Source organism: Dermacentor variabilis, chromosome 1 (assembly GCF_050947875.1).
Source record: "Dermacentor variabilis isolate Ectoservices chromosome 1, ASM5094787v1, whole genome shotgun sequence".
Classification (NCBI taxonomy): Eukaryota; Metazoa; Arthropoda; class Arachnida; order Ixodida; family Ixodidae; genus Dermacentor; species Dermacentor variabilis.
Window position 1 is genome coordinate 35,705,013 of NC_134568.1, and position 60,948 is coordinate 35,765,960.

The window sequence follows — 60,948 nt, forward strand, 5'->3', positions numbered from 1 at the left end:
TGGGAAATATGTCGCCAAATTCAACACTTACTGTCGAAGTAGGTAAATTTTAAAAAGCCACATCACGGATTGATATTTGTAATGGCTCTAATAGCTTCTGCACAAAAACTACCTGGGGACAATGCAGTCTGGACCATTGATTATCAAAGAATGCAGTTGGTTCTCTAGTAAAAATATAGTAGGAGAGTCTCTGGAGAGAAGCATAGATGTTTAGAAATGTTTGGACTGTCAGTATACGAAATCGAGTTTGAAGAGAAGGCAGGTGAGTTTGATGATATAAAATATTATTTGCTACAAATTTTGGAAGGCCGAGACACAGAAGTAGTGATTCGCGTTCTAAAACAACCAGAGGACGTAACTTATACGTAGGGCCTCCTGAAAATAACACGCATCCAAACTCTAGAATGGGGCGGACATACATACAATAAATCATCAGCAAGGTCTCCCTGCGCATTCCAAAACGACTGCTGCAGACTCTTCGTAATAAACCAACAGCGCGTGCTCCCTTTGATGCGATGTATTCTATGGGAGTCTGCCAATTAAGGTTTTCGGTGTAAATCATTCCCAGATATTTTAAAGAATGTACCTGCGGAATAATCTCCTGGCCATATGACAGTGTTATTCGGATAGGAAAAGTTAGGAGACAGACAATGATCGCACTTTTGCTGACATTTAGCGACATTTGTATTCCTTTTAGCCAAATTTCAATCTGATTCAGATACGACTGCAAAGTTTTATATAGGCTATGTATATCACTCGATACCGTGAAAAATGCGATATCATCAGCGTATACGTATACCTCTACGTCATGATGTGTCGGGATGTGATTTAGTAGAATATTGAATAATACTCGGGAAAGTACTGCACCTTGAGGGACGCCCCTTGTCTGTTTGTAACTTTTGGAAGAAACACCGTTTTGATAGCAATAAAATGTTCGTCCGCTTAGAAAATTTTGAATCCATGCAATTATATACTGTGGAAGATTCACACTATTGAGTCTGTTGATTGAAGTACTGTGGTCGACACTGTCATACGCGTTCGCAATGTCTAATGTCACTAGGGCCGCGTACTGGTTGTGGCGGCGAGCGAGTTGGATTCTACTCTCCAAGTCAACATGAGCACACCAAATTGAGCAGCCGGGCCTGAATCCTATTTGAGAATCACTTAATATTTGGTTCTCGCCTATCCACCTATCGACGTGACCATAAAGAACTCTCTCGATTAACTTTACAAGATTTGAGTTTAGAGAAATAGGTCTAATGTTGTCTATTGAATATCCATCGCCTGGCTTTTTGAGTAGCGGAATTATTTTGGCAACCTTCCAATCTGGATGAATCCATGCATTCTTAATCGAGTAATTTATAAAATTAAGCAAATCCTGGGGAGACAATTCGAATAATAATTTTGTCATTGCTGTAGTTATGCCATCAGGGCCTGGGGCTGAAGCTTGCAGCATCTTTACCTCTCTCATTAATTCTTCTAATGTGACCGTTGTGTACTCATTAGCTGGTTCAGGTGCCGGTATATGATAGGGGCGAAGTGATGTGAATCGACGCTCTAAGCCTTTTGCAATATCCTCCAGTGACTGCACTAATTCAGTGGAAGTTAAGCTAACTGACTCTACATTAACTGGGGCTGAAACAATCTTTTTAGACCGTAGAAATCGAAAAACGGCTTTCTTATTACTAGACGGCGATAGGGAACGATAGGTTTGGTGTTATAATTTTCTTTCGCTTTGTCAACTGTTTGCCTGAATGTAGCTGCAGCAAACTTATAGTCATTCTAATTTTGTATTGGGCATCTTCTTCTTCCTCGCCGCCCTCACGCCCGTGATGCTTCTCCACGCGCAATGTCCTTTGCTGTCAGTGAATGATATAACTTTCTTAGAGGACCGGCGAGGACGCGAACTTGTCGCGCACCCACCTAGTTCCACGTCTGAACCGGCAGGTCTAGCCCACCGACCCGGTCGCGGGAACGCCGGACAGCCGGGATTTGCTTGTCTAGAGTCTCACTCCACGTTGCTTTACTTGGGGTAATAATAATAATATTTGGGGTTTTACGTGCCAAAACCACTTTCTGATTATGAGGCACGCCGTAGTGGAGGACTCCGGAAATTTTGACCACCTGGGGTTCTTTAACGTGCACCTAAATCTAAGCACACGGGTGTTTTCGCATTTCGCCCCCATCGAAATGCGGCCGCCATGGCCGGGATTCGATCCCGCGACCTCGTGCTCAGCAGCCCAACACCATAGCCACTGAGCAACCACGGCGGGTTTACTTGGGGTATCTCGACCCGCACTCCCAGAGCATGTGAGCTAAATTGGAAGCCTGCCCGCAGGACGGGCAGGCGTCGTCGTGATATAGGTCGGGGTAAACTTCGCGCAGAACGGCCAGACATGTGCCAGACTGTAAGAGTCTAAGAGAAAAGACTTGCGCCCTATTACACTTGCGGTGAGGGGGCCGAAAGGCCCTTCCTGACATGTAGAAAGAATTTCGTAGCCTGGTTGTGAGTAGCGTGAGTGTGCCTGTGGTCTTAGGGACGCTATTCAGGTTGTCCCACATAACTTGCGGTCTGCAGCCAATACCTAAAAAGTTGATTATTTAAACATAACTAATCCTTTGGTCAAGAGAAAAATAAGAAATACCCTGATTAACTCTAGGCCAGCGCCAGCATTAAGCAATCCGTTAGACTCGCGTCCGGAGTTTCCATTGATTTTTAAAACATTGGCTCAAGTTATTTGGGACAATCTGTATCAGCAACCTGTATTGATTTATTTGTTATCCATACGACTGTGATCTCTTAGCACTGTGATCAATGAAACGTCGTGGACAGTTCCATTTTCTTTAAAAAAATCAACCACCTCGATGGCCCGAATACATATTTTGTCTCTCTCTCTATTTAAAAAAAAATTTTAAAGTGCGTGTACCTTGCGGGAACCACGGACACTTCTTCATTGAAGTCATATATATATATATATATATATATATATATATATATATATATATATATATATATATATATATATATATAGCCACATCATAACAAACTAACTAGGACGCCAAGGTTCAGCTTAGGAGAAATTTGTTGTACTTAATAGGTTCGAGAAATTCGAAATTATTAACAATTAAAGTTGATGTCGAAACGACGGGAAGGAGGTCGGATGCTTCCTTCTTTCTTCCTTTCCTTTCTTCCTTTCTTCTCGGTCGTACATATGTATAGGAGGAAGGCGTCTATGCCAAGTGAGCTCGTGAAATATACTTTGCAATCTAGCGAACGCAGTTTAATCATAGATGCGAGACGTCAAAGATGTGCGACGTACTGTAACGCATTTCACTCTCATTTAACTCTCAATCGTCACCGATTTTTTTATTTCCGCCGTCCGCACATGGAGTGTTGCCAACCCTCGATCACTCGGCCGACGGAGCTCCGACGAGGAGCTGCTTTAACGCTTACTCCATTTGACCTGCCTTACAGTGAGCACCATATTTAACTGGAATCCCCTATTAACCTTACCCAATAAGAGGTTAACATACACCACGGGAAACAAATCTGGAATAAATATTTGAACAACAGTTTAATTTTTTTGTTTACCCTGCGTGCTGCCTTAGCGCCTGTGGAGTTGAGCTGCCAAGCACGAGGTGACGGCATCAAATCACGGCCACGGAGGCTGCGTTTAGATGGAAGCGAAATGGAAAACCGTCCGTGTCTTGATTATTTACGGCACATGACGTTGCACTGGGCTCAAATAGCAAACATTTTCCGCCATTATTATTAGTGTGACGAACCGTGCAAAGTATGGTAGACTGCGGCGGTTTGTAATGGCGGCGAGAGACAGCTGCATCGCCACACTTTTCCCTTCGTTTCGACCCGCTTAAATCTTTTGTTAATGAATTATGCTTTCCTGCTCATAGAGTTTCCTGCTCACAAGTTTTCATATTGTGGGGATATTTGTGGTTGAAGGCGTTGTTTTTTTAAACGATCTGTATATTCTAAATGGTATTCGTTAAACAATACGCAGCATCTCTTGCAGCTTTTCCCTTATTCATTCAAATTGCAGTCAAAATTATTACTTTTCTCAACAAGAATTATTATGCCTGCGGCGGCTTCTTTTTTTTACTTGTTATGAAGAAAAATTTACGCAAGGTAGCACCGTCAATTTTCAACAGGCAATCGCGTAATGTGACTAAACAACGAATTCAACAAGAGATGGCAGTGCCGGAGGTTCCATCGGGCAAACGGTTGTCTGTGGGGGCGCGCATCGCTATCGGTTATATTTGGCAGCCTATTGGTCAGCTGAGGTGGCCTGCGTCCCTTGTGTTTCACGAGATAGCGGTAACGGGGCGTTGAACGCGCGCTCTTTAATGCAGGATGGTTGCTTATGTTGTCATAAGGTTGAAAACCAGCGCGTTGATGCCAACCTACGACAAGTGTACGTTTCTTTTCTTCTTTTTTTTTTTTTTTTGAGAGCCAGGCATCTACCCTAATGTATCACATGTCGGTGACAGGCATTTACGAAGGAATGACCTCGTGCTTTGAGATGCCTGCTTTATTTTCACTCAGGAAGAAAGCTGCTTTGTTTTATGAACGACTTTAGGTTGACTGCTTTTATTCACTTTCGTATGCAACACGTAAAGATTGCGTCGCGTTAGAAAGCAAATTGTGAGGTGAACTTTGCCATCTGCTCCATTATGCTCGCGTCACGCTTACATCACGCCTTGAAAGAAAAGCGATATGGATAGAACAGTACCACTGATCGTAGGGTTATAGGTTATCGAACTCTTTACGAAAACATTCCATGATGTCTGACAGCGCTAGTCGCGTATCGCTTTCGTCCCGTGTTGCCTTCGTGTTGTTCACGTTCAGCACTGCAGAGGAAAAAAGAATCCATAGCAGCCATTCAAGGATTCGGCAGTGCCACGCGTGCAGCCAACATACATGAATTTGACGATTTCTAGTTGCTCCGACACCTGCGCAACGTAAGCTTAAAGTGAGAACAATAAAGTTAGCCACATTAACGTATACAGAAGTGTAAGAAGGAACACTCATGGAATTTAACGAAGATATTCTTGTAGCGTCTACTACGAGTAAAGTAAGGTTATCAGTAGGAGTAACCGGTATAAGCGCAGGTGTCGATGTGCGATGGAGAGGAAATGCGCGATCCTGAGCCTCGTGCGATTCGGTGGCGCCATCCAGTAACGGCACCTGCAAAGATTCACACTCGTGTAGACCAAATTTCAAATAATCGTTGTTCCATCGTGAAAACCATACAGAAGCAATTGTCATACATGTGATATGTCGACAGAAGTGTCGTATGTCGACATGTCAGACATGTCATATGTCGAGTCCAACCATGCCGAGTTCTATGAAGGACCAGACAAAGCTTTATTTACGTTACCACTCATGGCCTACAATTGGCGATGTTGCACCCGCTGCACTAGAGCCTTGTTTTACACTGTGTTTTGCGCATTTGTAGGATACAATTAAGTTACCACTAGTAATTAAGAGAATAACTGTGCAGACCACTATGAGGCTTTTGAATCATGGCAGTGCCATTGCGACTGTCAGCCTTTCGGTCAATTTTTCGCGTTGCGGTATAGTTATATTAACGCATTGCACTAGAGAGACGAGTTCTGCGACACGCACTTCTGCTCTGGATCGACCAAACGCTTCTTGTGGAAGTAAACTGCTTTGTCACACATCCCTCTACAGATGCATGGACGTCTGCTGATCGTCGGTGATCAAATTTCGCACAGAGTGCGGTACATTGCGCGACAGTAAAATAAAGAAGCAACTTTTAGATTACATATTATTCGATGAATTACCTTTACAATTTAACAAGAATAGCGACAAACGAACTCGCTACGATTGCGATTTTGGTTAAAAAGGTATCACAGAATAATGCCCGCCTTTAAAACTCGGTGTGCATTTATCGCCGCACAGTGTGCACAACACCGCACTCATTCCTTCTCACCCAGTAGTCGGAGTGTGCGGCATGTCTTTCCGGAACGACATGTTGTCCCGGAGACGGTGATAATATTTTATCGCGATCCAAAAAACGCACAATCTATGCACACTTAACATGCGTACAAGTACACAGATTAAACGCCGGAAGACCCGGAACAATTCTCACGCTTTTCTGCGGCGATCGGCAGAGGCCAGCAAAGGGACGTGACACAGGAGGACTTTCAACCTCGGCGGCTGCTTTTGACTTCTAGCGAAATGCAAAAACGCGCGTGTACCGTGCGTAGGCGGCACTATAAAGAATCCCACGTGGTCAATATTAATTTGGAGTCCCCATCTGCGGCGTCTCACATACCAGAGACACGCCTCGAGCATGTAACGTACCACGGTTACGGTTCACTCTGTGTGGCAATGAATGCAACGGATGCCAAGCGGTTAGACTCGGCGTGCCTAATGGTCAGGATCGTCAAAATGAAAAGACTTGACCGTCGTGTGTGTGCGACGGGATAATGCATACTCTCCTTTGTCCTACGTCCACCCACTCAACGCCAGGGAGTGGTTTGTCTCCGAATTCCTCTGTGTGTGTTGACCAGTGCGTTGACGCGACGTGACCTATGCCGACCTCTCTACGCCAAGGAGTGGTTTCTCTCCGCATTCCATTTTGTGGTTTGACCAGTGAGCTGACTAGGCCCTCTACCAAGAAGCTAGAGATAATGAGGTTGCCCGGATGGTGTAAGGTGTAAAAAGGCCAGCCGGACGCCACGAACGCATCTTTTCTGCCCTTGCGTCCAGGAGCACACATGCCAGACTTTCCTTTACTTTTTGCCTTGGAGCGCACTGCTCACCCGTAAGGATGTACTTCTGGTATTTCTTTTCACATCACCTCGTCTTCCCTGCCGGGCACCCTCCGATGGTCAATCTGCTTCGAGCTCCAAGCAGACGCTCTTTATGGTTGCCGAAACCCGGTCCCCGTATCAACTAGTGGCAGCTGTGAAGCGTACTAGCGGTTGGAGCGACAACATGCCTAAGGCATACTGTTCTTTAGGAAATATCTTTGCCAAAACTGCTGCTTTCCTGGTCTCGTGCTTGATGCCCCGGCTGCTCTTCCCGGTATCAACAATTCCACGCGCGCCACGCGAGCGCAACAATCCCAGAATCACATTCGCATTCAACGACTCACCATATTTTAGCCGTGGACGGCGCTGTCACCCATGCGCGTCACAGCCTCGGCTCGTGCAGCAGCATACCTGTCGACGTACTGGCCGCTTCTCGCCTTTATTAAGTCAGCTGGGATGGTCCATTCATGGGTGTTCTCGTGCCTGTGACGTCATTGAATGAATTGTCAAAAGGCCTTCCATGGCAGCCATCTTCAGTGGCGAGGCAATGGCTCGATCGACAAATTGCCTGATCGTATGCTGTTGTTTACGCAGGTATGTTATTGTAATTATTGTTATTATTTCCGATCTGATGATCGCTCTCAGCGGTCGCTGCCTTGCCCACGCGGTATAATTTCCCGCCTTTCGAGTGCTCTGTATTGCACGTGACAGCTGCTGTTAAGCCGAGATGATGAGATTAATACTGGCCCACCGAAGCCTCAAAAGCGTGGCAGTTTGGGCGAGTTGGTATGTCATAACTTTTTAAGGCTAGTAGCGCCGCTCAGGACGAGCAAAAAAGGAAAGAGGTAGGGGTAATCAAAGGGAGCGGAAAACAGGGTGAGCGCTAACTTCCAACTGAGGTTTATTTCGTGACACAAGACTACTTATACATTCGCAAACCATGTGACATCGACAAAGAAAACCAAGCAAGAAAACCGATAGCAACCAGGTGGCAACACAATCATACAGCCTGTGGCTGCAGTCGGAGATACGCCAATTCATTTCTTGATAATGACAATGAGGGTGAGCTAACACATGCATGGCGCAGACCAATGATAGCCTTTGCTTCGATGATTTCTCTTGTGAGCTGATTACGACTGCGACCAAGAATGACGCATTCCTCTAAGACAGGTTCGCAACCACACGTTTTGCAGTGCTTTGCAGTGCTTGCGTTATTTCCGAAGGTGTAGGGGCCATATCCCACTCTAGACAGGCACTTCCGAAGGTTTCGTTGAGACGTGTAGCTAACTATCTGCGTGACAATTCGATTTGTGTGTTACCGGCAGATAAAGAAGGCGGGTTCTGTGTACTCTCAGAAGGGAATTTTCACGCAAAAGCTGGTCTGGCAATTTCCGCGGTTTTTAACCGTCAGGATACAGTGTCCTTAAGCAAGGTAAAAGCTAAGGCTAAGAAACTTTGCAGGGAATGCAACTTGGACAAAGTGTTGAGAAACATTGTCAGCAGCAAACGAGATCACCTGGAGGTGTTCTTTAGCGCAAAAACGCACAAACCTGACGTCCCGTTGAGGGTCATTGTTTCAGAAAAGGACACGTGGCAGAAGTCTGTCGCACTGTTTCTGCACGCCAAGCTAGCCATTTTACCCGTGAATGACCCGTTGTTAATACGCAACTCCGATGAAGTAATTGAATTTTTAAAGGACAACTCTGATCGAGGCTTTCATGTCTTCTCCGTCGATGTCAAGGACCTCTACTATTCTATTCCTCACAATGACCTGATGTCAGCTATTTCGCAGACAATTGATGAATTTGTCGTCACCCGTTTTCAAAATAGTGCTGGGCTGTCTAGTGATCACTTTTTAGAACTTTTGAGCTTTTATTTGTCATCTACGTTCATTACCTGTAATGACACCATCTATTTGCAGAAAAACGGAGTATGCATTGGTTCCTGCATTGCCCCGCTCCTCAGTGATTTATTTTTAGCACGCCTAGACGTCGCCATGTCAGTCAACCTTTATCAGACTAACATTTTTAAAATATTTCGTTACGTGGACGATTTTTTGTTTTGTGTTCAGTGTTCACCGGCTGACCTTGAGACTGAGGTTGCCTCGGTTATGCCAATAATCCAAGAATGCCTTGCGCCCCTCGACGTTACCTATGAACTCCCACAGGATCATAAGATCCGGTTTTTGGATTTGCGCTTATCTTGTTCTGATAGTCATACGTGTTGGTACTATGAACCTCGTGCCAACAAACCACTTCTTCCGTTCCATTCCGCCCATTCTAAGTTGGTGAAGAGAGGCATTGCTAACCTTTGCCTTAATAATGCTCTGAAAAAGTCGTGCCACCATAGTGTTTCGTCTAGCTTTGCCTCTCAGTGCGAACGGCTTTCGCAGGCTAGTTATCCCGTGTCCCTACAAGTGTCAATAGCAGAACGAATTCTTAGACAGTGTAGAAAAGACAACCAGCACGCAGATAATCCTGTAACTACTCGGGGTAGGACTAGCGTCATCCCTTATATTCACACCGTCTCACAAAATCTTAAGAAAATCGCCCAGCGAGCGAATGTTCGTGTAGTATTTTCTGCCCCCAATAAGCTCATGAGGATTTGCAAACTCACTAATCCGAATAAGGTAGCTCCTCTTTCCTGCGACAAGAACCACAAAAATAAGTTTGTTAATTGCGCACATTGTGTTGTTTATTCTTTTCCACTCAAGTGCGGAAAACGTTACGTTGGACAAACTGGCCGATGCCTGAATGACAGGCTGCGCGAGCATGGTTACAATGCCAAGAATTGTATTACAGCTGGGGGGTTTCTCGCGCAGCACTGCAAAACGTGTGGTTGCGAACCTGTCTTAGAGGAATGCGTCATTCTTGGTCGCAGTCGTAATCAGCTCACAAGAGAAATCATCGAAGCAAAGGCTATCATTGGTCAGGGCCATGCATGTGTTAGCTCACCCTCATTATCATTATCAAGAAATGAATTGGCGTATCTCCGACTGCAGCCACAGGCTGTATGATTGTGTTGCCACCTGGTTGCTATCGGTTTTCCTGCTTGGTTTTCTTTGTTGATGTCACATGGTTTGCGAATGTATAAGTAGTCTTGTGTCACGAAATAAACCTCAGTTGGGAGTTAGCGCTCACCCTGTTTTCCGCTCCCTTTGATTACCCCTACCTCTTTCCTTTTTTGCTCGTCCTGAGCGGCGCTACTAGCCTTAAACCACCAAAGCCTGCACAGTCATCTAATCCCTAGCTATCTGACCAGTCCGACAGCACGCTTAACACGTTCGAAAAGTACGTCTGGCTCTAAGAAGGAAGCATCCTCTGCTTCAAGTGGTAATGCAGGCAAAGGTTCGGCCAGCGATAGCCCCAACATATATATGCGGCCTTGCTTGATCTACGGAAAGAAATGAGTCGCGGTCTAGACAAGTTGCAGAGTTCTGCTAATGATCGATGGGATGCCACAGGTTTCCACGTGTCAGAATTGGAGCCATCGTATTCATCAACTGACTGAGCTCCAACAGGATCTGATTCTTTAAAATCTCGCATTACCGCACTTAAATCATTTACACCAGTGCTTGAATGGCGATGATCGAGTTGCCGTACGTTGGAATAACGCCTAAGTGTGTCGGAATCCTCCCGCCGTCCCGTTGACGATACCTCTCCTGGCAGTCATTTACGCTCCTATTAAAATACGCCTTTGCCGCCCCTTTAAAAAATATATTGAAAAGAAAGGATATTACAGATAATCACTCTAGGCGAAACATCATGTTGCACAGACTCACAGAAGACAAGGAAGAAAACAACATCCTATTTAAAGACACGATCACGGAGTTCTCCCAAAAGCTGAACATTGTGTCCTTCAATAGAGTGGTTAAACAGCATAGGAAGAAAGGGAAGGCAACGCTTGCGTGCTTTCAGTATGAGGTTATTAGGCTTTCGAAGCAAAATAGACGTAACAAAAACGTGTCAATACGAAAGGTCCCAGCTCTTCATTTTTCAGAGGATTTACGTACTTTCCAAGCAACGGTGCCATTGTGCAGCTCCAGTACGACCATGTTTTCATTGACGGCGTTCGTTACCATTCGGATTAATCTTCTAACCGTCTTATGAATTATACTACCGAACCTACTTCATAATCCACATCTCCCCGTTGTCTACGACCCTTCCGTAGTTGAACGACTTTCTTTACTGTATATAATATATTCCCCAGTCTTAATTTATATGAACGATTTACCGCGTATTATTTCTTCTAACATGAGACTCTTCGTAGATGACTGCGTCCTTTCATCCAATTTACATATCTGACATTCACTCACTTGAGTCTGGACTTCATTGAATCGAAATGTGGTGTAACAAGTGACCATTGTCATTAAACACGAGCAAAACATCACTGCTTTCTTTTCCTCGCCGGCAATATGTTACTGACTGATGAATTATATGATTTACAACCCGAACATTCAAGCGTAAGTATGCCCAAGTACATAGGTCTTGATTTCTTGTAAAAATTAACATGGTCTCTTCACATAACACACGTTACTAACGAAGCTAACTGCGCTCTTGTTTGTCTACGTCGTAACCTTTACCTAGCACCTCCTTCGGTTCGACTTCTCCCGTGTCAAACATTATCCAGACCGAAACTTGAATACGCATGCGCTGTTTCGGACCCTGACTAATGTAACCTTAAAGAAACGCTAGAATTTCTACAGAAATGTCGAGCCTGATTCATTTTTACAGATTACTCATATTAGACAAGTGCCAATGAATTAAAATCTCTCGTTTAATAAATAATAAATAAATAAATAAATAAATAAATAAATAAATAAATAAATAAATAAATAAATAAATAAATAAATGCTAGAAGCATCTCGAGCAAGCTCACTGATATTCTGTCTCTAACAACTTGGTATTCTCCGGATATAGTCTGCAGAACTAAAACATGGCTACATGGCGGAATTCTACACTCCGAACTTGCACCTTCTGGCTACGTCGCTGTCTGCATCGTAACAAATGCCGAGGTGGTGGTGTCGCTCTGTTATTTAGGTCAGGCCTGAGCTTCTCTGGCATTCCTGGGCATTTATTCTTGAACTTTGTGATGCAATCTTCACTCGGCGAAGCACACTCTAATACTGTCGATCTTCTACCGTCTTCCTGCTTATACGACTGACAGTACACATGTGCTCGATGAATTTGTGCGCAAACACAACTTCCACGTTTCAAATCTCATAACTATTGTACCAGGTGTCGTTTGTGGTACACACACTTCTTTTCGACATGACGCCTTTCAAAGAGGTGAACTAATTCGCCTCAAATTGTCCTGTGTCTTAAAACACTCCTCCAGCAGAACCCCACAGTGCATAAATTTCTTATTGACCTTGTATTGTAAAAAAAAAAGTTCAAGCCTTGCAGAGAATTATTCTCACTGCGAAATTGTTGATGGAATTTCGGACCACAAGGTTGTATTGTTTCTACTTCCTTGTCCAGTTTCCAAGTCCCGCATTCGGTTCACGAAATTTTATGACTTTCATCATGCAGGTAATAGTGAGGACAGCGGTTTGGTCAACGGCCAAGCATAGCTAGCACAAGTTCCACCGTAGCGCAATTGGTAGTGCATAGCATGCGTAATGCGGAGGTTTTGGGTTCAGCCTTCTCCTACAGCAAAATTCTGCGTCCACTTTCATTTCCCCTTCGCATTTCTAAAGTTCAATTAAAAACTACATATATAGCTTTTCCTATGCTGTCCTTGGCTTCATTATTTGTTGGCTTCATGTGGTTGTGGCTAACGAAAATCGGGACTCTTAAGTTCTCTTGTTCTCGTCCATTGCCCTGATGCGAGTAAATTAAGGAGTCGTTTTTTATCAAGTGTTAGAAATAAAAACAAACTGCGTGATCATAGTATTGTTCGCACTAGTTTAACTTTAGGCGCGATTTATGCTGCCAATAAAGATTCACGGCAGTGATTTGATCAACAGCCAAACAGAGCGAGAACGACTACCAAGAACCGCGTCTCCTTTCACATAATTTGCTGCAGGCGTCCGTATTTGTGACTACAGTGTTGTGCAGGGAACCCCAAGGAGATGGTGCTTATATAAGTATGCAAGAACTTGTCAATTGAGCCAATGTCTTGAAAGAATGAAGAAACAATTTAAAAGTTGACGTTGTTTTGCGGAAGAAGGCATAGGGCCGAATATCCTTCCATGCTAAAAGAATGAAGCGGCTGTATAACGCCGCGCTGAGCAAAGCGTTCCGCATTGCAACAAACAATGTGTGCTGAAAGCTCCGTTCACGAACTTTCGCATTGCAACTCAGTTGTAAAGACACCAGAACAGCGTTCAGACCGTTAGTGTGAAAAGGAACCTTTTGTTATGTTTATGCACAAGTTGGATATGGTCTTTCCAGATCGAAAGCTAGACTCGTTTTTTTTTTTAATCACCCTCCAGGTTTAGAGCCTAAAAATTATATATTTTAAGGAAGAAGAGCGATAACTTTGTGTTGAATCAGAGCACAGCAACGGAATCAATGTTTTAAAGTTTAGCCTTGGTTCCTCCTTCTTTTGCGTTCTTTCAACGTTGAGGAAATGTTTGAATATAATTTAGCACATCACCGAAACGGAACCTGTTGAGAAACAGGCCTAGCTAGTATTCACGACAAAGAAGTGCATAAATTTACGCCAAACTCAGCGAGCTAATACATAGCGTTCATTGCAAATCTGCCTGTCTTCATCTGCTTCTCTCTCGTACAGCGGAGGATTTGCACAGTCCTTCTTTTCCTGTTGTGTATATCAATCACGTTCGTCCATGCACAGAAGCAATCACAGGCTCAGGCGTGTGAGCACTGAACGTGTTTATCTGACAGTATATACGATCGGTCTCGCTGCGTTTACATGCCTGTAAACTGCGTAAAAGTTTGCAGTTTTGGTGAACACCGCGTTGCGTTACCCCGCCTAGTGCTCGGCGAGACACCGCAGAGCAAGAACAGTTCTAGATTTGAAATAAAATGGTAGCTCGCCTCAACAGGGAAACTAGAACAAAAGTAGTGCAGATACAGAATACCGTCCAAATAATCCAAGCACTCCTTATAAGCCGGATCACATATGGCACCCCGTATCTACTCCTCAAGAAAGCTGAAATTGAAAAACTCAACATCATCATCAGAAAAGCAATCAAGAGCGCACTAGGACTCCCCAGTACGACCTCAACCACGACACTCCTCAAACTTGGCCTCCATAACACCTGGGAGGAAATGAGCGAAGCGCACAGAGCCAGCCAGCTGGAACGCCTTAAGCTGACTCAAACAGGAAGAGCAGTACTTCGCAAAAGCTCGCATACAGCGAAAACTTCATAGCAGACTCAGACGCGAAAGCTCGATTGCCGCCACTTCTTCGTGACTCTATCTCAGTCGCTCCAATACCTCGCAACATGCATGCAACATACCACAAAGACAGAAGACAAGCAAGAGTTAGGGCGCTTAGCAAGAAATACTCAGAGAACCCCAACACGAGATATACAGATGCGGCAAAATACCCAGGTAGAAGAGCATACGCAATTACCGTGACCAACAATCAAGGGAAGGAGCTAATCGCTGCCACCATACCGGCCAGAAATCCAGAAACGGCGGAGGAAGTGGCCATCGTCCTCGGCATCGCCACATGCAAAGACACAGCAATCATCTTGAGCGACTCGCAAACAGCATGTAGAAACTTACGAAAAGGCCGAATTTCTGCCGCAGCAGTGAAGATTCTCAAAGAAATAACAAGACGCCAAGAACTACCCGACACCTACGTCGCATGGACCCCAGGCCACGAACACCTGGCAGGAAACGATGCAGCACATGCTGTCGCCCGAGAGCATACCAGCCGGGATTTCCTGCCGCACGGTCTCCGGAAAGCGACGAGGGTGGAGGACATTCCCATCAACTACGCCGTAATATTGCAACATTACCGACTGGAAAGAAGACAATATCCTCCACCTCATCCAAAATTAGGCAAGGAAGAAGCCACCGCCCCCCGCAGACTACAAACAAATACGTATGTACATGGAATTATCATGCACCGAATGCACCCCACCAAATTCTCATACCTATGCCGGTATTGTGACGTACCAGACACGCTCCCACACATGGTGTTGGTGTGCCCGCACCGCGAGAAAAACAGTGAAGATGATGCCTCAGAACCGCTACAAGCGATCGAAGAAACGTGGGAGGCAATGTTAAAGGCACAGAGCCTGGAAGATCAGCGAAGTCTGGTGGACCGGGCCCGGGCTGCAGCATTAGCCAACGGCTTTCTGGACTAAGAGAGCCGCCCACCTAGGGCGAAGAAAGGACACTTTCTCGCTGTTTCTTACAATAAACGTTCATTCCTCCTCCTCCTCCTCCTCCTCCTCTCGACACTGTGCAGTGATCACGTAGTATCAATTCTATACGTTAAAGCTGTTTAGAAAGCTCTCGTTACGGTGAACTCACTCACCAGAACGGCCACATTGCAGAGAACTTCACGAGCTATCTCAGTGAGCAGATGAAGTCAGTCGAACCGAAGAACTTGGAGACAACACAGGAAGTAACGGTCCTTTGTGCGTTTCCGAATGGGAACGAAAAAGTCCCTTATTTATGGTCACAGTTTGAGTACGTAAAGAGAGAGAAAACAGGACATTAACATAGCTACGTGGTTAGACTTCATCTCAGCGCTTTGCAGAGGAATTTCCACCATGACTCGAATGTCTCTCGACAATCCCGGTTTTAGATCGCAATTGACCCACTACGAGCAATGGTGTTGCTGAACGCATGTGTCTGGCGCGTAGGTATCTGCATGCGTGTGTTTTTATTGCATATATGCCCGTCGGCCTGCTTTTGCCGAGCACGTGGGTGTGCGAGCTGTGGGTTTGTCTGAGGAGGTAGTATACTCTGAGCCTGACAGTTGACTCTTCATAACCGATACTCATTGCCGCAATTACCCTTCACAAGCGCAAGATGCGGACGTATCGTGAATAGGAAATTTGAAAAATACTCTGTAGAAAATAAAATAGCTTTCCCATTTGTTACGATATTTTAACTGACTACGTAAACCCTTCTTGTCTCCGGTAGCGAGTATGAAATACCCGCGCCTTATCGCTTTTTTTTTGCTATAGAATGATGTTACTACGCGCTGCATAGTGTAGCAGAGCAGTTTTACAGGATCTCTGTTCCAACAATGGGCTTCTGTTGGTAAGATAGCGCCAGCAAGAGCGACCCTCGCCAAATGCAGTGTCAAATAAACAGGATGGCCTCGGAGCTCACTGTTTTTTTTCCTATCGCAAGCTGCGAAGAAGCAGTTTAACCCGGCTGTAGTGTGATAGACCACGACCGTCTATTTATACCTTGGCTGTTTTGAATATTGTCGAGGTTTAGGAAAATCATTCATGGCGGGCCTCTCTTACTCTGGATATCGCCATGCCCAACAATCCCGGGGCACGCAGAAGCTTTATTCTTAGGTCGTCTTGTTTATTATTATTTCCTTAATATTATTATTCGTACTTATACTAGAAGTAATAGTAGTATTATTAGTAGTAGTCGCGGCAAACTGGGACTATGGAAGTGAGAGACCGGCAACGTTGGCGAGCACATAGCAGGCTCCAGGTAAGCGGATAAAATCAACATTCGCAATAAACACCTGATTTGCTCTTGGTGTTAAAGTAGCAAATCGTGGACCAGTAAAACGCGCATGAACCATATGTACACAACAAAGGCGTGGTTTCGGATGTCAAAGCACTTTTTGGCTTAAGCTGTAATATCGACTTTATGCGTGTACACTTTTTTTAAAATACACTTTTATAGAAGCGCCATGTTCTACTCGTTTTCCGTGGTAAGCATTGCGTGTCTCTAGGATCATTTCGAATATAGAGCCAATAATAAGAAATGTGGTGCAAGAAGAGACCCTTCTACTGTTGGACATCGATCGTTTGGAATACTGAAGGAATTCGCTGCACATTCAATGAAGAGGCATTATCTTGTGGCTGCTCTGTAGAGAATTGAATACCGTTGTGATTGGTGAAGCTGCCGCGGAGAAAAATATTATTGATTACCTGGGTATGAGCACTCAAGATGGCGGAAAGGTTGTAAAAACCACTTGATACTTCGTTCGTAACGCTGTAACGATGAGATTCCAAATGGTGTAGTCAAAATGCGGACTTGTCATCACTGACTACACGCCTTGGCATGTCAAAGATCATAGGTGGATAGACCTCACCTGTTTAAATGAGCAATAAGTTTTGTTTCTCTTTTTTCTTAGGTGCGAATTAAGTGTCATCCCTATCTTGTTACTACTATTTATCTCCACAAAGATTAAAGTGATTCTTGTTTCGCATACGAAGCCAGTTGTCAATGATCCTGATAAAAAAGAAAAAATAAATTTCTTATTAAATGTATCTGAATCAGGACGACACAATGAGCTATGGAAAGAAGAATGGTGGGTTTAACGTTAAGGGAAAAGAAAAGAGCAGATTGGGTGAGAGAACAAACACGAGTTAAGGACATCTAAGTTGAAATCAAGAAAAGGAAATGGACATTGGCAGGACATGTAATGAGGAGGGAAGATAACCGATGGTCATTAAGGGTTACGCACTGGATTCCAAGGGAAGGGAAGCGTAGCACGGGGTGGCAGAGAGTTAGGTGGGCCAATGAGATTAAGAAGTTTGCAGGGACGACATGGCCACAATTAGTACTTGACCGGGGTAGTTGGAGAAGTATGGGAGAGGCCTTTGCCCTGCAGTGGGCGTAACGACGACGACGACGACGACGACGATGATGATGATGATGATGATGATGATGATGATGATGATGATGATGATGATGATGATGAAGAAGAAGAAGAAGAAGTTCAGGACGGCAGCAAAAGCACGAGAAACTACTTGAGACTTCGTTTCGAACATGGCAGCAATAAGGTGGCAAAGACTTCAATCACTGGGCATTCGATGATTTTGTTGATGGACCAACAGAGCGGGACAAATTTCACAAAGCTTTTTCACATTGGCCGGCTATTATCTCCATCATTACGATTGACTGGCACTTGTTCCTGCGAACAGTTCCAGTGTAAAAACTTCATTGTGAATACGGGTCCAGCGGTCGAATCTGCCAAGCTTTTAAAGGACCCCTCACGAGATCTGGCTATTTTGAACTGACAAGCGCAGTACATACAGTGCACCTAACTATGTAGCGGCGCCACGCTACCAGCCGAATAGGTGGCCATATGAGCAAGAGCACCTACGTACATATCTGTGTTGCGACGTCGCTCATAGTGACATGTGATTTCATGAATTATTGAAGGCAACACCTCGTGTTTGTGTAATTCGTAGCTTCAATATACGAATTAAAGTATAGATAAAGAAGAAAACACACAAACCGAACGTATGCAATTTTTTGTTTTATTTCGCACTGCAGCAAGAGAGATGTACTTCCCTTTCGTCTGCTTGTTCCCACGTCGTGCAGTCGCCGGCGCAGAGAACGAAACTACGTAATTTTCTACCGTGTTTTAGAACGCGATCATGCTCTGTGATCCCCTTCTGTCGGCTTCACTTTTAGTGTAGCACACACTTATATCGCTAGTCCTGTGATCTCGTGCACAGCGCGCAAAATCATGCGCTGCGCGAAACGAAACCTGTACCAAAGCCTGCACAGTCATCTAATACCGAGTCATCTGACCAGTCTGACACAGCACCCCTAACATGCTCGAATTGTACATCTGTATATATAGAAAGAAGCATCTTCTGCTTCAAGCGGTAATGCAAGCAAAGCATCGGCCAGCGATAGCCCCAGCACATATCTGCTGTATTGCTTGATGAACGGATTGGCTCACGACTTGGGAAAGTTGCAGAAATCGGATAACGATCCACTGGATGCCATAGAATGCCGCGTCTCAGCATTGGAATCCATCGCGTGCATCAACCGACTTTGTTCCAACAAGATTTGATGCCTTAGATTGAAGAGACCGCACTTGAATCTTCTACACGAAAGATTCATTTCGAATTATCAAGCCCCCGTATGTTCAGATAGCGCCTAAGTGCGCTGGAATCCCTTCGCCTTCCCGTCGACGATAGGCGTCCTTGTAATCGGTTACGCTCCTTTTTAGATATGACGCAACTTCTACATGTCAAATCTCATAACTATGGCAGACCTTAACGTACCTGGTGTCGACGGGGACATGCACACTTCTTTTGGATATTACGGCATTCTCGCAGGTCAACTTATTAGCCTCACTTCATTCTGCGACGTAACACAAATCGTCCAGGGTCCCACAATGTAGAAATCTTTGCTTGACGTTGTATCTTTAAGTTCAGGCCTTGGAAAGAATTATTCTCAGTGCGAAATAGTTGATGGAATTATGGACCACACGGCTGTATTAATGTAACTTCCTTGTCCGCATTCATAGTCCCCCATTCATTTCTCGGCATTTTATAACTTTCATCATGCAGATAGGAGTCAGGACAGCGGTTTCGTCAACGGCCAAGCACAGCGAGCACAAGTGCCACAGCAGTGCAGGTGCTAGTGCCTAGCACGCGTAATGCGAAGCTTGTGGGTTCAGCTTCCTCCATCGGCAAGATGGTATCCGCCCACTTTCATTTTCGTTTATCTTGGCATTTCTACTGTTCAATTAAAAATTAACTATAACATTTTCTATGCTGTCCTTGCGCTCATTATTTTGGCTTCATGATGCTGTAGCTAACAAAAATGGGCCCTCCCAGTTCCCCTTCTTCTCGTTCCCTTCTGTTATTCGAGTAAATTCAGTAGGCTCTTTTTAGAAGGCATTAGAAATAAAAGACACCACTCATTATCACAGTATTCTTCGCACTAGTTTAACTGTAGGCGCGATTTATCCTGCGAATAAAGAGTCACGACAGCAGTTTGGTCAACGGCCAAGCACAGCAAGCACGAGTACAAAGGACCGTGTCTCCTTCCACATATTTTGCTTCAGGTGTCCGTCTTTGTCACTGCAGTATTATACAGGGAAATAGAAAGGAGATAGTGCTCATGTTAGTATGCAAGAACTTGTCAATTAAGCAAGTCTCTTGAAGAAATCAGGAAAAAATTTAAAGCTTGACGCTGCTTTGCAGAAGAAGGTCAAGGGTCGTGTGTGCTTGAGGGCTAGATACTGGCGGCGTCCGTGCCCTGGAACGGTGCCAGCTGTGGCTTCTGCACCTCACACTCTCTCAGCATTCATGTGATGGCACAGCGGCGTATAGCAACAGTTGCGCCGCCACAGCTGTGGTCTCTCCCCCTTACAATCTCTAAGCAATCACTAGATGGTACAGCGACGGGTGCGGCAACGTTCCTCCGTCAGACGTCTCGTTGCAGCAGTCGAGTTAGTCGGATGGCTCCCAAGCGGCCCGGTGATGATTCCACGGCAAGTGGTTCGGAGAGGCGCCCCAAGAATGTGGATTCCCCCGATAACAAACGCCAGAAGAAGGATGAGTGAATGCTTACGCGGCGGGCTAACATGTCACCGTGCACCAAGCGCAGGGAAGTGGAACGGAAGTGAGAATAGTTTCCAGTCGGCTGTGTAAATGTGCGTTAGTTGCCGCTTCATGCTGCCGACGTCTCACATGATCATGTGCTAGCTAAATGCAAGCTCATATCCTTACCTACGACTTGAACGAGTCTGCAAACGGCTCCACCAGAGATTATGGGGTACCGATTCGTAACTGGGGCCAGTCGGCCGAGAAACCAAGCTGCTGGAGTTGCAATTTACGCTCAGCAAGACGTTGAGCTTGCCGAAGTTGACATGGACGACGTCCACTTTGACCATGGAGAAGCGTGTGCAGTCAGGTTGTCGACTGGGCTCTTTGTAGCCTGTGTGTACTTGGACCCAAACCTCGGACAAGAAGCAGCCATTGCCTTTGTGTATCGCATCCTACCAACAAGCATCAGGCATCGGCCGATGGTTGTTGTCGGGGATTTCAACCAAGACGCTAGGAACAGACATGCATTCGTCAGTGGTCTACAAAGTTCACTAGAGTTACAGTTGGTACACCGACAACAGCCACCACGCAGCATGGTAGCTGTCTTGATCTCGTGTTCCATACATATCCAACCACCAAAGATCTCGAGTACATATCAGTACATTTCAGTGATCGCAAGGCAGCTATCGTAGACGTCGACCCAGCCAAGCATAAGGAATTCATGGGGCATTAAAGCAAAGACAAAAATAATTCACGAATAAACAGTCCATCGTTTACTTCAAACCACACTTTGTCAATCTTTGTCAAAAAAAAATATTGATGGACATTTGTAAATTCCAGTGTGTTCGGCGAAAGCCTGTGCCTATTCCACTGGGAGTGTCATGCACAAAAAAAAGATATGGCATAGTCAGTTGAACGGGCACAGGCTTTCGCCGAACACACTTTGGAATTTACAAAGTGTGCTTCAATTTTTGTTCGTGTTCGTCATTGGCGCTCGCCCGGTGGATTTGCGGTACAAAGGGAGAATATGCGGGCTCTCCCGAAACCGTGTTCGTCGCCGAACGACAGCATCGTAAGTGTTTGAGACGTACGCGTTAATTCGTGTCAGCTTTAAGGTGTCTAAGTTAAGATGCGGCGGTGGAGCACTCGCAAAGAAAATGCGCGGTCGCTCGCTCGTCCCCTGGCTGGTTTAGTCGTCGTTTGCTCGTTCGCTTACTCGTTCGTTAGACTACTAGCTCGTTCTACCGCTGTGCCTTTGAGACACGTAATGAGACAACAAATGCTGCGTCAATTGAATGACTGTATCATTTCACTTACCGCAATTTCGGCCGCGTCATAGCTCGGCAATTCTTCGCGCGGTCATCACTTCACTAAAGTCATATCTCGCAAATGTTATTTCGGAGCGAGCGCAACCGTCCTCAATACATGCACCTTAGTGCAACTCGGTTCGCGACAAGTACGTAACTTCGTGAATGGACGAGCTAACGCACGATAAAGTGTTATTCGTGATGAGTCACTAACCTGACAAAATAATGGACTTGCTTGAGTCTGAATAAAGCGCTGTTATCGCATTACCGCCTTGCGAACGAATACTAATAAACTGATTTCATTTTCTATACAGGGTGTCCCAGCTAACTTGGACCAAGATTTTAAGTATACCGAAGAGCTCTAGATAAATCGTACCGACTGCATAGTAGCAGTAGTCGTATGCACTTACGGCCAGTATTTTTTTTTCATCATGAAGAATTACTCAATTAATTACTTTTAATTAGCGAACTGTTTAATTATTGCTTGAATCGCAAACATATCAATTACAAAGTTGTTTGGCGCCTCAAATAACCTCCGAATTAGGCATTTGTTTAGTACTCAGCTTTGCCTCGTCGGTTTTTCAGAGAAAAAAACAAAAGCGAGCGAAACATTCAAAATACGATATAGGCGCTCTCGTGCCCAAGCTCAAGCGCTCCCAAGCGAATAGCCACGGATACGCGGCTTCACTAGCGGCGGCAGCTAGATACAGGGCTTGACGCTATGCGATAGTCGCGGCATCAAGGGAACACGCCGCTGACGCCATGATAAGCGTTGCGGAGCCTTGTACAATGCGGCGATAAGAGAATTAATGCAGCCGTATATCTTTCAATGGTTGCTTGTAGGCGCTTGAGTAGCGGCGTGCGAGTGCGCATCTATTTCGTATGTCGCGTATTTCGTGGGCTTTTGTATTTTCTTGGGAAAAACAACCAGGACCACTTCAGCACGAAATAAATGCTTGATTCGGAGGTTATTTAAGGTGCCCTACAACATTGTAATTGATATGTTTGCGATTAATGCACTAATCAAAAGTAATTATGTAATACTTCGTGATGAAAAATATGCTGGCCGTAAGTACATATGACTATGGCTACTATGCAGTAGGTACGATTTCTCTAGAGCTCTTGGGTATTTTGAAAATCTTGGTCCAAGTTAGCTGGGACACCCTGTATACGCAGAATCCCGACCCGATGATTGGCCGCGCGTATTTCTGTCGACTTTGAGACACGAGAAACATGATGGCAGAAGCGCCCAGCTCTCAGCCTTTGCGCGTGCTTAGAGGATTGGCGAGCACGCACGTCGGCGGCACTGTAGCTTGTAATACTCTTTCGAACCTTCAGAGCAGCCATCGTTCGTGCCCTCTGTCGGCCTTTGTACGTCATAGCTGATACGCACCGCGAATTCATATGGTAAGGACGGCGCGGATTATTTAGGCTACTGAGGGTTTGCTGGAGGTCAGGATGTGCGCATTCGATTGTAAATGTGTTATTTACAACCATTCTCAACAGCATCTTGCGACACTCACTCGACGAATGTTGAGTACCTAATTGTAGCGAACGCGATACATTCGGAGTCGTCATGGCCCAGCGTTAGCGCTCGTTCAGATACTTTTTTTAATATAATTATCAAAACAGGAAAAGAAATCTGCCGTCACTGAATCAGTATTACCGTCCGTATAGAAATTAGATGCCGTACACGAAGTTGCACGGAGCTAGAAAGCCAACGCGAACCCCTATAGCGCACCGCTTTCACTCTGCGAAAGGTCGTCTGCTACGGTCGAGCGGTGTATGCGGCATCGCGGTCGAGAAAGGAGCGTGAAAGCGAGGAGAAACGAGGAGGAGTAAAGGCGGAGGAGGAGAGTGTCGCTTCTTTACGAAGTTTTGGCAGTTTAAGGGGGTTTCAGAGGATGGATGGATGGATCTTATGAGCATCCCCTTGGCACCGGGTGGTGGGTTGCGCCACCAAGCTCTTGCTAGTATATTGCTTAATGTCCTACCTAGGTTAAAAAAGAAAAAAAAAACGCTCGATGAATTCCCATAACCAAATTTTCTGGCCCCCTATTGTGAACTTTGTTTTTGTACGTCTCCGTTTTTTCTCGTTCCCCTACTTCCACTTATCTTCCAATCGCCTCTTACTAATCTCTATTGCGGACATGTTTACTTTGCCCCTGCTCTCGCTGAAGCCAAGGGCTTCAAAGAGTCCAGTGGTGCCTAAATCGACTGCTGGGCAGATATCTTCACATTGTAATAAAACATGCTCCATCGTTTCCCTAGCTTTACCGCAGCAAGCACATGCTTCTTCCTTCTTATATCTCGCTTTATAGGTGCGTGTTCTAAAGCATCCTGATCTCGCTTCGAAAAGTAATGAGCTTCCCTTTGAATTATCATAAATTGTTTCTTTCCTGATTTAGTTTTTTCCTCTGAAGTGGCTACTCATGGCAGGCTTCTTTTCCATTGCCCCCACCCATGAGATTATTTCAGCCTCCCTGACTTTCAACTTGACGTTCTTCGCGGCAAAGCAGCGCCACCTAAAGGAAAGTCTAAGTGGCGTTGAGGGAAGCGGAAAGGGAGAAAGGAGGCGAACAGTGGCGCAGCAGCAAGGTGGGCGGAGGCGTGCTGGCTGAACTGGCTAAGCAGGCCCAGCATTATAGCGCCCTAGCATAATTCTATTTATTTATTTATTTATTTATTTATTTATTTATTTATTTATTTATATATTTACATGTACCTTACAGGCCTTCGAGAAGGCATAGTGTAAGGGGGTAAATACGGTTTTATACTAGTACGGAGTCGGGAAAAAAAATAAACATCAGCATAATACTATAGAGTATACACTATACCCAGCGTCGCCAGTTCCAGCAATCGCCACAAAGGGCGAAAAATCAACCGCGGCACGTTCCAGCATGAAGCGCGCAAGTGCAGCTACTGTAATTTGTTCGCATACTTTAATTTGTACCTTTTTCTGCTATGGGCGCTCTACGCGTCTAAATGTTTGATAGAGAAATGTACATATAATAACCGACAAACATAGTTCACATGTCGTTTTGTTACAAAATAAGTAGACAGTTGTTTTTAGTGCACTTGTGTTGCTAAAGTTTCTGTTTTATTACTTGTATAAAGGCTTTGAGACCTCACTGGCGTCTGGTATGCAGCAGCCCACTGGTATCGATTGCAGTCCGTGCCGTTATTGGTTTGAATTGTGCGGCGGTAAAATGTTAGCGAACGGGGTGGTCGTTTTCTTTGAGCATCATCACGCATGTTCGTTTTAATAAGATAACAATAGTACCTCAGTCAGTTTATGCGTCCAACATTCGAAAGCCACCGCCAAGCGAACGTGTTTGAAGACGGTGAATCTTAACAGCTGCGGCGTTTCACTGGCATAATGGCTGCATGCACGGCTTCAGTCGTTAGATCTGCTGCGTCTGGCCGCGTAATGACGTCTTGCTTTTGAAAATATGTGCTAGCTAGCGCGAAAATTCGCCGCTGGAACCGATCACAGTCCCTTTGGAAACTATGGAAACTACCCGCGAAAACGGATAAATCTTGCAGCCTCTGGGTGTGTGCACCGAAGAGTAAAAAAGCACTGCTTCGCATTTTAAATTTTGCAATTCTTTGCACGCGAAGCGAATAAAACAGATTTCGGCAGTCATATCATGAAAGTGTAAAATAAAAATTATAAAGTTATCGCTCTTCAAAGAGAATTCGAACAAGGCTCTTGTTATTTTGCCACGTTGCTAAAATTCCCAACACGGAGTACAGCATAAATAATAAATAGTTTTGTCTGCTTCTACATGAAATGCACTGCTTCTACACGCTCAATGCAATTTTGAAGAAATTATACTTCATGTTGACTGAAACCCTGGCAGCCACTCTTCAGTTTATTATTGTACCTTTTATTTAAAGTACCTTCAGGGCCATGTGGCATTAAAACGGGGAGTGGTTACGAAGTAGTAGAGTAAAGCAGACACACATAGAAGTGCAGTGAGTTCTGGTAACGTAATGATTCTCCTGACTATACAATGTTAGCTAATATTTTGCCAAAAAAAAGTTTGCTATTGGTAATGGCTACCATACTCGAGGGAAGGTGGTTCCATTCCCGAGACGTACGGAGGATGAAAGATTGAAAGAAAGACTTCGTGTAACTTGAATAAATTCCTACTTTACTGCGATGACCAACGCGGTTTGAAATGTACTGAGGTCGCAGTATAAAGTCGTCGTGAAGTGTGGTGTAATGGAAACTTTTATGAAGTAGCGAAAGGGGGGGGGGGGGTACTGGCGACATTGCGGCGGTTAGCTAGTGGAATAAGTGCTAGCTTAATTTTTATTGAGATAGTCGTTGTACGGTTATAATGAAAAAGAATGAAACGAGTAGAGTCAAGTAATAAGATTAACGCTAGTAGGATCGCGCATTGCAGATGCAGATTCAAGTTTCGAGTGTATTAGAGTCTTGCAAAGCTGTAGTTTTTAAGTAGACGGTGCTCTGGAAAAGTTGCGCCATAAGTGCCCGAGCATCTGATCGGCATTGTTGATGACCTATCTAATATTAATGGTCCAATTTAAGCTTTTTGTAATATGTGCACCAATATATTTATATGACATGATGAAATCTAAGAGAACGTTGTTCAGATGGTAAGTGCTAGGATTAAAATTAGATCTGGATGCGCGCATTATTCTACATTTGTTAACTACAAAAGGCGTCATGTACAGTTTGCATGAAATCAATAGGCTGGTCCTGCACCGTAAGAGATAGCTAGAAAACGCAAATGCACACAGTCGGCCTAGTTCACACTTCTCAAACATGACAAATCACTAAAACAATTTTTCTTCCTCTTGAAACAGCAGATGACAAACCTGACCAGCGTGTGCCCAAAAAACTCTTTGAAATATACTCGGCGTAAGTTTGCCTTAGCATTCAACCAATCAACAGTGGAGGAGCAAGGAAAGCCTCAGAGTGGGGAACTTGTTTTCGTCACGGCCCTCACAAATACGTTTGCTGGATGAAACGTTGGCGCCAGGCTGAGGCTTCTCTTGCTCACCTCTGTTACTCATTTGAAATGTTCATTTCCTTGCAACCTCTTTGGCTTGTTTGAATAAACAAACCTAGATGTTTTTACAACATGAAACCGTAAATCGCATTTTCCAAGGATCCCTGAGAATGAATTGGTGTTATATGTTTATTTAGTGTCCTTGTTTATTCACATAATATTTGCAAAGGTCCTTGTAAGCACTGTTGTCTCCACAACGTTCCTCGCTTTCCTACTAGTACTCCACTTGCGTCGAAGCCTTTCCTGCCGCACCTGAACACTAATTGTGCAGTAGAAACATCAAGAGCGGACAATGTTTGCTCTAAAATTTAGCATAACTTTCTTTTTTACCCCTACACTTCGTGCCTCTCGCCAATGTGTTATGAAAACAATGGGACATTGCAGTTCGAGCTTATCTTGCGGAAAGCACATCCTCGCCGAGCATGTTTCATCTTTCTTTTTTGATATAGTTGAAATCGTTGAACGCAGACAATGTACTATGAAGCACGTCGAGCAGTACTGTACGCAATACAAGAACGAGGGTAGCCCATCATAAATATCGTTGTCTGAAACTTCGTTCTCGCTGCTTTGGCAGAACGCGATGAGAAAACTCGGTTTCATTGAATAGATGTCTATTTGTGTTCCTGTGTTGTAAACTAAGTGACTGACATCATTAGCTCCGCCTGAACTGTACGAAAACTGTGGCATGTACTGCTTTATTTACCATGACAATAAACGATATAAGCTTACTTGCTTGAAGTGTCTTTTGCAGTTGAGGCTTCTGGGTGACCTGGCGGCATAATAAATATATCTGGTAGTCATGTTACAGTACCGCACACACGAATACCACCCCAAAAGCGGTAACCAAGCGACCGAAACTAGCGAGCGAGCAGGGCGACGAGCCCCACCAGCCGCTACCGTAGCGGCCGTATTGCTCACGACCTAATAAAGATGATATTAGTTTTGATTTTGCTAGCGCCATCTCTCGGTGGCATACCTTAGTTCACAACGCCACCACTGCTCTTACTTCTGTTGCACTGTGGGAGGTACAGTTGCCCTTCTGTAAGTTTATATGGGTGCTCTGTGCTCTGACTTCGTCTGTCAGTTGCGGCGAGTTCTGTGTGCGCCATGGACTAGCCGTGTGCGTCTCGTGATCTAGAGGCCGAGCGACGAGCAAGAAGGACGAAGCAGCGACAGAAGCGGTGGAACGCCGAGCGCGTGTCGGCCGACCCCGAAGTGCCTTACCATCTTCGCTAATGGTACTTTACACTTCATAAAAAACGAAAATGAACATAAAACGTACATCATAAAAAATAAGCCTTGTAAAATTACCTCCCAAGCGCTCCGTACAGATGGTTAACCAGCGAACCTGCAACATGCGGCCCAGGTGTTTATCACGGGAACTGAGTAATTTTTTCTCCCATTCCTGGCGAAAACTGCGACGGAGACAGGGGGCGGCGGCGGACAACATGGCCAACCGAAATAGCTGCTGCAATGAGCCCATAACTGTAATATATTGAAAGAAAATGCACCAGACAGCTGAAATGCTTTACTGTGCGACATTCACGACCAGTCTCCAAATCTAAGCATATAATGACCAATCCTGCAAGCCGATGATTTGGACTTCATGCGGTGTGCGTACAGCCGCCGCCCGGGCTGTTGTTTGGACCTTGGATTTCTTATCGCAATTTAGAAATAAAAGCTGCCAATATTGTGCGGCGGATTGGAACAGTTTCCGCCATCAGCTGTCCTGATGGTCGATGAACAGCTCGTCACTCTTCAGACCACTCCCGCAGGTTGCTTAGTTGCGTTCTGTAGCACAGCTAGTTCCTGCCGTTTACTTGATACTGCCTTCACATCCCGAGTCTTCAGTGGTTCCCGCAGTGCGCTCTTTCGCCGTAGTGGCTGGTGTCTGGTCATGGGTCTTTTTGCTGGTGTTCGTGTCTTTAGATGTGCTAGGTTTGCTCTTGGGTGTCGTGGTCAGTGTCGTTGATTTCGCACTTTCACTCCTTTCATCTCCTGACGTCTTTGTACCGTGCTTTCTCGCCGTGGCAGGGATATCGGTCTTTTTAGGGATTTTTGTGTCTTCCGGCATTGTGGATTTGCGCTTTCTCGTCATACCTGTTTTACCCTTCGAATCAATCTTCTGACTACTCTCTCCGTGCTCAGCCGTCTTTGTTTTGCGTTTTGTTGTGGTTGCGCCTACTGCTGTCTCAGTCTCTACATTGACTCCTGCATCTTTCGATGTTGTTGCTTTGCGCTTTCGCGATGTTCCTGCTGCTTTCTCAGCCTTCTGAGCACCACCGACGTCTTCAGATGTATTGGCTTTGCGCGACCGTGTTGTTGTAGGTCCTGGCGTCGGCTGAATCTTCTCAGCACTGCCGGCATCCTCTGACGTCCTAGCTTTGCGTGTACGCGTCGTTGCAGGTCCTAGCGTTGGTTTGGCTTTCTCGGTGCTGTCAGCATCCCGGGTCGTCCTAGCTTTGCGTGTATGCATCGTTGCCGTTCCTGGCAAAGTGTGAGTTTTCTGAGCACCTACTGCAGCTTTGGATGTAGTGGCTTTGCGTTTTCGCGTTGTTCCTAGTGTTGACTCAGCATTCATACCCGGATCCGGTGCAGCGGTCTCTTGGCTGCGTGCCTCGTCTTCCGACGTCTTGGTTTTGAGCTTGCGCGTCGGTCTCTTCACTGTGGAAACCGCTGGTTTACTCTTTGGCATTCTCGGAGCTTTTTCTGTCACCGTAGCCTTCTCAGCAGCACCCCGAGTGTTCTTTCGAGTCGCCGCTGCCTTGGCCTTGCGGCTCTTGCGCGTCGATACAGTGGATGATGAATGGCTACTTGACGGGGCGCCTGTTTGGCGTCGGCTCTCGTGGTGGCTGCGAGTGCGCGAAGAGCGGCGTCCAGCACGGCGATTCTTCTTGGTTTTGCGACTACCGCTCAAACTGCTAAGCGTGCTGCTCTCCGACACAGATCGACCTTTAACCCTGTGCTTATTGCCTCCACTGCGTCTTGACATGCTTCGCAATCGACGCTGTCGTTTAGCTTCAACAGCGCTCTCGCCACTGCTCACCGTCGACGTAGTTCCAGAGCGGCGCGCCTTCTTGATTTTTCGTTTGTGCCCACTCACTGTGCTTGAGCTCCGTGACCTCTTAACGCCATGCTTAATACTGCTGCTGCTGCTGCTCAAAGACCTGCTTGTTGCAGTGCTTCGATTTCTCGTTCTGCGCTTACGCCGACTGCCGCCGCTATACGACGAGCTCGTTGGTTGCCGAGCCTTAGCAGTGCGGCTCTGTTCACTAGCTTTGCTCCATTTGTGGGCCGTCTGAGTCCCGCGCTTCTCTTCTCTGCCGCTGCTCGATGACCTAGTTGGGCTTGTGTAACCGGTGCTTGTCGCAGACCTTTCCTCTGACGCATGCCTCTTTTTGGCCATGCGATTTGTCCCTCTTGGGTTGACATCAGGTGAGTCTTTCCTTGAGCTGCGAACATTCTTGGCAGTATGCTTGCTCCTTCCAGCTCTGCTCGGTAACAAGTTTTCTTTTCCTTGGTGGTCCTTCTTTCCTACGCGTTTGTCGCGGCTAGCGGTTATCGTCGACGCGATGCTTGACGACTCCTCGGTATTGCGTAGATTTTTCCGAACCTTGCTCCGAGCTGAAGCTTCATTTCCGACGAACCCGGATGTGCCAGGAATGCCGATGTCCGCTGGTGCCTCTTGGGGAGCTGCTCCAGTTTCATTCTCTCCCTCCGGCGGATCGCAAGCGAAGCAGATGCCCGCCATGTTGGCACTCTCGAAATAAGAGGCAGATTTGAGCGCTAAGATTTCGCCCGGTTGTTTCCGTCAGTCGGTCGCTCGCCTCCGGCGCTCTTCTCGCAAGCCGTGCTTGGTGACACCCAGGAACCAGGCTCCCAGCGTCTCTAGATATGCCGGCTCCAAAGGGTTCAAGTCAGGGCTGCATCGGGGGACACATAGCGATGTACCTGAGCTCCCAGGTGCGAGCGGCAACGGCTGTTCGAAGCGCACCACACGCGCCTGGTACACAGTGCGGGACACGCGCCTCTTCTTTTCCGCTTCTTCGCCACCCTGGAGGCTCGAGCAGTAGCGGCTATTTGCGTCTTTTAGTGCCCGATAATCTGAAAAATTCCTGGCGCACCTATCTCACAATGACTCTCGAAGGTAATTCGATTAGCATTCAAGGAATGTAGCGACACACCATATTGACAAAAATTCAGAGCCATCCCACTCTGTGAAGGCGGATGACCAGCAGACCAGCACCGATGGAACGAAGGCGGCAGTATAACGACGACGGCACGATTACATTCTGATGACGATTTTAAAATATTGGCGATGATAAAATGACGACAGAGTCACGGCAACGGCGTAAGGACAATAGGAAGACTATGACGGTATGAAGATGATGGCGTAACCCCAAAAGCGACGAGAGTGAGATGACGAAGTTAGAATGAAAAAATGAAGTGACCAAAACGGCACCATGACGATGAATGTTTGGAAACGGATGTTCGACAAACACGAATGTTTGACATAAGCATGACGGCATGAGGCTGAATATTTGACGAGGACACAGTGATGACGATGGAATGACGAACGAATCACGTAGATGGAATGGCGGAGGCGATATCACGGCGGCGGCATGATGACAATGATATGACGATCTTAAAATGATGACAATAGTATAATGACGACAGCTTGACGACGGCGGGATGATGTCAATGAGCCAACGACATTTGTACGACGAAAATGGCATGACGATGACTGTATCACAAAAACTATGATGAATGATGGCATGACGCCGAGGGATAACAATAACTAGATCAAGAAGCTGAAAAGACGACTATGGAACGACCACGACGGCATAGCCATGACTGTACGACAACAAATGTTGGATGACAACTGCCTGACGACGACGCAATGATGAAGAAGGCATAACAATGGCGGCATAATCTCGAATGAAGGACGGCAGCTTTATTATGGTAGAATGGTGAATTAGAAATGACGTCGATTGAACGACGATGGCGTATAGACGACAATGGCATAACCACAATGAGATGACGCGTCTGAAATGATGGTGATATTGAGACGACAGCGTGACGATGGTGGCATAACGAACATGGTATATGGACGGATGGATGATGACGTTGGCGTGGTGACGACGACATGGTGAGATTCGGATGACGAAGTTATAAGGACGATGGTAGAACGACCATGACGTCATCACAACGACGCATGGCGAAAATGCATGACGACGATGACATGATAACGGTATGAGGACAATCAGATGCCTACGAAAATATGACGATGATTGCGTGACGACGCTGCATGACAACGATTGTATATGGAGTATGGTGTGACGACCATGGCACGATGAGAATCACTGATGACGAAGCAGGAGAGAGGACAATGGAACTACCACGACGGCATTGCGATTACGGTACAACGATGAATGCATGACGACTGTATGACGATGATGGTGTGAAGACAATGCTACTACCACGACGCCATTATGACCATTACAGACCTAGCGGCCCAAGCTATATGACAACTGGATCAGATCGTGGACGGCCGTTCCAGAGACGTCAAGGCTCTGCTCGATCTGGACCTCGAAAAGGCTTTCGACAACGTGCTCCACACCTTCATCACCAAGGCCACTTCGGACCTGAGCCTCGGTTTCAGATTCCACAGCTGCGTCAGCTCTTTTCTAACGGACAGGAAGGCCAAGCTTCGCATTGGAGACTTTTGCTCCAAAGATGTGCCTCTCTGAGGATGGGGCACTCCTCAAGTCGCCGTCATCTCCCCAACACTGTTTAGCATCTGTATGATTGGTCTTTCCGAGAGGTTGGCACGCGTCGAGGACGTCAAGCACACCATTTAAGCCCACGACCTCACTACTGGTTCTCCGGTGGCTGCGAGGGTACAGTCGAAGAAACCATGCAGGAGGCGATGCACGTGATCGAGGAGTATCTCTGCCGCACCTAACTTCTATGCTTCCCCGTCAAGTCGGAGATTCTGCTTTACAGAAAAGAGAAGGGAGGCAGACCCAAAGACCCAAATGGAAGCCAGTCTCCGAAAGCAGCATCAGTCTTCGCACTTGTGACGAAAAGGGTGGGGGGGAGGGGGTAATACTCAGGGTCAACGTCATTCGGGTCCTGGGCATGTTTGTCGAATTCAACGGTGGCAATGGAAAGGCGCTCCGCAAGATCATCGCAAAGACGGACGCCGCTTTCCGCCTCGTTCACAGAATCGCAAAACCGACACAGAGGCATGAAGCAAAACAATCTCCTCAGGCTGATCAACGCCTTCGTACTATGCCACTTCACGTAGACGATTTCTATGCACAACTGGCTCAGATCGGAGCGAGACAAGCTCAACGCTCTCACCCGCAAAGTAGTCAAAAGGGCTCTCGGGACCCTACCGATGATCTCCTCAAGCTGGGGGTACATAACACCACCGAGAAGATTGCCGAAACCCAATAACGCGCGCAACTCGCTCGCCTGACCACCACAGCGTCAGGTTAGATAGATAGATAGATAGATAGATAGATAGATAGATAGATAGATAGATAGATAGATAGATAGATAGATAGATAGATAGATAGATAGATAGATAGATAGATAGATAGATAGATAGATAGATAGATAGATAGATAGATAGATAGATAGATAGATAGATAGATAGATAGATAGATAGATAGATAGATAGATAGATTGGCAGGCAGGCAGGCACGCTCAAAATTGCTCAAGTAGGCAAAGTCTGCTAATCGCATTAATAAGGGGTGCTCGTTCATGAAATGAAAAGGATAGTAGAGAAGCACGCCCGGACCACGTGTGCTTCTGTCATTGTTTTCGTTTCTTGCACTGGAAAAGTTATTTGAATATGGAATCAAGAACAACTTGTTCGTTCACTTTGAACAAGGAGACTCAGTTACTTGGAGAAGGAAATATACGGTTGTTTATATCACGCCAGCTGAGGCACATCCTAAAGCATTCGTGAACATAGCAACACACGGAATATAGCCACAAGCCCGAATCATCCATCGGACGCTGGGTCTCCTTGTCTTGGCTGCACCTTCTGCATTTGTTCTGGGAGTGCCCCAATTTCGTCTTTAATTTAACAGTGCCCTGTCCAGGAATTTTGGACATTGCCCCCTTCGGCACTCTTTGGAAATTCACGACAAAACACCAGCGTAACTGAATGGGTGCAATTTTTCAGAATTGGTATTTCAAATATCCGCCAAATTTCAACAAATTTCAATTAACATCGCCGAGAAACGATACCCTTCTAACGACTTATGTATTTACGGCAATTAGCGCTAACGTTCGTGCTGCGTGAGAGTGCTGATTTGGTCAAGGATCAGCGGCAAACTCACACGACAGGAGCAAATCGTTTTGCACCCTCCCGGACGAGGGCGCATTGACTTCAAGAACAGGCTAGGATGTAACTTATTCGTCCGCCCGATACAAAGAGAAAAAAAAAACGCCATGTCATCATCATCATCATCATCATCATCATCATCATCATCATCATCGAGGTGCCAAATTACAGCAAAAGCTGTGCATGACTAACCTTCCGTAGTTTTTTCGGCGTCCGGCAACAGAAACGGACTTAGCGATTTCTAGCAAGCCCATATGAGTGCAGTGCGGCGGCGCAGCTGTCAAAATGCGGAACAGATTACAACAATAGCGTGACGTCAAAGTTATCTCAGTATATAAGCAGTAGAGGTATCCGCGCTAAAAACAGCGGCGTTATCGATGGGGTGGACACGTATAGCTCGTACACACGAAGAACAACATTGCTACGAGGAGCGCCGGAGGAAACAGCAACGAGAATGTAAACTTAGCCGGCGCGAAACGACCACCGATGAAGAACGTTCCCGCGATGTTGAACGAAAACGACAATCGCGAGCCCGGGCACCTACGAATGAGCAAGACGCCAGACTCGCAACACAAAAAATGATGATGATGTGGAGTTTTATGGCAGCGAAAGCACTTTTCTTTTCGTTTGAGAGCTTTAACTGTCGTCAGCTTTCGCAGCCATTCCATCTTCACAGAGTGGAATGGTTGTCATTTTTTAAACCGTAAAGCGATTTATTACATCTGGCGTTGAAACAGTAACGGAAGAGCGAGTGCCATTCAGTCTGCTTGGACGCGCAGGTTCTTGAGAGGTAGCTGAAAGGGAGAGAGAGAGCGATTGTACCCGTTGTGGTATCCGTAACTTCTGGTTTCGGTTTTGGGTCTTTACATCAGGGCGCCACTCAGCGCCACACGCTGTAAGTGCCTCCTGTAAATTGCCTCCTCAGAAATAAAGATTTTATTCTTTGTCTGGTCCCCGACTGGCGTAGTCGGGCTCTTTTCTTGCGGCGCTGCGCGCCCCGGCCGTTTAGGCCTCATGCCGTAACCCTTTTGTCCGGCCGCCCCGTCGAAGCTACAACACCCGTCGCATGTGTGTGGTGGCCAAAGATTCAAGGCATGTCGAAGCACGATCGTTGCGCTGTGGCGTGCTCAAAAACCTGCAAAATCTTGCCGGTGACATGATTAGGCCTCATTAGCGGGATCAACGGCAGGAATGTATCGCCGCCGTTCGGCGGGAAATCACTTGTCATCACGCTTTCTTTTTTTGTCCTGGCGATCTGCGTTGCATTCGATAATGTTTACGCGGTTAAGCGATGAAGTCGATCACGGCCTACACCCATGTTTTGGTTCGGTTTGTCCGCACTGTGGCATTTGGCTTACGTTGTGAACACGACTTGCCGCCTTTACCATTTACTGCTTTTTTTCCTTGCTGCTTTTACTATAGGGTGCACGATTGTAAGAGTGCATCGTGTTGCGTTCCTCAGCTCCTGGGGCTTGCAAGGGCTGACTTTGCTTTACGCGGTCCGTTAAATCATCTCACCAGTTGTCACGGAGTTATTGTATCTATTTTATGTGTGCACTTCGCACATGTTGTACTGTTACTACGTAGTTCCTTCATGTAACACTGTTGGTAATTGTTTTTGTTTGAACGAGGTTTTCGCCTGGACTCGTTTGTAAGGAGCTTAAATCACGCCGTGTCTTATTGTAATGATTACATGCGAGGACGTCTTCGATTTTGCGGGTTCTTCGGAAATGTGTTAGAAAACACGTGGTTCAGAGCGACGATTGCTGGTAGCTATTGCATATGATATTGCTGTTCGATTTTCACAGAAAGAAATTGCATCATATTTGTGAAGTGATTACACCTTGATGCTGTCTGAGCAGACTTACCACGCACAGTGCCTTTTTGCGTGTGCATTTTGTACGAAATTGAATTATGTCTCTGATCTTTTGCGTATAGGAGTACAAATACTTACACCGCAAAGGAGTAAACCTGGCCTTGCCGCCAGCGCATGCATCTACTTTGGCCGGCGCTGCACCGCTTCTAACTACATCGTGTGGCTCTACTCTTCCGTAACAATCGAAAAAAAATACTGAAAAGTTGGTAAGATCTAGTTTTGTATATTTCCAAGCAGGTATTGCCAAGCAGGCATTTCGCCGACGTATGCAGCGGAATTACATCGGCGCTACAGTGCTAACTCACACTTTTATTCACCCGTGTGTTTGGTGACTTCGTTCACTAGTCTAGGCATTTCTTCTAACATATTCGTAATTACTCTTCCTGAGGCGACCTTGACGGCACTTATGCGGTGATATCATGTGTATTCATCGGTAGCAAGACCACGCATGCAACGTACAGTACAGCGTGCGTTTCAATAAAGGACAAGCTCCAAAACAACCATCTATCATCATCATCATCATCATCATCATCAATGGCTCATGCCCCGGTAAGCAAGCAGAAATGCAGTGGCTCATAGCCCCGTAAGGCATAGGCTATACCACAGCTCAGCAAAGTGAAGCGAATAGTGCATACATTCATTGAAATCGCCCATACAACAAACAACATACGTTTCAATAAATAACAAAGCTCAAAACAAGCATCCTCATCATCAATAAAGCATCGCATACCCCCTCAGCCGTTGTGGCGATGGTTTCGCAACAGCTTCGCTGGACATGCACTTTCGCAGGGCTGGGATGACAAGTCAACTTTTTTTGTATACACCTCTTTAATCTTTATTTCTCTGCCTCAAAATTTCTCTATCGACCTTGTACCGCTACCTGTGCCTGTAACGGATCCAGTCGTGTCATTCTCTTCCTTGCTTTTTTTTCACCCATACTCTAAATTTATCTTTCTTATCTCGACTGCTGACCGGTTGATGCTTCCGTCCACTTTAAATCCAAGCACTTCTGGAAGGTGTACGTTGCAAGGTGTAAGGGAAGGTGTACGTTCTGACTACCCCTGGTAGTCAAAAATTATCTGTAGCCGTCTACAACTGTGTTCCTCATAACACACTAGGCAGCTGCGGTACGTTTCAAACTCACAATTAAACTTGATTCGTAATGCATGCTGGTACAAACTTTGGGACGCGAAATCCGGTCAGTGAAAGAAAGTGCAGCGCTATTTTCCATTAAGGTGGGCTGCGGATTTGTGAAAGTATAAAGCGGGCATCTATCCCTTCAAAAGCCGCAACTGCTCGCGTAAGCGTACTCGCACTGAACGACTCATTTACAAGCTTCTCGACGCGCAATTTCGTAGCCGCCTAAAGATGCGCAAGAGTGAGATCACGGTGGATCAACAACGGGCGTTAACGGAGCAAGCGCACTCCTTTACTGGGCGTTAGTGCTGGCCTTAAATAATTTTTTCCCCTTCCTTGCTTTCTTCCTTCCTTCCTTCATAGTCAATGAAAGTTTGCCAGCTGAAAGTACTGGCTTAGTAGCTCCACAAGTCATATCTGATGAGCCTTTCTTGCAGCAGCACTCGATACCGGTTTTGCACAAACACTTTGTCTAAATGTACGCGCTACGCGCTTCCATGCAGCAGCTACATCTTCTTCTCTCTAACACAATGAAACACAAACATGTTCGTTTAGATGGAAGCTCATTTGTTTTCAGGGAATATTCCAGCAATTTTAGTCATTCCTGTTCCCCGAGAATAGATGTCACAAGCCCGCAGTGGCCAAAGGTATCTGTGACTCTGGCCCGTTATGCAGAAGTAGATGAAGCCGAGTAAGACGAGCGGGGCATAAAAATGACTGTTGAAATTTATTGCCATTTGGAGCTGTATAGTGTTCGTCTCATCCACGTGAAAATTCGTCCAGCACTGCGCCAGTTCGTTGGCGTATCCAGCAGGTTACGTTGCCGTCCCTGCTGCGATTTCGTTTTGCCACATACTCTTTTAACTACTGCCGTACCTCCGTTTTTATGGTCTGCTTTGCTTCCCTTTACTCCGAGAGTGGCTTTCACCCACTATGGCGGATTGGCCAAGGATCGTGTGATTTAAGAAAAAGATTGTCCGAATCTAAAAAGAATCACTACTGAGAAATTTTGAGTAGCTGAAGAAATAAATTTGGATAAATTTTAAAAATTTAACGAGGAAATCGCCCTGATTCTCTACAACTCCCTGTTCTTCCTTCTTTTTGCCCCTCCCCTTTCCTTGTTTGACCTTCGCGTCTTGTCCTCGCGGAACTCCATACGCATTTCCTTACCTTTCGGGTAATTCCGCGTTAATAATTTTTCTAGTTTATCTGAAACTTTGACATTTGCGGCTGGTAATTAATTTTTTCTCGACGTGTAGCCAATGTTTCTCACGGGTAAGTGCCACGTGTTGAGCACTTAACATTGCCATCGACAATAACCTCCCCCCCCCCAAAAAAAAAATGGAACCATCGGCACCTGATCTGAGGTCCGCTAAAAGCGGCAAGGCTCGCAAATCGGCCAAGACGTCCCCAGGCATCTCCTTCCTGAGCAGCAAAAGCGACCAGCCGAAAGCGCTCGCCGCGCCCCAGCGCCACGCGAATGCCGTCGACGACTACCCCGGTGTGGCGGAGACGGGCATGCCGCGCGAGGCGCCGGCGTCTTCCGAGCCACACGAGGACCCGACGAAGCGAAAGGCCGCAGGCGTCACTGCTCGTGCGGGGCCTGCGCAGGGGCCCGCGATCAGGTCGCCTCCAGCCGAAGCTCCCCGCGACGAACCGCGCAGCTTCGATCCCGTAACCCTTTCACGGCGTGACTCAGGTAAGCGATTGGACCCACCCATGCCACAAAAAAAGTGCGCCCCGTCGCCGCGCGCTGCCGAGATCTATAGCTGCGCCGGTGTTACGAACTTCTTGCGGTGCACCGTGGTGGCTGGCACACTGGGCTGCTGTAAGGCTACATATATAACCTTTCTATATTTTGTAAGGTTTTCACACTTTGAATGTAGGACAGGGCCAATAGAACGAGAGTGCCGCTGTTACAAGACAAGCTGAGTCCGCTTCGGTCGTGGCTGCACAGTGAGGTCATCATCATCATCAGCAGCAGCAGCAGCCTGGTTACGCCCACTGCAGGGCAAAGGCCTCTCCCATACTTCTCCAAGAACCCCGGTCATGTACTAATTCTGGCCATGTCGTCCCTGCAAAACTTCTTAATCTCATCCGCTCACCTAACTTTCTGCCGTCCCTTGCTACGCTTCCCTTCCCTTGGAATCCAGTACGTAATCCTTAATGACTATTGGTTATCTTCCCTCCTCATTACATGCCCTGCCCATGCCCCCCCCCCCCCATTTCTTTTTCTTGATTTCAACTAAGATGTCATTAACTCGCGTTTGTTCCCTCACCCAATCTGCTCTTATCCCTTAACGTTACAGCCATCATTCTTCTTTCCATAGCTCGTTGCGTCGTCCTCAATTTAAGTAGAACCCTTTTCGTAAGCCTCCAGGTTTCTGCCCCGTAGGTGAGTACTGGTAAGACACAGCTATTATACATTTTTCTCTTGAGGGATAATGGCAACCTGCTGTTCATGATCTGAGAATGCCTGCCAAACGCACCCCAGCCCATTCTTATTCTTCGGATTATTTCCGTCTCATGATCCGGGTCCGCCGTCCCTACCTGCCCTAAGTAGATGTATTCCCTTACCACTTCCAGTGCCTCGCTACCTATTGTAAATTGCTGTTCTCTTCCGAGGCTGTTAAACATTACTTTAGTTTTCTGCAGATTAATTTTTAGACCCACTCTTCTGCTTTGTCTCTCCAGGTCAGTAAGCATACATTGCAATTGGTCCCCTGAGTTACTAAATAAGACAATGTCATCAGCGAATCGCAAGTTACTAAGGTATTCTCCATTAACTTTTATCCCCAATTCTTCCCAATCCAGGTCTCTGGATACCTCCTGTAAACACGCTGTGAATAGCATTGGAGAGATCGTATCTCCCTGCCTGACGCCTTTCTTTATTGGGATTTTGTTGCTTTCTTTATGGAGGACTACGGTGGCTGTGGAGCCGCTATAGATATATTTCAGTATTTTCACATACGGCTCGTCTACACCCTGATTCCGTAATGCCTCCATGACTGCTGAGGTTTCGACGGAATCAAACGTTTTCTCGTAATCAACGAAAGCTATATGTAAGGGTTGGTTATATTCCGCACATTTCTCTATCACCTGATTGATAGTGTGAATATGGTCTATTGTTGAGTAGCCTTTACAGAATCCTGCCTGGTCCTTTGGTTGACAGAAGTCTAAGGAGTTCGTGATTCTATTTGCGATTACCTTAGTAAATACTTTGTAGGCAACTGACAGTAAGCTGATCGGTCTATAATTTTTCAAGTCTTTGGCGTCCCCTTTCTTATGGATTAGGATTATGTTAGCGTTCTTCCAAGATTCCGGTACGCTCGAGGTCATGAGGCATTGCGTATGGACGACCGCACGCCAAGTTTCATCCTAGACGCCAGCGCTCGTTTCTCCCCTGGCGGAACGATTTCATCTCCAACGGGTGTAGGTTTCCGCCGCCGCTTCCCTTAGCGGTCGTGCCCGCGTTCAGTTCGCGCTGCGCGCGAAACGTCTCTTGTTTGCGACGGCGCCTCTTCGGATGACCGGAAATTATTATTGCGTTGTTTACTGTCACGACAGCAATGTAAACACGAAAGGGTTGATGCCACCAGTGAAATTCTGCCGATCCACAAGAAAATGGTACGAAAAAAGCAGACGACAGACATAGATTACTGCGGTGCGCCGAATGAAGTAAACAACTGGCAAACGCAGCGAGCGCGTTCATTAATCACTCCTGAGTGTATGACGGTTTTTATATGTAACCCACATGAATTTAATAATTACTCGGTACATAATTCTTTTATTCATATAAAAACTTTGAGTTGTTCGACGAGCGCTTGTCTTGTATTCTTTCTCGTGTTTCGTTTGTGTGTGCGCTGCCAAAAAATGGAAACCACTTCTGTTGTATGCGCTAGCAGTGGCCGAAGTTCACGCGTGCCGAGAAATTGAATACATGCACGATGCATTGAACATGACCGGAGTTCATTCCCGCTTCACCACTGCATCGCTCGATCGACTTACTGGACGATACACGCCCACGTCTTGGTCGCGACGGCATTGCTGAAGCAGGAATGATTACTAATACTTTCAACTTCCGTCTCTTGGGCACTGTTAAAAAATGGCCAAGCTGTCTACATTGCTGCCTCTATTCCATATTGTAGGGGACGTACTAGTTAAAGTTGTGTGCGCATGTCGTACTTGTGCTATGCAGCGATATATCTTTTGATTTCCGCACAGTGTCGATGGAAGTCCGTTGTCGCCATCAGAGACAACACGGATTTGTAACAAACATTGTGAGACACTGCAAAAATGAGTTTAGCTCGTATGTGCCGCATCGTATGTGCTGACGATTTTTGCAGCGGCACATACGATGTCGTTTACAATTACCTGCTCAGCGTCACTTACACGGTTAAACAGACGCTGCCCTTTTGCAGCCATAAAAATAATCGTCAATCGTATCGATCTTCTTAAAGGCAAATAGAAGCGTGTACAGTCTGTTTCACACTTAGGGGAAAACTCGGAACGTATTGCATCGCGATGCGGCAAGAAATGGAGTCGTGCGGTGGCAGCAGCTCGAGCAGGCGCAGACGCTCGAGGGGCGGAGTCGTGATGTGCGTCGTCTGCTACGGCGGCGCGCGCTGGCCGCATTGTCGGGAAGCGTGCTACTGTCAGGGGCAGTGCACCGATTTCATCGGTACTGCGGGAGCTGAGCTTATATTCTTTACTAAACGTTGTGCGAAGCCAAACTCCGAGGCAATGAAGGCATTGGCGATAATGGAGTTCCACAAACTTCTTTTGACAGCATGCTTCGTTTGTTCTTTCGAAAGGCCGGGGTACTGAGCGCGTGCACGTATATTTCTTCACTGTGTGTGCTACCGTAATAAGCAGTGACAAGACGCACCAAGATGTGCGCGGAACGTGCTCAGTCTTTGTTTGACTCGAAAGCAAAACAAAGCACTCAACAATGATAACTATGGGGTCGAACACGATGAAACAAACGGATACGATTAAAGAAATGTTTTAGGTTAAGACAATGAGCCGGAAGTGATTTTTCTCGACAATCATTCACTACACCAGGCAGACCCTGCCCGCCGGCGGTGAATCGGACACGTCATGCTCGGAACTTCAGTTAGTATCTCGTCATGTCCCCAGCGGCAGCGATGACAGCGCTCATCCTGGAAGGCAGTGAAGTGTAGAATGACTTGATCAGGGATGTGTTCATTCGCAGCACGTCTCAGTCGCTGACAATGGTGGATCGAAGCCTATCCTCGGGGGCGACTGATAGAGGGGATGTTGCGCCAGTGATACTTTCAACGAGCCCCAGACATTTTAAATGATGTTGGCGCGCGGGGATTGCGGCGGCCACTCCAAGAGAGTGACTGCGCGCTCTTCCGGCAGTTCTTGCACAACAGGAGCAGTGTGGATCGGCGACCTATCGCGTTAGAATATACAGTCGCCTTCCAGAAACGGGCCGTCAAGAATGTATGGAATCAGTACGTCGTCTATGACTACCCTGCACCTTTCAGCGATGAACTTACCTTCGAGGCGTATCAGTGGGCGTCGCACAACGGTTAGTAAAGAATACCGGCTCATTTCACGCAGTAACCATGAGATCGGCGCCCTGCAACTGACAGTAGAACGCTTCCCGACAATGCGGCCAGCGCGCGCCGCCGTAGCAGACGACGCCGTTCAAGATCCCGCCCCTCGAGCAGCTGCGCGAGCTGCTGCCGCCGCCTGACTCAAGCGCTCGCCGCATCGCGATGCAATGCGCTCCGAGTTTCCCTAAATGTGAAACAGACTGTAAATCGCCCTTCAAATGAAATCTCCACGCGCACACACGTAGGCACACACCGCGCGCGGCACGAAACGTGCCCAAACACGCGCAGTGCAGGAGGCAATCAAGGCGGTGCGAACGAGAGATGGGAGAGGGGTAACACCCGCTATTAGATAGAACAACTTTACTGAAGAATAAAACGCTCAATGGTTGGAGCCCCTAGACAAGGGCCCCACTGGCTTCCGCACGCTGTTTCGCTTGTCGGATGATGGCCCTTTGGACCTCTTCCTGTGAGCTGGACAGCGCCGCCTCCCATTGTGTATGATCCGTAATTTTTGTGTTTGTCTTTTGTGTATATGCCGTGCATGCCCATGAGATGTGGTCTAAGGTTGGCGTGGCTCCACACCATGGGCATGTGTCCGCATATCTTTCAGGGTGGATTTTATGGAGAATGTGCAGGTTGTTATATGTATACGTTTGCAGCTTTCTCCATATAACCTGTTCTTCCTTACTGAGGTTTTTATCTGGGGGTGGTAGTTTCATTCTATTTCCTCTGTGGTAGTTTAAAATCGCAGAGTAGTTCTGGTCAATCGGGATCAGGTCTTCAGAGGTGTCCTGTGAGCACCCGTGGTGTGTAGCATGCGCACGAGCTACTCTGTCAGCCTCTTCGTTTCCCTTGATTCCCTCATGACTGGGTACCCATATAAGGTGAAATCTGGCTCGGGGTTTTATATCTCGTAGAATCCTATAGGCTGCGGTGCATACTCGTCCCCTGAGGTAGCTTCGGCATGCCGCTTGAGAGTCTGATAGGATGGTTATTTGTTGTTGGATTGGTTCCGTCGCTTTGATAGCAAGGGCTATTGCGATTTCTTCTGCTTCCACGATAGTGGTGTTGCGAGTTGAGGCGCTAATGATTTCTCTGCCCAAATAGTCAGTGACAGCAGCTACCGTTCTTTTCTGCCTGCCTGGGTATCTTGCCGCGTCCACGAAGCGGGAGTTTGGTTTGTCGCCGTGCGTTTTCTCAATGTATGCAGCTCTGGCTTCTCTTCTGCCTGCATGTAGAGTTGGGTCCATATTTCTGGGTATTGGCGCCACTTTGATGCTGTTTCTGACTAATGTGGGGATGGGTTTAGCTTGGTTGTGTTTTTCTAGGAACTCGTGATACCCGAGTCTGCCAAGGAGTTTCCTACCCGCGGTCGTTTGTGCAAGTCTGTTTCTTTGAGTTATCAGTTGAGCTTCTGCCAGTTCTTCGAATGTATTATGAATTCCAAGAGACATGAGCTTTTCGGTTGAGGCGCATTGCGGAATTTGTAGGGCGATCTTGTATGCTTTCCGTAAGCACGAATTGATCGCATCCCTCTCTGTTTTCGTTAGCTCGTAATACGGCAAGCTGTAAATGAAGCGGCTAACCACCAGACTTCTGATTAGGTGAAGGGTGTCTGATTCCTTCATCCCCGTCCTTTTAGTGGCTACCCGCTTTATCATTCTTGAGACTTGTTGTGTTGCCGTCTTGATGAGGTTAAGCCCGTGTTGGCAGTGTTGATTTCTCAAGTCGGCGCTTACATTCCGTCGTCTCTGGTGTTGCGAGGCTGAGGGACCACTAAGTGCTGACTGCAACAACGGTGCACTAAGTGCACCATAGTTACAATCGACGCTACTGAATAACTTCCACGGCAAAAAGAAAAAGATCCCGTCGTGCGATAAAGATGCCGGTTTATCTCACCCGCATTTATTATGATTATGATACGGTGCACGTGGAACAAACATCCCGTTATCGTCACCAATATATAGAGCGAGTGTGACTACGGACGCAAACGAGAAGTTGCAAGCAGCGCGCCGTCAAGTACAGAGACAGAAAGCACATTGAAAGCTTGAATTGGGAAAAATGATGAGCGCCTTGAGCGTTGGTGCACGTCTCCTAGATTGCAAGTCATGTAACCTTGCGTGACTTCCGTCCTTGACGACCCAAAGCCCGCCGCCCTCTTGATAAGTCGTTCAGGTAAACCGCAGGCCTTGTCAAGACAGCTGGCTATCTACTTCCGGGACGGTGGGCGAGCGGGAATTTTTCTAAAGACAACCGCCGAGAGAGGAACCAGGAAAAGTCCGGTCGCCCCAAGAGTAGCCCGCAACAACAATAACTAACAATTTCTTGAAGCCATTGTCAGGACCCGTGTTGCCGGTTAGACAACGACATTTCAGAGGGCAGTAGCACTGGTTGTGACGTTGCGACGCTGCAGTTAGCCATGGTCGGGCTATATAAAGTTCCTTATTTTTCACTGCCATTCTCTTCGAAAAAGAAGACACAAAAACATTTTCACGAGAAGCATGACGCCATCGACACATTCATTTGCTTATTCAAAAGAAAGTGTAATACCGTCGGGCCATTGCAATAAAAGAACTATGGAATAAACTTATGCTTTATAACTAGCCCTAAATAACTACATATGATCACATGGTGCCCTATAACGGCGTTTTAGAAATGCGTTCCCAATTACTTAAAAATAGGGAAGATGCGATAACGAAACAATTTTTTCAGGATTGTTTTTACCGCAAAGTAGTACATGTTAAAATCACTCAAAATCATAATTAGACAAGTAATTATGCACATTATATTAACTTTTTATCCGAAAGAGCCAGACGATTGGTCCTAACGCAAGATTTGAAGCCAGTTGTCAGAGAATGTTGATAAACGTTTCCCGATATCCAAAAATGTTGGCGCTGCCTAATTTCTACAGCGTTCTGAAATTCGGGGAAACTTCACCCAGAAAACCGAAACTGCCGAAGAGCGCGAATGTCACGCGTTTAGTAGACAGCCATCAGTGACGTCACTGTCTGTGCCTCACCATTGCCCGAGCATGAAGCCGGTATCCTTATCGAGCCGCAATCTCGCTCGCTTCATGCTTCAGACAGGGCTAATTGAAGATCGATGAGAGAGGCGTTGGTCCTGCAGTTGACATTAATAAGATAATGACGGTGATTACTGCAGAGTTTAGGTAAGTATAGTCTATGTCCAATTATAAGTATCGGTTTACTGCTAGTCAGCACTGTTCCGTAAGCGGCTTTTACCGCGCTTGTAACTGAAAACACTGCCAGCGAATTTTCGACCTTCAGTAACTCGGAAAAGTATGGACCACCTTATGAACCCGCAAATATATATATATATATACATATATTATCCAGACGTTCACATAACGCGCTGCACACACTCTCTCGTAGTGCACTCATGGTGTTCTTGTTTTTGTTGTTTTTGCGTTGTGTTGTGCGAACCAAACGGGTAAATAATACGTAGACTCCTGCTGCTAATGCATGACCACGTGGAACCGCTGGCTCGATTTTTAGTCAGAGCTAACCCGGCATCCTTGACGACTCTTAAAAGGGAACGCCGCACGATGCTAGAAACTAAAAATAATAATAAAAAATGAAGCAACGCAGGTTCTTCACTCCTCATTACTAGTGGACCCCTAAGGATTCCTTTGCAGTTTTCGCTCCTGTGCACGAGGTCGTAGAGTCGATTCTCGGCCGCAGGTGCAGCACATTGCAATGGTGAACGTTAAAGAATCTCGAGTCTTCCAGGACGGCGTCTCTCGCAGACCGTATATCATTAATTCTTTCAAGCAGTCTAATCAGTCAGTTACGAATCTACGTGCTCTACACTGCTGGTTTCAGCCGAACTCGTTCAGTTAAGTTACAGCGTATCTCTTTAGTCGAGCTGTGACACAACTTAGTGACACAAAAATGCGATCGGTCATAAGGCGTTTTATTCTGCTGTTTAAAGCTCCACGGTGTGCGCAAACTAGATCGTTATGGGGCCCTTTTGCGCAAACTTTTCTCGCAACCAATTTTCTCCCGCCTTTCTTTCTTCTTTTCTTCTTTTTTTTCTAACCTTCTGATGTCTCTGTGTGCGTATGGATGGCGAAAGGAAGTGAAGAAGTCTCGTCGGCAGCGCTAGCGGCTGAACGGGCGATGATAAGGCCACCGCGGAGGAAGGTGGACGCTGCTTGTTCCCCGTCTCCCCCTGGATCCTTCGGCCACCTCGGGCCCCGTCCCAGGAGAGCCAGGGGTGACGGGGCTAGAAAACCAGGTCAGCGACGACAAAGGAGAAAAAAGCAGAAGGGCAGCGTAAGTCGTGCGTTTGTGCGTGTCATTTCTCCCAGGACGTTTGAAGTGAAGCTTTACTTGTGGCGTCCGAAGATCTTGCATGCTGTTCTCGGAAGTGGTTGACCCGTCGTGACTGCAAAGTTGGTTGGAGCAGGGCCCTCCATTCCATTCCCACTCCATTCTGTAGGGTGGAAACCTCCCTAATTTCACTCATTTGCTAGCTTGTCGGAATGGTGAGAGTTGGACAATTCACACTCAGTGGGATCGGTGAGCTGAGCCATTCCATTCCTCTAATTGGAGCAAATGAAGCGCTTTCTCTATAATTGTTTGCTAATTGCGCTTGCGTGCCTCGTAACTAAAGGCGTATTTTTGAAGCCTTAACAACGTTTCATATATATTTAAGCACAATCTTTCTTACTCTAAAAGCATGTGTTGTGGCCTGTTATCTCTGCAGCGGGTTGTTGCCTGCAATGTACCTAATCTATTCTATAAAGGAAAAAAAAGAGATTTTTCGCATTTATGATGTCTACAGAAATCTTTCTACTTATATGCTGCCAAAATGATAATGAGCCCTTAATATAAGCATTGCGCGAACGTTCATGTGGTAGAGCGCATGCCAGGTCAATATAACAATCACACTTAACGGGACCTTATTTCAAACACATAAACATGTGCACGATGTGAACTCAAGACAACTACACGAGTAATACGACTGGACAGACCAATACATAAATTATTATTAGATAGATTTGATTCTCTCGCTTGACAAATAACGTCAACAAACACATTTTAGCTTCGCGGGATAGAAGTCACGAATGTTTGATGTGACATAAAATATATTCAGTAATTCCTATCAAAATAATCTCTAAGATATGACAATTTGCAGCCGACAGCCTAAATTGTGGTCCTCTCTTCCCAAGAACCTCCGTCCTTAAGTCGAAAAAAATCGAAGAGACAGAGCAAAGACTCACTCTATAGGCTGCAGGATATAGGTATGTGTTGTTCTGGCGCAAAATTGTTTTAGTATGTATGTATAGGCTTTGCCTGGAGAATGGATAAGTTGCTGTATGTTCATCTCGCTTCAAATTGCTTTGCGTGATTTTTTGACCCTGCAAAAAACCCGAAGACTTCAGTGACCCCTTCGGTAGAGTCTTTTATCAATGGCGCGTGAACGCTCACGAAGGATATGTGCCTCAGTATTGATTCTCTTTCCAGTAAGCAATGCTAACGAATCACAAAAAAAAGCTCCTCTAATAATTTACAACATTTATAAGGAATGGAAACATCGTCACATCACGCAGAGCTCATAAATATATGCAGGGTGTGCCAATTAACTACCATGCTCACAGATTTAAAGAAAGAGAAATTGCGTTACTCGAAGAAAACCTAGTCCGTATTGTTTCCAGTAAAGTGAAGTAGCTGCCAGCAATTTTTTATTTCTGAGATTTAATTCCGTAATTGTAATTAATTATCTAACTCGAGACTTACTATCCCAATTATCAAAGTGTCAAAGAGGCATTTGTAGGTAAATGCCCTCCTGAACTTAAGCGGCTAACCCACCCTCCCCACCGCCCACGCCACCACTCCTCACACACATTCTCAAAGCGCCGCCAAATCAATCTGGAGACTTGACAGCAATCAGTGGTCAAGATTTTGCAGGTTTTTTCACTCTTTTTGGATGGCGGCAGTTATCGGCATCTCCTGGGCTGTGAAGGCCAGTTTTCTCATTGATTCGGTGCCCGCACGATTAACTTGAGATGCGTTCAGTTGACAACGTCTTTTTTAACGGTCACGCACATCGCTGTTGCTTCGTTAGTTCAACCTTCTGTGTTTAGACTGATCCACGGACCAGGAAAGGGATTCAGTTCCTAGTCAGCTGGTTGCGGACGGAGTTGCGGACGGAGAAAACGCCAGCTGCGTTTAACTTTTCCTTTTGCTTCATTAATTCTTCGAGTTACGGCTCGCCGCGACGCTGGCGGATCCTCGGACCCATATGCCCGCGATATGTGTTAGATCAGGTGGAAAATAAAATAATGCAAAACAGCGTCCATCATCAAACCCTGCAATAACCGTTAAACCAATAAGCAATATGACTGTCGCCCGTTACCTCGTATGGTTTTTCCCTAATTGCACGGCACTTTTCGTGCAAAACTGGCAACTGGAAACAAGAGTCGCAAGGAGTTGAGAAATTAAGCGATCTACTAAAGGAGAGAGACGAGGCAACAGCCAAACAGAAAGTAAAAGCGAAAATTAACAAATTTAACCGTTATTTGTGAAAATATTTATGGATCAACATCGTTTTATTTAAGAAGGAAGTAGAGAAAACGCTGCCGGAAGAGGAGAATGATTACGTGTGTTTTGAATGGCGCTTCTACAGTTCTCAGTCAGACCTTCTGGTGTAGCCACTCCTCTGCTTTGCTAAACTGGGTGTTTTTCTAACCTTCCGCGGTGGGCGCAGTATACGTCTAGAACTGCAGTGTCCTGCGCTCTACGCGGTTGTACAGGACTGGGGACCATGAATCGTTACGCAACTTCCCAACTAACAATACAAGTCGGTTTTGGCACTGAACTTTGTAGAGCAGTAAACAAGGGATCCAAAAGAAGTGTGATTGTTCCGTAAATATACAATTATCTGTAATTCTTCCAGAGCTAATTCAATATAACGCTGCTAGAAATCTTTATTTTGCGCTTTAGCTTGTTCACTTGTTCTTGGCAGTGTTCTTCCTGCGCATCTTTTTTGCACGAGTCCATTTGATGCGGTTCCTTGTTTGTCAAGAAAAAGAGAGGTGTATCTCATAGGCGTACCTGCAAGATACGCCTTATTTCATTTCTCGTTTCCTTGTTTACGCGTCTTTATGGCGAATGGTGGGCATTATTCACAATTGTACTAGTAAAGGTACTCTCCCCTCCTCTACTGCGCATAGAAAATTGACCTTGGGCCCCCCCCCCCCCCCCCCCCGCCCCGAAGAAAGAAAAATACTGGGTACGTGCCTTTCCGCAAACATATATCAGTCATGGAAGTGTGGAGGTAGACCAAACGCATCGACTATCATCAGAAATTGTGAAAACCTGAGATAAACCGGCAGCTTCCAGAAACAGCGGCGGAGGGCTCCATCTTTGAGTCCTAGCCTACGCATGGATGTTGTAGCATTTGTGGCTTCAAACCCTCATGCTAGCGTGCGGGACGTGGCCGCTCAGGTACCAATCTCCAAGTCATCAATTTGGAGGATTCTAAATGACTCGGCCTTTCACCCGTACCACCTTAACTTGCACCAATGCTATTAAGATAGGGATGTCCGGATTTCTCCAATTGGTTCCTCACAAAAGCCGATGAGTCGCCGGACTTTTTGAGCACCATCGGGTGCACAGATGAAGCCAAGTTTTGCAGAAACGACCAGATAAATTCGCATAATGCAGACTGTTGGAGTGACTCCAATCCACACTGGGTAAAGCACACTCGGCACCAGTACCAGTGGTCGTTCAATGTGTGGTGCGGAATTTACGCCGGTGCTATAGTTGGTCTCATCTTCTTCGATCACATACTGACTGGACAGCGTTATGTGGAAGAAGTCCTGGAAGGAGCGGTGGATGAGTTTTTCAGCGAAATCCCGCTGTCACGTCTTCCACTTCTGTGGCATCAGCAAGATGGGGCCCCAGCACACAGCAGCAATATAGCACGGACTTGGCTGGATGCGACGTTTCATGCGCAGTAGATTGGAAGGCTCGGGCCTGTAAATTGGCACGCTAGGTTACCTGACCTTTCTCCACTCGATTTCATTCTTTGGGGTTATGTGAAAGATCATGTATACATGACCGAGACAGACGTCAGATGAGCTCAAGGCAAGGATAACAGATGTCTGCCTTAGAATGCCAGCGTCCGTCATCAAGACAGCCACAGAAGATGTGATAAAGCTGATTCAGTGCTGCGTAGCTGCAGAAGGCGACCTATTCGAACACGTCCTATATACAGCAGCAGCTGGTGCACAATGGCGCTTACGAATTCGTAGATAATAAGGGTACGCTGAAATCTGATGATTTTAAACGCGCAAGCATTTCTATTCTTACCCAACGGAAATACCGTCCCTCCGTCCATCCCGTAAGATGATCGGGTTCAAGCATAGCGCCCGCATCAGCGAGCGAATTCACCTGCGTGCTGCCTCTTGCTTCAACGCCGATGAAGCGGCGAGAACACAGCGCCCTCACGGAGCTCTCAGCACATGCCGCACTCTGCCGATTTCGCAGATCGCTTTCAAGAGACAGGCCGCACCGCCGCGCCAGACGTAGTCACCGCCGGAGCAAGGTTGATCACGGTTCATAATGGTTCAGTGTACCTAATGAATGTTGCATGTATTTCCTTCATTTGCTACATCTCCTTCATGATTTCATCCCACGTCCACACGCGCTGCGCGCTATCTGTAGCAACAGTGAACATTGCTTCCACTCGCCTCCTCTACGTCATCTCGTGCAGGTCTCACTTAATCGTTCGGTGTTGCAACCACGCTTTTCCGTTTCGCTATTCTTTCGCAGAGTCGTTCTCGCAATTATACGAAACACACCAGCATGCTAACATGAAACACCACGTCAGTGCTACGGATTGCTTAGGCATCATTCAGATAAATCCCAGAGAAGATTCTGCTGGGATCTGTTTTTCTTTTCTTTCTTTTTTTTCGCTTTTTTTGTGTGTGTGCAGACGTCCCGTTGCTAAGTCGGCTCATTTAGAAGTGGTAGTTACTTTCTTGAATGATCGGTATTGCCTTTCCTCTACACGTGAGTCGCTTCACGGTCTGTTCATTTCGTTTTTATTTTTGCCACGAACCTGTTTTTTGCAGCACGTATACACTCTCATGAAAAATAAAACTATCACTTTAATTTGGCTTTGGTCCGAGGTAAGTTTCTGGCACGAAATATCGCTGTTCGCGCACTCTATCGATGCGGTGCGAGCAGAGCCGGGGTTTTGAAACATTATATGGCTATTCCATTGCTTTTCACATTTCGTGCGTGGTCAGAGCGGCGCTTCGGCAGCGTTATCAAGGGGCTTTTGTCATCAGTGTGATCACGCGGCCTTGAGGGACGGATAATAAGTGTGACGTAGAAATGAAAGGAAGGAATAGCTGCGAAGCCGGGAAACCTGCTATTGGCGCTCCTTCCGTACCATCATCCGTACCACCTGTCTCTTCGGGTTTGCGACAAGCAAAGCAGTTGCTTTCCATCAGCTTATTTGAGGGCGATGCTTTGTGATGCAGCTGGGAGCGCAGTCACGTGGTATTTTTCACTTTTCGCGAAGTTTCATTATTTGTCGGGAAAAAAAATTACGCAGTTAGTACGTCGCTGAAAACGCCGCACTTAGATGTCAGTTGGGGGTGCCTACAAATGCCTCATTGACAGTTTGATAATTACGACAGTACTTCTCGAGTTAGATAATTAACTGTAATTACCTGATTAAATCTCAGTAACAAAAAAAATCACTGGCGGTTACTCCACTGTACAGTAAACAATATGCGGTATAGGCTTTCTTCGAGTAACGCAATTGCTCTTTATTTAAGTCTTAGTGCATGAAAGTTGGGGAACACTGTATAATTCACTCAGTAACCGAAATGAGGCCAAGACGGATTCACTCAAAATCAGAATCAACAGCACTCATGCGCAGCATAAGAAAAAAAAAGGGAGAGATGCTGTAGTTTCTCCGGAAAGGCGAAGCAGTATTAGGGATAGCGAAGTATCAAACAATTTCACGAAGGAAGATTCTAACACCGAGAGACGTCAGATTCTTGGTGGTACGAGAGGACTCAGACAGTGAAATTGAACTGGCCTCCTACTATGAGGTCTCGCATAATACAAGCTCATATAAGGCCGTCACTTGAGTGAACAATTCTTCGAGGTCACACGAAGTTTCTTCAAGTACAACTGTTATCACAGTTTATATATATATATATATATATATATATATATATATATATATATATATATATATATATATATATATATGCCGCCCATCCCCCCGGAAAAATGAAAACTTTCCGCCTATGATTGGACCCATCGTCCCTTCCCGCTCAATCAGTTTGGCAGTGGAGCGAGGACATGCAGCGTGTGAGAGGAGCGGCCACTAAACGCTCTGTCTAATGTTGTAATAGGCGTCATCTTTCGAGCCTTAACTATTTCAACTGCTTAGCGGGAATGCAACGGCTTACACCACTTGAGCGTTTGCGCTGCGGTGAGCACGGTCGGGACAGACACTTGTCAGCATCACTACAATGTTCCTCGAGCAGCAATGCTAGCAAAAAAAAAAAAAGTCGCAGTTTCGCCAGATGGGCGAAGCATCGATTGCGATAGCAAATTAGTACACGGCTATATCATAGAGGAAGACATTCAACATGAGCGGACACTCCCATAGACCCCAGCGGCCGAATTTACTGTAGCGCACCAAGCGGATGGCATTAACACGTGAACCACACTTCCGGTGTCGGGCGCGCGCGTTTTGAACGCTATAGTTGCTACGCTTTATGACGGCTGCGCTATCGGCGTGGCATTTGTTTTTGCTTCTACCGCTCAACCGCACGCTGCATTGGTGAGGAATCGTTTTCTCTTCTTTTTTTTTTTTTTAGGGAAATAGATATGTCTGCGAGCGATCTTTACATGCCTTCTATCGAACCTGTGCAACGTGCAATTTCATATAGTGCAAGACGTCTTCTGCAATGAGGAAGTGTTTATTTTGCTTTATATAAATGCTTGTTCCGGGCTTTTGGTGTGTTCATCCAATCTTATGGCACCAGGTAAGCAGCTGTAGTTCCCGCACGAAGCTCCACTGGACGGCATCAGCTGAAAAAAAAAGTAAATTACAAGTATGTGTCATTTTGGTATTTATACCTCTAGGAACACTGCGTGTAGAGGGGTAAACGTGCGACAATGGTGAATAGGTGACATTACAAAAGCAATTCGCTTTTACATACATGGCATCAAAAATACCCGACTCATTCCAAAAGATACCATACATAAAATATGACAAAAACATTCGATTCCCAAACACTCCTCCATTCCTGGGCTTTATTTCCTGCTCTTTAAATTTACAAATACATAGACGATTGCCCGTTTTCGACACAGCTTGGCCAGCCGACGTGATGTTACGCCACATATACAGGGGACGTATTCTGAAACGATCCACTTCGGTGATACTATCGCTTCGGTGTTATTATTGCCGTCAGGCGTGCGCTGAGGCTGGTTGAGCAAAATCGGATGACTCAGTCCTCAATCAGCCATTAAACTCATCCGATTTTGTTATAACAGCCAATCATCGCGCCGATGGCGAAGGCGTGACCAAGGCGATAGTATCCGAGAGGTGAATCTCCGCATGGTTGCCATTGGCTGTTTTAATACAGACGCTCTCTCGACGCTAGCGCCAAGGCCCCCCTTACGGCCCTGGTTGGCGGGCGATACTTTAGAAAAATGGCGGCGCACACGATTCTTTACGTTGTCATGACAACAGGAACGGGAGCCGCTGTGACGACTTTGAGGTGGTCCCGTAGCGCTCGTCACCCGTTTCGTGACAGAGCGTTGGTAGCGAAGACTCCGAGTTAGGCGTCGGTGAGAATAACGAAAGGGACTTTATACACTATATACAGATCATTATACAGGACAAGATCGGATCGGCACGGGGGCCGAGTGCTCACAGCAAACGCGACTGTTCCCGCACGGCGACGTCCGGCGAGACTGCAACGCGTGACACATCTCATTCCACTCGAGAGCGGCACTCGGCTCCCGGTGGGTCGGTGCATCCGGTTGTCCCGGCGGCGGCGTCAGGGTTTATAAAGCCCCGAGAAACGATTGTCACTCAAACGGCCCAATACAAAGCCAGCACTCGACGGTCGTCCGAGAGGTCCAACCAGCGACCGCGCTGGCCACCCGGTTCAAAGTTGCCGCGCGCGGTGACCTCCAGGCAAAAGGAATTACGGCGCCAGGCTGTCTAGCACTTTGTTGCACGTTTGGACATGTCGCTCGCCGATGCTTCTCCTCAGGACATCGCTGCCTGACGGCTCAGCATGTTGACTTGTCAAGGGAGAGTTAGGGCGCTGTGCCTTTCGGCGCAGCCCCGGGTTTGTCCAAAGGGCGTTCGCAGGATAAATTCTGCATCTTGTAGATTCGGAATCCGGGCTGGTTGTACGGGCACAACACCGCGCGGAACCTCCTCACCCTCGTCTTTTCTTATTAGCCAATGCTGCGACCCGGTCGACGGAGCGGAAAGGGAAACTAAACATTATTTTGCCCGGGTCGTTCTTATTATGCCTACCCGCTCCGCTCCCTCTCTCTCCCTCCCCCATGCCGCGTGCACTGTTCAATTTTGCTTTCTTTTTGCCTGTACGCGGCGCGTCTTTTTTTTTCAAGCGAAGCTTGTATTGGGCTCACAAGTTTCAGTGGTGGTTTCACGAAAGGCGGTTTGATGAATTGACAGCTGCGCCGACGCCGCCGCGTGCATCATTAGCAAGGATTCCAGCTGCATAGGCGCGCGCTCACGCCACGGACAGATATATATAAACTGGTAGCGAAGCTTCCATACAAGCCCACATGTCAAGAAAGGGGAGCTCGTTGTAACCGTCGCAATCTACATATCGTGGGGACAACTAACAGCAAGCAAAAAATAAAAAAGGGACGTCGCAACCGGAAATGGCAGTGACGTCAAAATGATGGCAGCCGCTGATGTCTTCAGCTGTAACGGGTGCATTATTAACGAAATGTTCATCGCCGAAGCTCGGGACTTGACACAGCGTGCAGGATGCGTAAGGCACAGAGCACGCGAGTGATGCTATGCCGACGCTGCTGCAGGTTTCACCGAGTTCACAATACTGACACTTGAGCTGACTGAACCTTTAGGACTCCCGCAATATAATTTTTAAAATATAAAAACTAATTTTAAGTTAAAGCTTATTGCGTGTTATTGGCATCTTTAGCACATTGCTTAACGTGACCGTTAAGCGTAGTCTGGGCTGTATTGAATCGCCGCGACGAAACGCGCGGTGACGACCGCGCGGCAACTCCTGCATCGTTTGTGCGCGCCGTCTTCCTCCGCCGCGCGCGACGCGACGTCGAGTGAGCGCGGCGCGTGCGGACGCGTTCCAACGCCTACGTCTGGTTGGGGCTTAAGACTATAAACGCGCCTCTATAGAGCCGCCCGAGCCCAGGATATCCAAATGCAACGAGAACATCCCGAGCTGAGAGAGCGGGAGGCCGAAGCAATCCGGCACCGTTACCTGTGGATTACTTAACCGTGACGAAGGTCATGTGCACGCAGGACAAGTTTCCGGTAAAGGAAGGGTTCGTAATTTTTTACGGTGGAGCTGTTCGAGCCCGGCTAGCTTTCTCTTGACGTCCGCAGCTTCACCGAACTGGGGAATGGAGAGCTGAGAGAGTTAAAGCAGAGTATAAAAATATAAGATCGCTCAGCATAGCGACGCGGCGAGGGTGAGTGGAGCCTAGCGAGGGAGAAGGAGCAGCGCGGCACAGGTGATGTCACGTCATTGCCCTCCGATAAAAACCCGTGCGCTCGCTTTGGCGGTCCTCTTCCTCGCAGTGGAAAAAAAATTATGCGTGGCTCTGCTATCGCAAATACCAGAGACCAGCGGAGCTGGGAGAAGCCCAGCAAAAGTTAGATTAAGTACGCGGTTTGGCACTACTTACTGGCCTTCTCCCAGCTCCGCTGCTTTCTGCTGTTTGCATTAGCAGAGCCACGCGTTTTTGTTTCTTTTTTATCGCGCTTCGGCTACGCCGCGCATTGGCATTGTTTGTGAACTGGTGCGTAGTTCGCCGTGGGTTCTTTATGTGTTTGCGCGCATGCAGTCTTGTGCGTCCAAGTATGCTTCGATTGTGCTAGCGTGTGCGAGACTATAAAAAAGTATGAATTCCACTTCCACCACAACAGGCATTTGGCCTCGTTTTATTGACTTCATTTCCGAAAACGTTTTCTTATAACGTGGTATGATACACGCTCAGAAAAGAAACAAAAGAGAAAAATACATGGCATGTACATGACTACTAAACAACACAAAAGTTCACAGACAGTGAAATAAAAAATAAAACGCAAGGAATCGCCAATGCCGTTTCATGTACACACATATAAAAAAAACAAGATTTTTATGTAATGCCCTAAAGACCAAAGTGTAGAAGAGCTTCTGATATATGCACTGAGATATTGCCCAAGGCTGGACGATGTGTATGACATAGTTATGACAACTAAACAAAATTATAATTCACTTGCAATGGCAGAAGGCATGACATGCAAAATACCTAAAAAAATTTGAGTGAAAAGCAAAGATTTTTTTTTACAGCCATACCAAAAAAAAAAGGAAATTGCTTATATACCTGTACAAAAGTATATGAAATGCGTGACATGTTCATTACTACAGAGCAAAAGGAAAAAGCAGACATTGCAAAACAAGAATAATATTGTACTAAAAACGGAAAGACATTATTTTGCACTTGGCCACAACTTGAGTAATGGTGGCAAGGTAGAGCAGAAGGTAGCCAGTTTTCGCAGTAGCACACAGAAAACATTCGCAGAAAAGCCTATTCCTCAATGAAATACCAGGTGAAATAAGCCAACAACACGACTTTCACCACGAGTCTTGTTATGGTCTCTCTATATAACGGTATCGTTTCGCAATGTTACTTGTTAACACTTTGTCGCTTTCTACATTCAGTTTGTTGCACTAATCTGTACCGTGCCGTACGATGCATTGGCGTTTTACGTACTATATCGACGTGAAATGTGATGATGACGAGTAAAGCCATAGGATGGAGTAGAGTGCGCCGGTTGATATAATAGCCAAGCAAAAAATTTACGGGCTGCTTTTTAAAACGCGCACAACTGAGTATCAGCTTCTTGACAGTCATACATTCTGTTCCAGGCGGCGGATGCTGCACCTTCGGAACCGAGCGGCGTTGGAGCACGAGGAGCGTTGCCCTCCGTAGTGGCCTGTTTGTTGGTCGTGCTTGTGAGCGCTGCACTGGTGGCCTACATTCGATCAGCCCTTCTACCCTGGCCCCACGAACGCGGCGGCCTGATGTGCCGCAGAAGTGAGTGCCTGGATCACCGGCAGCTTGTTCTGACGAAAGTGAACTGGAGCGTCAATCCATGCAACGATTTCGAATCATTTGTCTGCTCTAAGTGGAAGCCGTCAGCTGACCCCTACGCGTATGGCTCGGCACTGGCCAGTCACGCCATCATAGCGTGGTTCAACGGCTTCCACACTTTGATTACCAGAGGAGTTGACCACTTCAGCGCAGTCAAGAAGGCGCGTGGCATGTTTGAGGTTTGCCTGACTAACAACGCTGCTAATGGATCTTCCTCAGTTTTATTGAGGCAGTTCATGTTGGATCGAAAGATACCGTGGCCGAATGATCCTCTACCTAGCGCTAGTCCATTTGGCGTCCTCTTGGATCTGGCCTACAATTGGAACATTCACATCTGGTTTCGGCTGAGGCCGCTGAGGATGCGAAAGGGAGAACCGCACATCCTGCTCTTCAGGACGGCTGACTTTGTCCCTTTGTGGAATGCGTATAAGGATGAAAACATTCGAGTGGAGGGAGTCCTGCACTACTGGAACAAATTTCAGGACACTTTCGCGATGGACGAGCCCCGTCGTAGTGACGTCGAAATAGAGGCAATAAACTCTGTGGAAAGGAGCGTATTTTCCCAGCTTCAACAGCTATTCGGGACAGAATGGGTTACCCCGGGCGGGTTCTTACTGAAAGATATTTCCAGTGTCACAACCAGCATGCCCTCAGCCGAATGGATGAAAGAACTGAACATGAACGCCCGGGTAGAAAGTGGTTATGGCCCGTCAGACCTCATCATCGCAAGCGACGTAGCGCTCCTGGAAACTATAGACAGGCTTTTCTTGAAGTTTGACCGGCGTTCTCTGTTGCTACATCTGTCGTGGTTCTTCATTCAAACTTTTGCCCCGCTCGAAGACCTGCCGAAGAGTTTGGAAGAGACTTGGCCGTCTGACGTAAGGCGCCGACGGCAGTGCGCCATTCGAATCGAGGACTCCTACGGGTTGCTGGTGAGGTCACTCGTCGTGGTTTCCCGTTTCACGGCAGAGTCCAGAGCCGCAATCGACAGGTATCTTGACCGCGTGACGCAGATAGCCCGTAGCAAGATCTCCGCTCTGTCCTGGTTCGCCGATGACTCGTTCAAGCGCACTGTGTCCTCGAAGCTCCAGAACACCAGGCCTGTCCTCTGGCCACCCGAGGAACTGTTGACGAACGAAGGACTGTCCGCTATATACGCCAATTTCTCGTCCAAAGAGGCATCACTGGTCGAGTACTGGATTGACGCCATGAAATCCACTCGCGCACTGCGGGGCGAACCCAAGTACTATGACGTGCTGGACTTCCCGATCAACTACCTGCAGCCCCTCTTCGCGTACGACTACGTTTTGAATAAGGTACTCATATCAGCTGCAGCCCTCGGCCTACCGGCCTACACTGGGCGGGGAACTCGAGCAATGGTGTACGGTGGACTAGGCTTCTCTTACGCACTGCAGCTGGTGAAGGCTTTCAATCAGGGAGGCTTCAAGGTTGACGCAAATGGACATGTCGGCGCCAACTCGTGGGCGCCAGAGGAGTGGTTCGAAGCACTCGCCAGAAGGTCAACAGAATGCTCCGGATCACCTGCGAACAGAAGTCTCTTCCCTGAAGTTCCAGCCCTGGAGCTGGCGCATGCCGCTTACGAAGCTTCGCGCGGCGACACGCCGCAAGTCGGTCGCATCACTAAGGTGTTTACCGAGGACCAGATCTTTTTTATCACCGCTTGCTTCAGCCTGTGCAACCTTGCACCCACGCTCGACTCGCTCAGGGGCGAGTGCAACAAGGCGGTCGCCAATTTTCCAGAATTCAGCCGGGCCTTCAACTGCGGCGTCCGCGACCCTATGAATCCTCAGACGAGGTGCTCTTTCTTCAAGTAGCCGTGCCTCTTGAGTTGTGTTCTCTTCGTGTATTGCGACTGAAAAACTCCTCCTCCTCTCCTCTCGTGTAAGAGTTACGTGCAAAGTTTCCATTTGAAGGCTCTGCTTAGGACCCCATGTGATTTGTCGAGACTGTCTCATGTGGCGTAGTTATAGCTGTACCTAATTTATGAGTTCTTAGGGAAGGTTTACAATAAACTATATTGAGCGGGAAAAGGCTAGGTTTAAAATGACTGCATAGTTTTGTTTGTCATATTATTACTTGGCCAAGCACGTGACGCAGTTGACTGCTCTATAACAAAAGGAGGATCCTTCCTGCGTGTCCTGGCTTACCTATATGTACAAAACGAAAATTTTCTTTCTTTGCTATATAACATGGCGAGGTGAACAACTATGCGCAACAAAGAATACCTCAAGTATACTCTCTACTGTCGTTCCAGTTCAGTGTCTGTATGTTAAAACAAGTTCGACACAGCCGCATATTATGCTCACATTTGTCTTGGCCTTAAAGCTACACTAAAGGAAAATATTAAGCCGAACTATGTTGAAAGATTATGCTTCTGAAATAAAGAATTCGTCATTCGCAGCGAGAACAGAGCTTTTGTAAGCGAGAAAAATAACGAAAATAGGAAATCAGGGTGGCGCTACCAGTCGTGGAGCGTGGTACCTCTCTTGTGCGACACGTGGCCCAACGAAACGCGAGAGGTGGTCGGTTCGAGCAACGCCGCTGATGCGAGCTGAGACGGAGGTGGCCGATTCGCAGGGAGTGGCAGAGGTGATGACGTGGAAATACGTCAGTTTCGTCGCGGGCGATTGGAATTAAGGAGCGGCAGCATGACGTTCGGTGGCACTTTTCTACGCAACAAAGTCGTATGATGGCGCCCGTCAGTCGTGAACCGGCAACCGTTTGGCGAAGCAAAGGTGTTCGAGGTTGGCAGCTGTCGCCAACAGCAGCCGAAACGCAATTCCTTTTTTTTTTTTCGATGTGGGTTCAAGTTCCAGCGCCACGGCGAAAACGCAGCCGTTGCACTGCCACATTCGGTTCTGCGGCCGCATGCGTCGCATGGACGCGTTAATCCACCTTTGAAACACGGCGCAATCGTTTTATCTCAACCACACACATTGCTAGCATGCGGCTCGCAACGACATATATATCGTTTACGCCGGTGTGTCCAATGCCATGGCGCACTTTATTT

The 60,948-nt window shown here is 46.7% G+C and overlaps 1 protein-coding gene across 1 annotated transcript; it reads left to right on the forward strand.

Moving 5' to 3' along the window:
* The first annotated feature begins 30,461 nt into the window (after positions 1 to 30,461).
* On the forward strand, positions 30,462 to 59,752 carry LOC142571904 (endothelin-converting enzyme 1-like). The gene is made up of 3 exons (XM_075680636.1): positions 30,462 to 30,530; positions 32,108 to 32,242; positions 57,692 to 59,752. The coding sequence occupies exons 1-3, from the start codon at positions 30,462 to 30,464 to the stop codon at positions 59,750 to 59,752; spliced, it is 2,265 nt and encodes a 754-aa protein (XP_075536751.1).
* The last annotated feature ends 1,196 nt before the right edge of the window (positions 59,753 to 60,948 follow it).

Bases quoted from the DNA above. Each gene is read 5' to 3' on its own strand.
- LOC142571904 (XM_075680636.1), top strand. From the start codon at position 30,462: ATGCCGGCTCCAAAGGGTTCAAGTCAGGGCTGCATCGGGGGACACATA. The intron at 30,531-32,107 runs GTGCGAGCGGCA...CAACTGGATCAG, and splicing joins CGATGTACCTGAGCTCCCAG to ATCGTGGACGGCCGTTCCAG. The intron at 32,243-57,691 runs GTCAGCTCTTTT...ATTCTGTTCCAG, and splicing joins GTTTCAGATTCCACAGCTGC to GCGGCGGATGCTGCACCTTC.